Below are 72,089 nucleotides of genomic sequence, written 5' to 3' on the forward strand. Positions count from 1 at the left end.
ACGATACTTGGACTCACACGTCCCTTTATTACTTGTGACATGTGCACTTGCATATTTGTGTGGAAGATTTAATTGATTACAAATTGCACAACAGATATATACCTTTAAGAGAAGCTGATCACTGTATACCAAGAACAACGGCGCAACCAAGAAGTGAGGTGTGTGCACAATGATAACTAAGAGAGAGAGGATTCAAAAAGTGTGTACATGTAGGCTTAACCTATAGATAGTGAAATTGTAGACTTTTTATGAATATTGAGGGCTAAGTGCTTGATCCATTGAAGATATGATAAGATCAATATATTCGTGAGATTCTTTCCATATTTCTTACTTAGTTGTTTTCCATTATTGAGCTCTGTATAACATGGGCTCATAAGGTTGCCTTCCAGTTCGATAGTCTGGGTGTCTGAGTTGTTGGCTTATGCCCTTTCGGGCTTGGCCGAGTAAAAACCTTCTATCGGGCTACCAGGACGGGTTCGGATCTTGCGAGTCATGTTTCGATCTCTAATCTTGGTCTTTAGGTTTCTGCTTCGGGTTGCTGGTTGCTAGCCCGATGTTTTCTCTTCAGGTACCTTGGCTGAGATTCAGGTTCGATTTTTCAATTCTTTCTCCAGATTATTTTGTCTAAGTTTCAGATTCCTTGTTTCTTTCCTTGTGTCCGAATTCGTTCCCAGCCTCTTATGTTGATCTGTGCTCCTGAACCGGCTTCTTAGGTCCCTTCCCAATTCGTGAGCAGAACTTATGGGGGACGTTCCAAGCGCCAAAAACACTTGGCTTTCTCGTCTCCTTTTGGTGGTTATGGTTTATACATGTGTTTCATTTTAATTGGCGAGGCGTGTGTTGTAGGACGTGCACTGACTTCGTGATTTGTGTGAAATGATGGCTTCCTGCAAACGTCACTGTCACAACTATTTTGCCTCATGCGAAATATTCTTTATACCTCTTCCCTTTCAAATTCGCGCCCAATGAATTGCATTATACCTTAGGCATTTTCTGTTTTCACTTTTCATTCCGTCTTCCTTACTCGCATTTGGGTTTTTGATGCTCTCCTTTCATTTGCACTTTTGGGTTCACTTTTGGGTTTACCTTTCTTCGCATTTCGTCGTCTTCATCGCTTATGACGCTTCAAATCCATGTTTCTTCACATCCTTCAATCCTCTCGAGCAAGTACCTCCCCTTTAACCCTGTTCTTTTCTTCCTTTGGTATTAGCTTTCTGGCATTTCTTTGGTGTTTTAGTGTTTTGCTTTTCACTTTTGTTCTTCGAGGGAATTTGGAATTTTTTCGGGTACCTGTTTACTGGTTTATTTTACCTTACTGACAATTCTGGGTAGTTCATACAATCTCCTCCCCCCCTAATTTTTTTTTCCAAACACTTGTGTGTTACTAAGAATGAGTGGGAGAAGTTTGATTAGGAGATATGGAGTTTTGCGTACGTGAGGATGTGGTCATCCTATAATACACAAATGGGATGTGCTAATATCCACCAAGCATCAAGTTTTGAAGATTGTGAGTTCAAGAATGAGGTCGTCACCATAAAGGGAAATCAGAAGGAATCCAGTGAATGTTATTATGAAACTATGAAGATTATCGAGGGTGACTCATCCTCTCCACCCAAGATCCGACTTGGAGAAAAGTTCCCAGAGAAAAGGGAAGATGGTCCATCCATCGGAAAAGGCCATGGACATGGTCGAGCTAGAAGGGAGGATAGTTGGGTTATGAGGCCAGAGCTAGATGGCGAGTTGGAAGAGCTAGTCTTGGGAGAAGAACCCAAACAAAGTATAAGGATTGAAAGGGCTCTAAGACCCGAGATGAAAGATTGCATTGCCACATTCCTCTGAGAAAACCAAAATGTATTTGCTTGAAAGTCGTCAGAGATTCAAGGGATTGACCTCAGTTACTGCTGTCATAAGCTAGCTATTTACCTCGACACCACCCTAGTGGCACAAAAGAATAGGAAACTTGGAACCCAAAAGGCAGTAAGCCTTAGATGAACATGTGAAAGAGTTGCTGGAGACATGATTTATCTGAGATCCAATATACAACCTGACTCTCCAACATAGTGATGGTGAAGAAGTCAAATGGAAAGTGGAGGGTTTGCACTAATTACACGGACCTGAACAAGGCGTGCCCCAAAGACTCGTACATCATGCCCAACATAGATCAACTACTGGACAACTCGTCCATTTCCGCCTCTTATCCTTCATGGATGCCTATTCATGGTATAATCATATCCCTATGTAACCCTCTGAGAAGGCCAACTATTGCTATAACGTCATGCCCTTTGAATTAAAGAATGTCGGGGCGACATATCAGAGGATGATGAACCTGGTGTTTGAATCCCAAATCGGCAAGAATATTGAAGTTTATATAGACTATGCCAATGTTTGATCCTGTGGATCAGATGTCCAATATAGTGATTGGTATGTCAACAGGGGAGATACCTTCAAGGGAAGCAGATCATTGTGAATCAACAACAACGGTGTAGCCAAGATGTGGGTTATGTGCACAATGATAGCTAAGAGATAGAGGGTTCAAAAAGTGTGTGCGTGTAGGCTTAATCTCATATTTATAGAGAGTTTACCCGTGGTTAGTGAAATTCTGGATCTTTTGCGAATATTGGGGCCCCCAATGCTTGATCCAACGAAGATATGATAAGATTGATATCTTCCTGAGATTCTTTTCATATTTCTTTCTTAGTTGTTTTCCTTTATTGGGCTCTATAGAATATGGGCCCATAACCGTTTGGATATTAAATTAAAAAAATACTTCTTTATATATAAAATTAGTAAAAAAATACATGTAAAAGTAAATCATAGAAGAAAATTTTTAAATTGGGGTAATAATAATAATAATAATAGAGGTAAAGTTTGGTAGTTATGATGGCAACAACGAGGTGAGTTGGTCCCTTAGGTATCCCTACAAGCTTTAACTCTCTGAGTCAGTTATGAGACTAATCTCAAGTCGGGGCTTAGCCATAGTTGAAGTTCATAAATCATTCCCAAAGAAGTATTTGGTGGAAATCGAACGCCTCCTCACTCTACTCAGCTTGTGTTGCCAACCCAATTATAGGTTTTAGTTTTTTTTTTAAAAGAAAAAACAGTATTTCAATTTCTTTGCTTATTTAATTTTTTCAAGATGCTTAATTTAAGTGAGAAATATTTTTTTTAGAAAAATAACTCGCTCTGGGTAAAAAAGCCATCTAAAATGTAATGGACTCTTAATTGGATTCATTGAATTTAAGAAGGGAAGATCCAATATCAGTAAGTCTAGAAACATATCGAGCTGAATTAAATTAGATCTAATATAAGTTTGACTTATTAAAAAATTAAACTTTTTTTTTTGTTTCAAACTCGTTTACCTTTGATCGATGAGTTATTTATATTCAATAAATTAATATTAAGTTTTGCATTAATTAGTTATTTTCATACAATGAATTAGGCTGTTTGTAATTTCACAACGTCTATTTTTTGCATGTATAAATAGTTTAGTAAAATTAAAAAATAAATACTAATATGTATTGAAATAAATTATTATTTCTATGCTTAGAAAAATCTCTGTATATTTATATAATGAAAATATATAAAAATTTAAGTTTAAAATACTTATGTTAAACTGTAAAATTTACAACTCAATTCATGCCAAGAAACACTAGTTTGTTTATTCTTTGCACTTTGATGATTTGTTGTACCTGCAAAGTACAGTACTGCGCTATGTTGTCGATTTATTCTGTCAAGTTATCACACAAATATTTTTTAATAAATAATATATTTAAAACTTTTTATAATTTCTAATAAATAACATGTATGATTTTTTGGGGAAAAAAGTATTCAAACAAAAAATAGCTACTTAAGTGAACTTATTATAAATTTGGCAATAAAAAAATTTCCGCAGCATGCAAAATACGAGATAGTTAATTTTGAATATGATTTCTTTTTTAAGATTTACATAGCATATTCGCAGAAAACTGCACTAATATACTTTTATTTGCATCGATTTTTAATCAAAATATTGTATGAAATACATTTTCGTGCAAAATTCACACACACAAAAAGAATGATGCGGAAAAAAAATTAAATCAGAGCCTATACTTGAGGTTTTTCTCTTGTTTTTTTTTTTTTTTTTTATAAAAAAAGCCCCAAAGATCCGGTGATTAGAACTGTGACCCAATGGTAACTTTATGGACTTGTCAAGTTGGCCCAATTCAACTTCGCATTGCTAAGTGTTTTCTTAAAACCACCTCAAGAATTTTCGCCCATTTACGAGGGTAAAGCTTTACCAATGTTTTTTTTTTTTTTTTTTCATTTCACAAGACACAAAATTTGAGACTTTCTTAAAGAAAAAAGAATTCCTTGCCACTTCAAACAACATACTTTTATATTCTCATTTGAATTATTTTAAAATGTTATTTTAGTTCTTTTAATTCAAATTGCGAAATATGCAGGATCTGAGGCAGTACTAAGATTGCGGATGTGTCTCTTTTGGCCTATATTTCAGTGATGATCACTGTTTACATGTGCACAATTGATTCCCAAGACTAAAATGTAAATATGATTCAAGAATGTCAGATATCAAGCTCCTAAATACATGAGTTAAAGAAGGCGATGACAATATATTTAAAGGAATAGCATGTGAGCCTCGATTAGATCAAAGGTCCATATCTATCTATCTTGTTTATTGATTTTATTTTATTTTCAGATTTCCTCACTGGTTAATCGACTAATCCAGAGGAGGGCAGGTAGATCACAAAGGCGACAAAACTTTCTTTATCAAGTTTTTATGGACGAGCTTCCAAAAAAAGTGTTTTTATGCCTTGTTTATTTTAGAAGTATTTTCTTACAAAAGCTAAAGCTATTTAAATTTTTTAAAAAATATTTGACTTTTGAATTCTATTTGTTTTAGAAGTTAAAATTTTTAGCTTTAAAAAAAATAGAAAAGCATTCTGTGGCCAGTTCTTTATCGCTTTGTGCGCTGACCCGGGGCGAGGGATTAGTCTCATGACTATCGGCTGTGGAGATACCCGGATGTAATCCAAAAAAATAGATTTTTGACTTTTTTTTTATGACTTCGGTTTTTTTTTAAAGCAGTTATTCAAACAATTTTTTTTTGAGAAAAGCTTTTTTTTAAAAAAAAAAAACAACTTTTGGAGAGGAAAAAACTCATTCAAAGGGGCTCTTAATATAGTTATGTACCCAAAATTTGAGCTCAAAATTACTGATTAAGATGGAACAGTCCTTTACAAATTAATCTACGTGTTTGGTGATGTTTATTGATCTTAAATATCTTAGGAATTACCTTGCATTCGCATCATGTCATTACAAGTTACAACCCTGAGACTATAACGCGAGTTCGATGATTAAGATTTTGTACAATTAGGATAAAAATGTACAAGGAATTTTTGTGTTGGTGATTTCTTCTTCCTTGTTTGGGTTGGAACAAGAATTTTGTATAATATGGCTCTGTTCTGTTGGCTGCTATGCTTTAGTTCCCATTTAAGCTTGATAAACTTTTATTTACCAGTTATAGGTCTCTTCTATACTCTTTTTCTACCTTTATTTATTTGTGCGCGTGCGGGATTCATATGCTCATTTTTTTATTGAATATATGTTTAGACTTATTTGTATTTGTTAATGGGGTTGTGGGGTTCTTTAATCTTAATGACAGTCCTGAAGTTAAAAAACAGTTGGGTTGGTTTGAATAGACATATTACATTGATTTACACTCGATAACTCAAAAAAAAATTGGCAAATTCTTCATTTAATGATTCACCTACGCGTGATATATTAGTTATCAGGAAGGACAGGCAGAACACAAACACAAAAATGATATGATATGATATTGATATGTGGATGCGGTATATTTTAAAAATTACAAGGGAGAACATGATTAAAATATAATATATAAACAATAGAATATTAGTATAAAAGCATAAATCTTAAATTAAATTAAAAATAATAATGTTTCATAATTTAGCGTTAATTATTTAAAATATAATAAAATATTACTATTCACCTAATAATTTATACTGCAGCATCGGTAATTATATTTTTAGCTGGGCCATCCTATTCCTTATGGAAGGTGGGGTATACAGAATTAGAGATCAAAATTCAAAATTACCTGTATGGTGTGGTTCATGTGAACTTGAATTTTTTTTAAGATGACTCCAAACGAAAATTATTAACAAATGGACTATATTAGCTTTTGCACATTTTTGCAGTGCAAACTTCATCCACAACTTAAAATATTCAGATGCCATCATTTTCATTTGTACGGTGTTTCATTGAGGACGGGAAATTATAGTAGTAGTAGAGTGCCAAAAATAATTGATGGTAGTATTCGATTTAACAAACAAAAGTAAAATGATAACTGTTATGGAACTATATAATGCTCATATATTCAAAGGTCTAATAAAAGACAATCACATAAATTAAGAAAGAATTCTATTAATAATGATAATTCTATCATGACAGCTACAATCAGATATTAGGCTCATGAACAAATCATTAAAGACCCTACCAGAACTCGATTGTCTACAGACAAACTCTATAAATAAGAGATAAAATCTACATATACGAATCAATCTCTCTATTACTATTATGTTGTAAGTGTGTATACATATCACTTTTTTGCTAACGCTATAATATCTATGTAGAGTGATATGGAGAAAGTCCTTGATCTAATAATAACCTACTAGCCCTTTGGCTAGACACCTCTACAGAACAACAACACACCCAGTCTTATAATTGCAGTCTAAAGAAACTTATTAATTATGTTATTTTATCTCTTTGTTCAAAAAAATAAAAATAAAAAAACGAACCCTTATCGCTACTTCCCCCCTCCCTCTCTTTCATTCCATCACATTTATGCAAATCAGCACATCTATATTTTTCACTTCTGGAACTAATAAAAAGAACAGATCGATGGTTCTCAAAACTAAAGTTATATTAAAATTTTAAACTATTGTAATCTTATTCATATGCAGTTGAATAATTTCTTAAAAAATAATGTTATAAACAAAAACAATGAAATCTAATAATATTTGATGCTTTAAATAATCACACCCTAATATTTTTTCCATTAATGTTTATCTCAAGTGCACCTTATCGAGTGGGTCATCGGATAAAAATGGATCTTTTCATGTAACATGAGATTATGTAAAAAGATCTTAACTATCCAGATACAAATCAACGGAGATGAAAAATGCATTAAAATAAAAAGTGAGAAATAATAACCATTAATTTATACTTGAACGGATAATATCCTCTCACATAAGAGGATTCATTTCAATAATCAGATATATTTAAAACCATACAAAAGAGTTGATAATATTAAAAAAATATAAAAATTATTAATATAACTTCACCTAACAATTTAAGCTTTTGGATTAAATTGATTCTTTATTTGCAACTTGCGTATCTTGTTAGGTTCCTATGAATAATGTATTTATGAAAGTGAGCCTCCTTGTTGTCATGTGCAGATAAAACATTAATAATTTTTATTTTTTCAAGAATATTATATGAAATTGTAAGCCTTAGCAATCCTTGAAGGTAAGTATTGGATAACTTGATCTGACTCACACTTCTTGAATTAGTTAATAGAAAAGTATCTTGATCTGATATTTATATCAGATACTGTACATTGAAGAAGAGAAAGATATAGGCGGGAAATAAAGAAACTAAGTTAACTAACTCATAACAAATAACTACTAACAGACTGACTCATAACAGATAACTATCTATTAGATAATACCCCCCTCAAGGTGGGAGATGTATGTCTTTCATCCCCAACTTGGACAAGAGAGTATGAAATTGAGTTGGTGGCAGCGCTTAGTCATGATGTCAGCAATTTGAGCAGAGGAGCGAATGGGCATGAGATGCACAAGTCCTGAAGAGATACGTTCACGAATCACATGACAATCAATGTCAATGTGCTTACTCCTTTCATGAAACATAGGATTATGTGCAAGATGAATTGCAGACTGACTATTACAGAAAACAGAGATAGGTTTGAGCACAGGAAAATGGAGGTCCTTGAGTAAAAAAGAGATCCATTGAAGTTCACAAGAAAGACTAGCAAGTGCCCAATATTCTGCTTCTGATGATGAGCGACTCACTGTAGTTTGCTTTTTAGATCTCCAGGAAATAAGAGCAGAACCCAAAAAAATACATTGTCCAGAAACAAAGTGTCTAGTATCAATACAACATGCCCAATCTGCATCAGCAAAAGCAGTGGGTATGAACTGATTCTGAGATGGAAAAAAAATTCCTTTAGAAGGAGAACCTTTCAAATAACGAAGAATTCAGAGAGATGCTTGATAATGAATCTGCATAGGATTAGCCACAGATTGGCTAAGTTGTTGTACAACAAAATTTATATCTGGCCTAATTGTGGTAAGATAAAGAAGACGCCCAATGAATCTACGATACGCAGCTGGTTCATGATAAGGATCACCTTGAACCTTTTGTAACTTGAGATTTGAATCCATAGGAGTTTTGCAAGGTTTGGCTGCAAGGAGGCCAACATCAGATATCAATTCTAAAGCATATTTTCGTTGACTTATAAGAAGCCCAGATTTTGAACGAGCCACTTCTAATCCCAAGAAAAAATGTAATGGTCCCGAGTCCTTGATTTTGAATTGAGAATCAAGGTGTTGTTTAACTCGATTGATTTCTTCAAGACAATTTCCAGTAACTACTATATCATCAACATATATAAGCAGAGCAGTAAAGTTGGTACCAGCTCTTTTAATCATTAGTGAGTGATCAACAGAAGATTGAATAAATCCGAGTTGAAGAAGAGAAGTAACTAGTTTTGCATTCCATTGACGACTTGCCTATTTTAAACCATAGAGGGACTTTGTTAAAAGACAAACTTGATTTGATTTGGGACTGTTAAATCCAGGTGGAAGGGTCATATACACTTCTTCATGTAAATCTCCATGAAGAAATGCATTATTTACATCCAATTGCTCCATGAACCAACCTTGTGCAGTGGCAATTGCAAGAAGAACTCGAACTGTAGTTATTTTGACTACCGGAGAGAAAGTTTCAAGATAGTCAATCCCTTCAAGTTGTGTGTACCCTTTGGCTACAAACCTAGCCTTATATCCCTCTATAGTACCATCTGCCTCGTATTTAATTTTGTAGACCCATTTGCAACCAATTTGTTGTTTTCCATGAGGAAGAGTAACAAGTTTCCAGGTCTGATTTTGCTCTAGAGCAGATAATTCGTCATTCATAGCTTTCCTCCAACATTCAAGTTTAGAAGCCTGAGAGTAAGATTTGGGTTCTGTGTGGAAGCTAACATTTAAGCAGAATCTTTTATAAGAAAAAGAACACTTATTATAAGACAAGACAAAAGAAAGAGGATAAGGAGTTTTCATACCTGAAGTAGAAGATTGGATGTCAGTAGCAATTGTTAATAGAGAATAATGATAATCTGTCAAATACTTGGGTTGAGTTCTTACTCTTGTGGTTCTTCAAAGGGATTGATCTATAGAATTTTGTTGATCAAAATTTGTTGGCTGAGTTGAAGTATTTGGTACATCAAAAATGTTATCAGTATATGTTGGAATTGTGGAACAAGCTTGGATATCAGAACGTATGGAAATAGTTGACATATTCTGAGATAAAGGAAGGAAAGACTCAAAAGAGTCATCATTATAATGTGGTATAGGTTTTGGGATAATATTTGGATCTTTGGTGTAGGATTGAAGACGGTAATGATTTAAAAGGAAAACGGTCCTCATAAAAAATTATATTTCTTGAAACAAAAGTGGTATTAGTAGAGATATTTAATAGAAAAAATCCTTTGGTTCCTGTTTTATATCCAAGAAACACACTTTTGATAGCTCGTGGGGAGAATTTGGTGCAGTTATTGGTTAATGTTAAAGCAAAAGCAAGACACACAAAAACTTTAAGGAGTGTCAGGATTGGAGATTGGTTATGTAGTATTTCATATGGTGATTTATTTTTGAGTAATGGTGTGTTAAGTCTGTTCGTGATATGAACAACATGTGTCACTGCATAACACTAAAGTTTTGGTTGTAATTTGGCTTGGAGATAAAGGGCTCTAGCTATATTTAGAATGTGTTGGTGTTTCTTCTCAACTACCCCATTTTGTTGGGGACATTCTACATATGATTGCTGATGTATAATCCCTTTACTAAAGAAAAATTCAGCCATGGAAAATTCAACTCCATTATCACTTCTGATAATTTTAACAATAGATTGAAATTGTGTTTGAACAAAAGCAATGAAGTTTTTGATGTTTGTACGGGTTTAAAATTTATTTTGCATTAAGATAATCCATGTGAATATACTAAAATCATCCACTATGGTTAGGAAGTATCGATGGTTATGTATTGAAGAAATGGAATATGGTCCCCATATGTCAACATGAATGAGTTCAAAACATTTATTAGATTTGATAGAACTAAGAGTGTATGGTAATCTTTTCTATTTTGAAAGATGACATATATCACAAGGGTTTACATCTTTACAAGAAATGAAAGAAAAATGAGAATACATGGATTTAAGAACAGAATTTGAAGGATGTCCTAGTCGTAAATGCCAAAGGCTTCCTTGATCCACAACAGTATTATTGCAAGAGTTTGATTTGACATATCTTGAATCTCTATCTAGTTGAAAGATGTATAAACCATTCAACTGCTTAGCTGAACCAATCTTCTTCGAGGAAACCTGATTGATAGAACAAGTCAGACCTTGAAAAATAACAAAACAGCAAAGGTCTTGAAGAAGTTTGGTTATGGAAATTAAATTGACATGAAAATTGGGAACAAGAAGGACATTTTTCAGAATTATAGTATCAAATAAACGAACAGTGCCAGAATGATCAGCAACTGTTGTTAATCCATCAGGTAATGTGAATGATATAGGTTTAATTCTATGAAAAGAAGAAAATTGGGAGGTTGTGTAGGTGATATGGTCTGTGGCTCCAGTATCTAATATCCCAAATATAGATTTCTTACTTGATTTTTCATATTCTATATTGAATGCAGATGTTTGAACAATATTAGAGGCATGTACTTGATTTCCCTCTTTGGATTTTTGCAGCAAATTCATTAATTCTTGGTGCTGTTCTTTGGTGAAAATTGCTTCTGGGATGAATTCATAATGATCATTTGTTTCTTGTGAATCTTGAACAGTGAGGTTGGCCATATGTCCTTTTGTTCTGTAACCTGGAGGAAACCCATGTTTGAAATAACAACTCTCAATAGTATGGTTGGTTTTCTTGCAATGTGTACAAAATTTTGTGATAGTCCCACGTTCTCTTTCATAGCTACTTCGACCACGTCCTCTTCCTGCAAATTCACTTCTTGTTCTATTTTGCTCAACTGCATTAGCAAAACCTTGGGGCTCTACTTGATTATTAATTCCAACATCAAGATTCAATCTTCTTTCTTGCTGAATTACTAAAGAAAAGGCTTTATTTACACCAGGTAAAAGTTCAATAAGTATCATCTGGGATCTGACATGTGAGAATTGATCATTAAGTCCCTTCAAAAATTTGATTACACGGCTTCTTTCCCTCATGGATTTGACTTGGTTCACAAGACCACAAGCACAAGTTGGTTGGCATCTACACGATGGAATTGGTTCAAGACTGTCCATCTCATCCCACAAACTTTTTAATTGTGTAAAGTAATCTGCAACTAATGAATCTGCTTGTTGCAGCTTAAGAATATCATCTTCAAGATCAGAAATTCTGAAAACATCTGATTGAGAAAACCTTTCTTTCAAATCATTCCAAACATCAATTACTCTATCAGCCCATAATACTGACTCTGCAATTGATTCTGAAATAAATTTATGAATCCAAGAGAGAATCATGGTGTTGCATCTATCCCATGCAACGAACATTGGATCATCTGCATCAGGAATGTCAATTCTTCCATCTACAAATGCCAATTTATTTTTGGAACGCAAAGCCATCTTCATTGCTCTAAACCAAGTATGGTAATTTTGCCATTTAGATAGGGAGAAACAAGAACCAGAGATGGGTTCTCATTGGGATGAAGATAAAATGAATTGGTTGGGTTTGTCAAGAAATCAGGACGAGGAACTTGATTTGCCATTGTTGTGAACTTCAATGAACAAAAGAAATAAAGAAAGAAAAAGAAAGCTTCTGATCGATAATCAAAGCTCTGTATAGAGCTCTGATACCATATTGGATAACTTGATCTGAATCATACTTCTTGAATTAATTAATAGAAAAGTATCTTGATCTGATATTTATATCAGATACTGTACATTGAAGAAGAGAAAGATAAAGGCGGAAAATAAAGAAACTGAGTTAACTAACTCCTAACAAATAACTGCTAACAGAATGACTCATAAAAGATAACTATCTATTAGATAATAGTAAGCATCTACTTGTTAGATTTCTTGTTTTAAACAAAATGATGGTAGATCAATTGGTGTCAGAGAACTGAGTAGGTGGAGATGAGAATATGTGTTCATCCTTTCCAGTATCATCTTTGAAAGGAGTTAAAGCCTTAATCCTGAAACTCGTCCCGAATCAAATTCGCTAAACAATAAATCGATTAGAATATCTATAAAAAAATTCTTATTTTAAGGAATCACAAGTGTAAATAAAATTTGTTTAATCTTATTTTCTACATTGAAAGCTGATTATTATTCTTACCCAAAAGAAGAGAGAAATCTGAAAATTGAGGATCCCATTATACAGGGTAAGGTCTGGATGACCGAGGCCACCGATATCCTTGAAATGAAGGGATACTGACCAAAATGCCACTGTTCACCAACTTTTTTACCTAAATGCCACGTGAACAGTGTTATTTCCCACTCTGCCACGGGGGCAAGTTCGCTACCCGGTGTAGCGAACTCGGTTTGCTGACGTATCACATTTTTAATGGATAACAAGTATCAAATTAAAAAAAAATAAAAAAAAATGAAGTTCGCCTAGCATGTAGGCGAACTTGGTTAAAATTAAGTTGGTGTTCACTATAAACGTGACACGTCAGCAAACCGAGTTCGCTACACCGGGAAACGAACTTGCCCCCGTGACAGATTGGGAAATAATATTGTTCGCGTAGTATTTAGATGAAAAAGTTGATAAACAATAATATTTTAGTCACTGTTCCTGAAATGAATCTGTGTGTTCCCATCAAAAACCAAACCTAGCGTCGTTTTCCTATTTTTGGTAAGTTGACGTTGGTTGTACCTTATCTGGACAGCACTCTGCACCCAAAAAAAGAGAAGATATTTAGTTCTTTACATAGAATAAGTATGTATGTGTATAGTTTTGATCACTCAAAAGAAAAAGAAAAGTATCTATTTCTTTACCAAAAGAAGAGTATCTATTTTGTTTATTGAAAGAATAAGTTAATATAAATTAAATATGTAATATTAATTTTGTCCTCGAATAGCGATAGAGGTCCTAAAATTATTATTGGAAATTAAATTAATATCAACTTAACTTTTCAGAAATGAAAATAGTAATTTGCTATTACATAATTTACAAGAAAAATTTCAGTAGTTCTTTGTGGAAATATGGAAAAAAAATTCACTTTACTCTTTTCTTTTATTTATATTTTCATCTAAGTTCCAAATATTTGTGGTTCTGAACCATTAAGATTTTTCTCCATAATTTACATAGAAATACACGAGAACTAACAAAATGTGTAAATTTATCTAACATCATTATTCCACACTGAAATGGAATGTAATATTATAGATATGTAACATGTATTTGTTCAATTAATTTACAATATATATTTTCGAAATTAACTGTATGACTGTACAATTTTATTATATTAAGCTTGAAATTTAAATCGAGAAAGTTTATACTTTATTCTTCTTTCTTAAAAATTACGTGTCTTAAAATAAATAATATCAAGGAACATATTACTAAGTCTCAGGTTTAATTACTGGGTGAAATAATTTAAGATCAGTTATAAATTTTTTTTCGTGTTTTATCCCATGAAAGGGAATTTAATCTTATTTCAAATGGGTGATAACACTCTAAAAAAATAAATAATAATATTAGTTCTGTGGTCATACTTGAATTGAGAGCATATCAATTTTAATTTATAGAACTTGTCCAAACCCAATTAGGTTTGAAACAAATTATTATACTACTATTAAATAAATTAATGCGGAAGCACCTACTACTATTGTATTAAAGTGGAAAGAGGAAAGAGGAGAATAAAATAATAGTAATAAAATGAAAAGTTTGACAAAACGACAGGATAAGTTGTTGATGAAGGACTTTCCATGAAAGGAAGAGGAGCATCCACGTCTCCCAAGGCTTAAACCTCGTACATCTTGCCGACAACGTACCCATCGAAAAGCAAAACAAAAACACTTTACTCAATCATACTCCTTTTTTTTTTATTTACATTTTTTATTCCTAAATGACAGTAGAATAATATTCGTACACGCAACTTGTAACGCCTAGTTGCCATTAAACATGCATTTTTTTTTCCCCTCATGGAAACCCAGTATCTGTTCAAAAAATATTTGTACATAAAATTGAACTGAACTGAATTAAATAACCTAAACGAATCAAACCCAACGTAATCGAATCGAAATAATTATTTTTTTAAACTAATTTTAAGGACCAAACTCATATTATAAAGGGAAATAATAATTTTATGTTGCATAAAATTATTATCTTATACAATAAATTTTTTTTATTAGAGTCCACAACTTAAAAAAAAAGAGATTAGCATTATTATCAAAGTGTTTAAAGAAAGTGATACTTATCTCTTATGAAAGGAGAAAAATATTGTCCTGATATAAATCAATTTAAAAAATTGAACTGAACTAAAACAATCGGTTTGAAAAACTTGTTTAAAACTAATATATATATCATCCGAACTGAATTTAAAACATAAATCGATTCCAAATTAATTTTGAAAAGGTTCGAAAAAACTAAAAGTGGTTAAAATTAAATTAAATAGTTCGGTTCATTGAACCGGTTTTACTATTTTAATTTAATTTTAGGGGAAAAAAAACCGGTTCAAGTCACCATGCACTCCCTTATTTTCAACCCTTCGTACATAAATTTAAGGAGATGAGAAAAAAAAAGATTAAGCTAGTGAGTTAAAAAATAAATTGTTAATTAATTTATAAAAAAAATGAAACCAAGCAAATCAAGTTGTAATAACAAAAGTAAGAAATAATGAATAACGTCAAATTCAGAGTAAGATGCACGGAGATGTTTTGAAAATCATTAAATTAAATAGTTAATTATTAAAATTGCTTCCTAGAGTATACCAATGTTAAGTTTACTCTTAGGGAGAGATTTTTGGGATATCCAAGTGTGATAAGTCTCACGTTTATTGATAATGAGCTAAGTGAAATAAATATAAGTGAGAGGACCCATAAATTAAATGTCTTAAGGTTTTTGGTTGATATATGTTGTCGGACTCACTTAATATGATGGATTAGCCTTAGTCCGTTGATGGTGGGTCCCTTGCCACAAGCTCCTCTCTGGAGCTGCCTGACTCTGGTATCAAAGCCTTGATGTTACAAATTGGTATAGGTAGACTGAGTCATGTTGTGATGCATCATCCAACCTGCAACAGGAGATGTTTGAGTTTTTGGGCAAACACAATAAATGACGGGGTCTATATTTAAAAATAAAATAAAATTGAAGCACATATTTTGATATTTTACTAGTAGGAGACCATATTTCTCTTGTGAAAAGAAAAATATAAAACCCGTATATCTATGGGGAATGATTTGTTTATAAATATTTTTTACAAAATACACTAAATATGACCGGTCATACACTCTTGATTGAAGTATGACCGGTCATACTTAGTGTATTTTGTAAATAAAAAATTTGTAAATATAATTTTTCCCTACATCTATATTCAAAACTTGACAGGAAAAGTTTTGCTGTTTTTATGATCTTAGCCGACTATCTTAGCCGACTCAACTGAATTAGTCCATTAATCAATGAATTAGTGAATAAATCTAAAAAAAAAAATCATGTATATCACATGTCTTACCCAAAAACCCGTGTTACGTTAATATTTATATCGTTTGTCAAGAATTGCATACAAAATGGGACTTATATAACTTCCCAAGTACGAACATGAGTTTCTTATGTGAGTTATTCACATGACAATTACATAAAAAAAAGAGAGAAGCATAGATTTTTTAAGTAAGTTTATAAATTTTGATAAAATCCTGTTAGTTAAAGAGTTTGGTGTTTGTCATTTTAAATGATATAGAGTTGTGTCATTTTAATTGAGAAGAAGACAAAAGCAATGAAATCATGAGAGAGAAAATGAGTATTTTTTTAATTTAAATTTTAAATAAAAAATACTAATTTTTGTGTTTCTCTCACTAAAAATGACATAATTATATGTTTTTTCAAAATATAAATATTTTTTTCTTATTTAAAATCATTTATTTATTTATTTTATATTACCATAAATGTTACATAAAAAAATTCACTTGAAAATGATTTATATATCAGTTAATAAACAATCCTACGCTATTAACGTTAGTGTGGTCATCACTCATCACACTAGTAAAATACCCACACACAAAAAACATATTTATTGCAAATATACTAACTAATAATCAGGCACGCTTTCTCCAATAAAGTTCAACTCAACTAACGCCAATATGCAGAGATAGTTGACAGCTCTATAATATAATGAGTGAGTGGTAGGGCATATTGGTAATCACATCATTTTCACTAACTTTGCCAAGCTAAACTTTATTTTTTATTTTTTTATAAAAAAGTCGTATTACTATATACGATAAAATTTTACCGAATGAGGTTTTCTCATCTAAATCCAATGAATTTAATATTGAATCCCACTTAAATAACTGTATATGCAGATTATTCAATCAACGGTATCACAGTGTCACATTCTCACCCTAAATTTTTTATTTAAAAATATTTATTCACAACACTAACAGAACAATTGACGAAGATAAAATAACCAAGGAGTGGAGAAAAATGCAATATTACTCGCGTATTTGAAGAGATCATTTTCAATGGAAGCATAAAATTAATATAATTATGTTACTATATGTGGCTAAACAATTATTGTTTGATTCATGTCTCCTGGGGATCATTTGGTTTTCATGTTTCGTGTCGTTTGTTGCAGCCCTTGCCAAATTTTTGTTTACAGAAAACATGGATCTAACGGTTATCTGACAAATACGGTCTTTTTACCATAGTGTCCCTTATTTAATTAAAAATTATCACCATGCCCTCGTACCAAAACATAACAGTCATATGTCCCTATTTAATTGTTGACCAAGTTATGTACTCAAGTACAAAACATTGATAGTCGAGTCTTTTTCGCGAACAGTGTATACTCAAGTCTTTTTTTATAATTGACATGGATGTAAAAATACAAAAATATTAAATAAAATCACAATAGATGCTAAACTATTCTCTTCTTATCACACTCTAACAAGTAGGAACACGCTCTTTTTTTAAATTTGTGCGTGTCAAATACCGACACGCGTTCGACATGTGGTCAATATTTTAGAACACGCAGTCAATGTTTCGACACGCTTTTGTGACACGCGGTCAATATTTTGACACGTTTTTTTAGGTCTAATTTTTATTTTATATTTTTTTTGGTATCCTATTTTATTTTATTAACTAAACATAAAAAAGTAATTTATAAATCAATTTTTTCTGTTATAAAATTTGACATGAAAAATTAACAAGGTAAGAAAAATTATTTTTGTTTATATTTATGTTATGAAATTTGAATATTGGATTGTTTACATGATTTAGTATGAGTTGTTATATGTATTAAATATAAATTATATTATATATAATAAAAATATAATTTAATATCAAAATGTGTTCTAACGTGTCAAAATATGACATTTTTTAGAATTAACGTGTCGGCATGTCGTGTCGTATCGTGTCCCGTGTCAATGTCGGTACATCATAGATCACACTTGCTATTAAACGCACTTCTTATGATAACAGTTCTAATTGTTTCTTCGTTTTAAACATATCTGACTTTATATAATTTATTGTTTAAATTTATATCTGATATTTAAAAAATTGAGAATATATTAATTTTTAATTTTATTATTATTATTTGGTAATTTTCTAAATATAATAAAATATAATTTTTATAATAATGTTAATAATGTTTTCAATATTTTTAATAAAAAATTAATTAATTATAATTACATTTTCTTAAAATAAAGGTTTTTTTTATCAACTTTTTAAATTTTTATAAATTATTTTAAATGATAAATGTTTTAAAACAATGAAAACATATATTAATCAAGAATACTACAAATCCAAATATAATAAGAAAATAATATTAGTGAACAAAATTAATGTACTTAATGTTAATTAATGCAGTGTAAATTTTTTTATTTTGTGTTGTATTCAAGAATTTTTTTATAATAATATCATTTTTATATCATTCTTAACATGAACGTTTTATTTTTAATTTTTTATATCCAAATAAAAATTAAATCCGAATATTTGGTGCATCTTTAACTCTTCCAAAAACATAAAGGTTATACAACCGGCTATAACCCGTTGGATGTCAAGTCAAAGTGGTGGGGTTGAGTGTAATCCTAAGGTTACCATAATTGGAAAACGAAGTTTACCAAAAGTTTTTAAGGTAGGAGGATTACCTTAAGAGGAAGTAGTAATTGTGCGAATAAGAAAAGCATTATTATTGCCTAATATTTATTCCCAATTGTCAAGTAGCTTTTGCCTTTTTGTGTGTTTCCGCTGCCACGTGTAGGTGTCACTTTTGGTGTCCTTGGCCATATTAATTATTACCATACTTGTTGGAGGAAACTTCATGAAACAACAGGTGGGGACCAACACGTACCTTTCAGCCATTATTATTTTTTCCCATGATTGGACAAGACACCTCATTACTTTATTTTATCATATGAAAGGTCATTCTTGACCCTAGCACTACAGAAGTACCGATACTCACACTTCATCGTCAATGCTATTTATTAATGATTATATTCGTTAGAGTGTTACTCACTGTACTTGGTAATATCTAATCATATATGTATATACATGTGTTCATTCTCTAATATGCTTTAAAGAGTGGAGATATTTATTCGATTTAAAGATTTTTTTCTTCGCTGTTTAATTATCATGTTTGAAGATATTTTTACTTATAGCTAACTATGTTACACTGACACCGATATAGGACACGGAATACGACATGACACGACACTCCGACATGTTAATTATAAAAAATGTTAAATTTTGACAGGACACGTTTTGATATTATATAATATTTTTAATTTATGTAGTGTATATTATATTTAATATTCAATAATTTAACAAAAAAAATAAAACTAAACTTATAATACCCATCAATTTTGCAAAGAAACATAATATATCTCAAATGTTTATATTAAATTCAATAAAATTGTAATCGTAATCTAACAAATCTAATAGTTGAAACTCAAAATGCAACGCCACGTAACCTTTGAATCTTTTTTGAGTCTTTGCAATGAGTATTGGAGTGTCTGAAAGTATCAGAGTGTCGATGAGTGTCGGACACGACACGTCAAGATTTTTGAAGTGTCGGTGCTTCATAGATAGCTGATTGATGTAAGCTTTTTATGTGGGTTTCAAAAAACGAGATATTAGCATATACATTTTATATTTTTATATTTTTAGTTTTTATTCTTTTTCTGTTGTAACCGTTTCTAGAAGTTGGGTTGTATCTTTTGTGCTGGTGATGCTGATATGGCATTTTTTCTGTTATGCCATTATTCTTTGGCATTTCTTTTATATAGCTATTGTATTCTCTGCTTTTGCATGTTAATGGAGTATACAGTTTTACATTCGTCATGCTTTTCTTTCTGTGTTGCTTTTCTAATATGGTATCAGTAGATTTCTTTTTCTGAACCCGAGTCTTCTTCCATGGCTCGTGGTAATAATACCAATCGCCCACCACCAGCGGATTTATCTAAATCTCCTTTCGATCTTGTTCATTGTGATATCTGGGGTCCTTTTCATACAATTTCTGTAGAGGGCTCTCGCTATTTCCTCACAATTGTAGATGATGCTACACGACTCACATGGACTTATTTTTTAAATAAAAAATCTGATTTCTCTTCTGTTTTTCCTTCCTTTTACAGTCTTGTTCACACTCAATATTCCTTACCTATTAATTCTCTCTGTGATAATGCACCCGAGTTCCACTTGCCTTCCTTTTTCTCCTCTTAAAGGCATTCAGGTATTTTATTCCTGTGTTGATCGCCCTCAGCAGAATCTATTGTAGAACGCAAGCACCAAATATTCTTAATGTGGCACGTGCCCCTTCAATTCCAATCCCATATTCCATTGCAATATTGACAGGATTGTATACTCACTGTTGTTTATCTCATTAACCGTACCCCTTCCCCCCTTCTTTCTTCCAAAACCCCCATTTGAACTCATTTGCCATAAACCTCTAAGCTATGCTCATCTTCGCAACTTTGGCTGCCTTTGCTACAACTCAACCCTCTCCAGAAATCGTCATAAGTTTTCCCCTCGGGCTTTACCTGCTGTGTTTATAGGGTACCCACCTGGCTTCAAAGGTTACAAGCTTCTTGATTTGGAATCTAACTGTACCTTCATCTCTCGAGATGTTGTATTTTTTGAACACATTTTTCCCTTTTCCATACAGTCTTCCACCTCTTCCCTGCATACAGAATTTTCCACTTTACTTACTCCATCTTCACTGACTATTCCTCATATTTCCCAGCCTGATACTTCTGATCCATCCATCTCCTCTCGCCCTTCACGACCTCATCATCCACCTTCCTATCTTGATGATTATATTTGTTCTTCTTCCACCCTTCATCCTCTATCTAATTACTTTTCATATCATCGTCTTTCCCCATCTTATGCAGCATTTATCAGTTCTGTTGCATCCCATTATGAACCCACCTCATTTTCTGCTGCATCACAATTACCAAAATGGCAAGCTGCTATGCAAGATGAACTTTCAGCACTTGAGCTCAATAAAACATGGTTAGTTGTTTCTCTTCCCCCTGGCAAGCAAGTTGTGGGTTGTAGATGGGTCTACAAGGTAAAATATAAATCAGACAGTTCTCTTGAGAGGTACAAGGCCCGCCTAGTGGCAAGGGCTATACTCAATGGGATGGGATTGATTTTTTAGAGACTTTCTCCCCTGTCGCGAAGCTTACTACTGTACGGCTTCTCCTTGCCCTTGCTGCCATCAACAATTGGTCACTTATCCAACTTGACGTTAATAATACTTTTCTTCACGGGGACCTTTTGGAAGAGGTCTATATGCAATTGCCTCCCGGCTACTCTTCTACTAAATTTTCTCTTCCTCCTAATGCTGTTTGCCGCCTCCATAAGTCCCTGTATGGTCTTCGACAGGCATCACGACAATGGTTTGCAAAGTTTTCTAACACATTGGCCTCACTTGGTTTTGTTCAGTCACAATCTGACCATTCTTTATTTGTGCGTTCTTCTGGATCCTGTTTCATTGTTGTTTTAGTATATGTTGACGATAAAATTGTTGCCTCTAACAATTCTCTTGAAGTACAACTTCTTATTGATGACCTTCATAGCAAATTCAAGCTAAAGAACCTTGGTCCCTTAAAATATTTCCTTGAACTTGAGGTAGGCATTCTGCCAAAGATATCTCTGTTTGCCAACATCATTATGCCTTGGATATTCTTAAGGATTCTGGACTTTCTGGTTGCAAACCTCGCAGTACTCATTTTGAAGTTGGACTTAAGCTCTCTGCTTCTGAGGGAGATCTCCTCCCTGATCCTTTTATGTATCGTCGCTTAATTGGACATTTAATATACTTGCCAATTACTAGACCAGATATCTGCTACAGTGTTAATTTTCTCAGCCAATTCATGGCTGCTCCAAGGGTTCCTCATCTTCAAGCAGCCCATAAATTGCTTGGTTATATCAAACACACTGTTGGTCAAGGAATTTTCTATTCTTCCTCTTCTACTGTTTAGCTTAATGCTTTTTGTGACTCTGATTGGGCTTATTGTGTTGATAGCCGTCGGTCTATTTCGGGTTTATGTGTCTTCATTGGTGATTCTATTATATCTTGGAAGTCCAAGAAACAGAACACAGTTTCCAGGTCATCCACTGAAGCTGAGTATAAGTTTATGGCTCTTGTGACATGCGAATTGCTCTGGCTGTTTTCTCTTTTAAATGATCTCAAGGTTTTGCATTATGGTCCTGCTCATCTTTTTTGTGACAATCAGTCTGCTCTTCATCTGGCTGTTGATCCTGTTTTTCACGAGTGCACAAAACATATAGAGATAGATTGCCATCTTGTTCACGAGCATATTCTCAAAGGCCATTTGAAGACTTTTCCTGTTTCTTCATCAAAGCAACTAGCGGATATTCTTACTAAGCCTCTGGTTCCTTCCAAGTTTTCAGCTCTGATATCCAAGATGGGAATTCTGAATTTATACTCTCCATCTTGAGGGGGCCTATTAGCATATACATTTTATATTTTTAGTTTTTATTCTTTTTCTGCTGTAACCGTTTCTAGAAGTTGGGTTGTATCTTTTGTGCGGGTGATGCTGATCTGGCACTTTTTCTGTTATGCCATTATTCTTTGGTATAATAGCCCTAACCTAACTAATTAGAAAATTACATATAATTAAATAATTAAGCATGTTTTAGTGAGTAAAATTAAGTATAAGGCTTAATGAAACGAATCTGAGTCACTTTGGAGTTAAAAAGTGTACTCGGTGAAAATTAAGGGGTATAAATGGGTACTGGCGAAAGTGCCCAAAGTATAAAAATAAAATTAAAAATATTCCTAGAATAATATTCCAGACTTTTGGGTAAAGTTTGGTAATTAATGGAGTCGAATAGATAGACGAACTAATACCCACATGTTACCACTTAACTTATGTTAAGTGATAAAATGCCAAAAAGAACCCAAACCCCCCAGAAACCCGTTGACAGAAAGGAGAGGAAAGAAGAAGAAGGAAAAGAAAGGGAGAGAGAAGAAGAGAGAGAGAGGAGGGAGCAAATCCCAACCGTTTTGGGTGATTCAAAAGCCTAAACCACTCTAAATCTTTCCCTCTTTCATAATCCTAGCTTTGTTTTGAGTGGGGAGCATTGTGGAGAGGGATATTGGCTCTCGAAAATTCGCCCATTGGTGAAATTTGGGGTTTTGAGTGCTTCAACCTCCATTAAAGCTTGAGGAGTCATCAATCCTTGGTTGTGTGACCATTGGTGGTAAGATTCTAACCCTTGAACCTCATGATTCCTTGAAATTGCATGAGTTAGGGTTTATGAATAGTGTTGTAGGGTTTTGATGAAATGTTGTTAAATTAGCTATGTTCTAGGAAGAATGGAACTTAGAGCATGTTGTGAAAAGTGCTAGGAACGGCGTTTCATCGGTGAAAATGAGCTTAGATAGCTAAATGAGTATATTTGTAAAATGGCAAGAATATGATGCTTGATATTGGATTTCTTGCATTGTTAATAAATGGTTTGGTTTGGTTGGTTGTTGATTATGCCTTGGTGTTGTCTAGGATTGAGGCATTTGGACCAACCGTAAGTGATCAACCATTGGAGCAAGCTATGGAGCTTGATTAGCTCCATTGGATAGGTGAGTTCATGCTTATGTTTGGTATGAATTGTATAGCTTGGCTGATAGCTATGAGATGTTATTGGATGCAATATGTGTTGATTACATTAAACCTTGTGTAGGTTTTGTTTGAGAAGTGAAGTATTGTAATTGACCGACTGTGGAACCTGTTGGTGGTGAACAAAGGTTGACTGAAGCATTGAGGTAAGCCTTCGGACCTTGGGTGTAATTCCCTTGACTTTTCTACCAAGCCCTGAAAGGGTGGAGGTTGTGATTGTGTATATAAATGCAATAAAATAGTGTAATGCTTTGTTATACGTATGTGTATGCATTTGGTGTGGCATAGGATGATGTTTCCCTATGTTGGTATGTTGCATGACGATGCGTAATCATACTTGGTAGTTAGCTAGCCAGTAGGACTATTTGCATCTGAGTTTCCTTAGGACAGCTTGAGAGCTCGAGGGATTTCTCCTGGAGATGTTATTACACTTTGCATAGATATGTATTTACTGCATTATTATTGTTATTGCTATTACACTGATATGGAACTGTGGGGTGGAGAGATGCTCCAAGGACCCCTGGTTTACTGGATATATTCGTATATCTCACCCCGTGTTGTGGGGACCCCCTTTCAGGTAAGGATGCTGCAGGAGCCTCGGGTGGCAAGTGGCCATATCTGGATTAGCATATGCATGAAGTGTTGCATTTTTTTGAGATTATACATGTTATTTTGGTAGCTCACATGTATAGAATTGTAATTAATAGACAATGATATATTTATGATTTGTATATTGGAATGGACTTAGCCTATGCTCATGCCTTTGGTTATCTCTTTGTTGATGGGAGCCAAGGGAGTGATCATAGCGTTTTGTAAGCTAAGTTCCATGATTTGTAATGAATATGTACTGTAAATGATGCCTACTTGAAATTCAATATATGCATGCTTTCTATGTATTGAATTATTGAATTGGTTGGGCTGAGAATCAATTAGGTACTTTGGTTTAAATTGGGAAATGTTGAGAAAACAAATACATCCTGTTCGGTTGACCAATTTTCATACCCAATGTGATGGAATTGGACTTCGATGTCACTATGGAAGTTGAAGACATTTCTCTTAGCTTTCCATAGAGCCCAAATTGGTGTAATTTGAGTGAGTATAGCTCAAAATATGAGTGGAAAACCATAGGTAGGTTAAATGACCTTGTTTTGGGTCACTCAGCCCTGTGGATGGCGCTTGGGGCGCCAGATTCAAGCTTGGAGCGCCAGATTACAGAATCTGGCAGTGGCATCCACGCTGAGGGCGCCAGATTCACGCTTGGAGCGCCAGATTACAGAATCTGGCAGTGGCATCCACGCTGAGGGCGCCAGATTCACGCTTGGGGCGCCAGATCATGGAACCTGGCAGTGGCATCCACGCTGTGGGCGCCACTTCCACGCTGTGGGCGCCAACCTTCTGCCTCCTGGGACGATCTCACGCTACGAGCGTGGGAGTCATGCAGAGTTCTGTATCCTTTCTTCAAAAATGCATAACTTTGGCTACGGTGCTCCGATTTGAGCGCGGTTTGAACCCACGCGTAGCTAATGAAAAATCCTATAACATAGTATAAGTTGGGAAATAAATAAAGAGCAAATTAATGGTTTAAAAATAGAATAAAAACATGATGTTAAACTTGGTTTATCTGTTTCCGCAAAGTAATACGTTTATGATCACGTACTTGGTTATCTTAAGTTCGGCATGTTCTAAAAAGAAAAATTTAACCGGATTTTAATTGAACCAATGTGATTGTAACTGCGCTTAATATCATAATACGGTGATAACAAACCGGTTCTAGAACGGGGTGTTACATTTGGCATTTCTTTTATATAGCTATTGTATTCTCTACTTTTGCAAGTTAATGGCATATACAGTTTTACATTCGTCATGCTTTTCTTTCTGTGTTGCTTTTCTAATACGAGAAATGCAAATAACATAGGGAGGGTTATATTTACAAACTTTTTGTTTACAAATTCTTACAAACTATACTATGTTCTCCCGGAAGTACATAGTGTAATTTGTAAAAATTTGTAAACGGATCCTTCCCCAATAACATATGTACTTCTTTCGCTAAGTGAATTTTAAGATTTGATTAACCTGGGCTAGATTATAATTAGATTTTATAAATTATGCTTAAATATTTTTGGTTTTTAGTATTTTATAAAATTATAATTTTTTAAAGTAAAAAATAAATCATATAAGTTATTGATTTAAAAAATATATTTCATACATAATTTAAAAAATGAATTAAGATTGAATTTAAAAAATTAACTTTTTTTAGTTTGCTTAATAAATACTTGAATAAATTTTAAAAAAATTAAAAAGAAACTTTTGGAACAAAATGTTCATAGAAATAACTATATGTTCATAATAAGTATACAATATTGCCATCATTTTATAATTTTGTTATTTACACGTTAATATTTGATACACCACTTATAAGTCTTGATATGTGTTCATTTTAACACTCCTAACTATAGATGTAAATGACCAAGTCAGACTTTAACCTAAAAAGATTAAGTCTATATAAGACATTTTAACTTCAACTTGATTTATTAGTCTGATTCAAGCTAAATTATAGACTTTGACCTGCCTTGTTTTTAAAAAATACAATACTTCGTCTGGCCTACTAAAACTTAAAAAAATGACATTATACAATGTAAATTAGAGGTTATGATTGCTCTATTTCTTTTATATGTTTAAATTGATAAAGTTACGATCCAAAATATTGATAATTTAATTACGTCGTAGGAAATCAAAAACAAAGTTATGACAATGATGCAAAAGGCTTAATTAAATTTCAAAATAAAGAAACATATTAACTCACTCGTGTATTACATAATCTCACTCAACAAAATGGAAAATATTTCAACCACATAATTCTTTATTCATATATAATAATACAGCCGCATAAATAAAATATCAGAAAGGAAAAAAAAAAGAGCGCGCAAAGAAATCCATTGTGTTCTTAACATAAGTCCCTAATATAACACTGCCCCTTAAAACCAAATTAATAACCAAATTTATAGGAAAATTATTGGAAAAGATAGAAATTAATAAAATATTATTTTATTAAAAAATACAAGCCAGACTTGAAGGTTTAGAGACCAAACATTGTAAAATAGGCCCGTGGCCAAACTTTTTAAAAAACAATTTAATGAATCCAAGTCTATACTATTTTTAAAATAGGTCAGACCAAGCCATGTCAAACTGTAAGCCTCTAATAGGCCGCTTGACTCATTTACATCCATATTCCTAATTGTTAGGGTGCTAATATAAGGCCCAAGAAAGGTTAGACATTGGCAACAAAGTTGAAACTAAACTCGAAAGGTTACAAATCAACCACAAATAGGGATGTAAACAAGTCATGTGCCTTATCACAGGTCTATGGCTCGAACTACGTTAAATCAGGTTTGAATTAATATATTTAATAAATTACAAAAGGCTCAGAATTTAAAAAAAAAAAATTCTAAAAAGAAATGATAGGCCTATTTTTACAATGCCTAACCTATAAACTTACGAACGACTTATATTTATATTATTTGTTTAGAATGAAATAAAATAAATTTATTACTTAAATAATTGTAAATAATAATAAAATAATATTTTAGTTACTTTTTTTAATACTCAGTAAGCCTTGTGTACATCTAATATTTAGAGCCTGTTTGGATACTCTCTTTTTTAAGTTAAAAGTTACTTTTAAGCTTAAGCTTAAAAAAGTTAAAAGTTGTTTGGTGATTACTGTGATTTTATAAAAAAATTAACTTAACATTTGTTCATTTAAAAAAAACACACATTTCAAAAAAAGCTGATAAGAACTTAAAAAAAAGCTCCTCCTATGAACTTTTTATTTTTGACTTTTTTCTTCATTATAAAAAAAATTCTTCTTATTATAAGAGATTTTGTAAAAACTTATTTGACATAACTTCTACTTATAAAGAGAAAAGAAGCTAAAAAATAGAGAATCCAACCAATCACTTAAATCATGCCTTAATTTTCGAAATAAGCTAGGTCTGAAGTTTAACATACATCAAGTTAATAGATTAAGCCAAATTCAAAATATTTTAAACACAACATATATAGGCTAAAGTATAGCATAACTCAACCTAATTATATTCCCAAACACCAACTCCCACAAGTAGCATTGGGTACATATCAGTTCAAGTCTCACATTCGATTGGTTACACACCCAATAAAGCGTCCACCATCTACAAAATTGTAGTTTAAGCCAAAGCTAATTTATCTAAAGCTAGCACGACAAATGATGGCAAGAAGAATCCAAATCCCACTTAGCATGTTTATTGCTCGAGTCTGTTTAAGCACTTTTTCACTTGTAACGAACTTAAATTTATGCTTCAAGCAAGAGTGCAGTGAACTAATTAAGCGAGTTTAATAATTAAGTGGGTTTATTACGGCTGGCCTCCCAAGAAAGCTGCATCATTGGTCAGTTTGCACCAATTTCAAGTGTGAATAGAAAGCAAAATCTTGAAGCATTCGCACAGGTCTGTACAAAGATGCAATCGACCTAGCAAAGTAAAATCACAATTGATTGCTCTAATTATTTTCATCCCTGATAAGAAATCCACCAGCAAATTAAAGATCCAATCAGATCTTTCCATCTCTTCTTCAGAGGGAAAATTTTATATGCACGTTTTTTAAATGATTGAAACAGATGTCAACATTCTATGAATTAGCATGAAACGTGTTGGGAATAATACTGGGAATGATTCATAGCATGAAACGTTAAAGCATGAATCAGCATTCTATATTTTCTTCATTTCGTAATTGATAAAATATTGAATGCTACAATTCTTCTAAATAATCTAAAATTAATCTTAATTACTAAATAAAGAAAACAATGAATGTTTTATATGCTCACAACATAATATATTTATTTTTATTTAAGAATTTTTTCATTCAGTATTAAGAAGATTTATGAAGATAAAAAATCTCTCATTTATAGATATAACTAATGTGCTTCTGGCAGATGTAGTTTTCCAGGCTGAAAATGATGAGAATTAAGTCATAGAAGAGCATTTTTTATACATAATTGTTTATTATATTGACTTTTCCATCTCAATGACATTTCTCACCTATTTGTTATGTTTAAATAGGGAGAAGAGGTGGAAACTACGAAAAGCTTGGTGATGCGACTCTACACGGGTGGAAATTCCATGCTACATCGAATTCTTGGGCCAAAACTCCAGAGAAGTGGCGCAACTTAGCGCCGCGTGCACAGGCAAAATATCAGAGAAATGGCGCGGTTTTGCGCCGCATTACATGCTCTTGAAATGCATCAAATTTTGCTAGGCCATTTTTCCAGAGATCTGGCGCGGTCTTGCGCCACAATGACGCAGACCCGCGCCAATTTGCGGGAATTGCAGTACTGCGTAATTTTTATCCTCTTTATTAGAACTGATCAATCTGATAGTTGATGATAGTTTGAGAGTTCGAACCCTAGATAGAAATATTGGAGTTTTTAATCTTGAAAGGGAGTAGGATAACAATTGGTATGCGTGCTAGGAATAGACGTATATTTGACTGCAGATGCTTAATTTATCGTATTCATTGCTTAAATCCATGAGGAACATTGCAAGGAATTGGGGTTCCAATTGGGGTTAAAGGGTTAATCTTGCAAGGAATTGAGGGTTAACTACTAATATTTTTAGATGATAATTTATCTGAGTATTTATGTAAATGAGTATTGTAAATCAATCCAGAGTAAGAAGCGGGGATCATATGGTGAGTGCACTCTAGCTACAATGCTTTCTCCAATTTTATAAAATCAATCTATGTTTATTTTTCATAACAAAAATTCCAAAAACACATTTTAATTTAGTTCTTATTATTACTCAATTCACAATATCTTGTCACATCTGTTTAATCTCGTCCTGTCCTAAAAAGAATGATTAATTGATATTTGATCACAATCCCTGTGGAGACGATACTTTTTTATCACTGTATTACTTGTGCGATCGGTACACTTGCCGGTGAGCATCAAGTTTTTGGCGCCGTTGTCGGGGATTGACGTTTCTTATATCATATAATCTTGATTTTTAAGATTGGATTTTGTGAATACTTTTATTTTATTTTATTTATTTTTATTTGAAAAGTGTTGCTAATCTCTTTTCTGAGTTGTATGCGAGGCAAAACTGCAGAATTTTCATTTGATTCGGAGATTACAAAGACTGAAAAGAGAAACAGAAAACTCGCTCGGAAGAAGCTTGCATTCAACGAGTTAGAAACTCTTCCTGAAGAACCACTAATCATGGCAGAAAATAATGATGCAGACAATCCATTCATGGATACAATCCTTACTCTATTATTTAACAAGCCCAACTCGAGCATTGTTCAGCCTACTATTGCTAACAACACTTGGGAGCTCAAGTCTTCTAATATTCAATTGGTGGAGAGAGTTCAGTTTGGAGGAGAGGAGAATGAAGATCCTCACAGATTTATTGACAGATTCTTGATGATCTGTGACTCAACCAAACACCCTTAGGTGTCTAATGATGCAATTCGGTTGAGATTATTCCCTTTTGCTGTTAAGCGAAAGGCTCTTAATTGGTTGGAAAGACAGCCTGCAAGAAGCATTCCTACATGGGATGATTTGTCACAAAAGTTCTTTGCTGAGTTCTTCTCGATGGAGAGATACAATCAGATGGTGAATGATATCACCAATTTCACTCAATCAGAGGGTGAATCTATGTGTGCAACATGGAACAGATTCAAGGATTTAATGATGAGGTGTCCTCATTATAACTTGTCTGCTGGTAATCAGGTGAGAATCTTCTTTAATGATTGTAAACCTGAGGTTCAGATGGTGTTGAATGGTGCAGCAGGTGGCACTATTAAATAGTTGAGGGCAAATGAGTCTCTTGAGCTGATTGAGAGAATGACTGCAAATGAAAATGAAGGTTTGTCATCCAAGCCTAAGAGAGGTATCCTTCAGCTGGAAGGTAATGATGTGGTGCTAGCTGAAAAAAATTATTATCTCAGCAAATAGCAAACTTGACTTCAAGTCTTGACAAGATGCAACTTTCTAGTATTCAGGCTCAAGCTGCTGTTGTTGTATGTGAACATTGCAAGGACAATCATGAGTCTAATGAATGTCTTTCTTTGATGGCTTCTGATTCTCCGCAACAAATGCAAGTGAATGACATCTGGCATGATCAGAGACCTCAGCAGAAAAATGTTCAACGAGGTCAGAATTTTTCTGCTGGAGGTAGTAATTATCAACGGAGGATTCAAGGCGCTGGTCTTGATTTCACATCAAACAACTATCTGCTGCCTCCACCAATCCAAACCAAGGAACCTTCTGATTTGGAGAGGTTAGTTGGACAAATGGCTTAACATTCCAACGCCTTCATAGAAGAGACTAGGGCCAATACCAAAAATACAAATGCATCTATAAAAAAATTGGAGAATCAGATTGGCCAACTGACTAAGCAAATTGCTGATAGAACTCCAGGTACCTTTCCTAGTAATACAATTACTAATTCAAAAGAAGATTGTATGGCTATCACAACTCGAAGAGGTAAAGTGGTGGCAGCTCCAGAAAGGCCAAACATAAATGTAGGAGCTAATGAGAAGTTTAAGGAGGTTAAGGAGCCAGAAAAAGAATTGGTAATTCCTTCTACTGTTGAGAAGCCTCTTCAGAAAGGTGAAGAAGAAGAGCAACCGTTTGTTGCTAAAAAGAAGAAATTTGAGTTGAGTCCTGAATATGTAAGAGCCATGGCACCTTATCCTGAAAGATTCAAGAAAGATGCTCAGAAGCAGAAATATGCCAGAGTTCTTGATATCTTCAAAAAGTTGCATGTTAATATACCCTTTGCTGAAGCCTTGGCTAATATGCCTAATTATGCCAAGTTTATGAAGGACCTTTTGTCAAGAAAACACAAGTTGCAGGAATGCCAAACAGTGACACTCACTGAGGAGTGTAGTGCGATCATACAGAAGAAGTTTCCTCCTAAGTGTCATGATCCAAGGAGTTTTAATATTCCTATTGCCATTGGTAACACAAATATTGGAAAAGCTTTGTGTGATCTTGGAGCAAGTATAAATTTGACGCCCTTGTCCATGTATAAATCTTTGGGGATATCTGAGCTCAAACCTACTATGGTTTCCTTGCAACTTGCTGACAAATCTTTAAGGAAACCCAATGGTATAATTGAAGATGTCCTTGTGAAAGTGGAAAAGTTCATCTTTCCAGCAGATTTTGTAGTGTTGGACATGGAAGGTGGAACTAGAATTCCTCTTTTGCTGGGTAGACCTTTCTTGGCCACTGCTCGGGCCACGATTGATGTTAAAAATGGAAAGCTTGAGTTAAGGATGAATGATGAGACCATAACCATCAACGTCTTTGACTCTATGAAACAATCTTCTGACAAAGGCGATTGTTTTAGACTTGATGTTCTAGAGCAAGCAGTGAAAGAAGAAATATCTTATAGTCAAGAGCTTGATGAAGAACTTGAAGCGCGAGATATTATTCCTTTGAAGGAAGAAAATAATGTGGCGTTGGAGGTTCTTGAAAAAAAATGATGACAAAGAAGATGGTGCCTCTAAAGTGGAGTTGAAGGAGCTTCCTGAAACTCTTAAATACACATTCTTGGGTGATGAGGAGACTTACCCTGTTATCATTAATAAGGGATTGTCTTCTGAGCATGAAAGAAGGTTGATTGAAGTGCTGAAAGAACATAAGACTGCCATAGAGTGGTCTATCTCTGATTTGAAAGGTACAGATCCTTCTTTCGATACCCACAAAATTGAAATGGAGGATGATGTCAAACATGTGAGGAAACCTCAAAGGAGGCGTAATCCTACAATGAAAAAGGTAATGAGAAAGGAAGTGGTGAAACTCTTTGATACTGGTTGGAGGATGTGTGCGGATTACCGGAGGTTGAAGGCCGCCAAAAGGAGAATCTGTGAAAAGAGACACCGAGACTCTATCTCTCAGGGAAAATAATACTTCAAAGAGTTCTTCACATGGCTTCATGGTTGGAATCAAATCTGGGAATTGTGGTCTCATGCACCGATGCATCCAGTACCACCAGATCCTCCATTTGCTGAGTCATCCCATGTTGCTGAGGGGGATGATATGGAGGATTGATTATATCTCCTTGCTGTCGGAGATTTCTTGTATATTATTTTAGTTTATGTTTTTGATACTTTCGCTGTTTTATTATGACCATAGGTTGATGTTAGGGTCATTTAGCTGATTTGAGTTGGTATATTTCCCAAACACTCTGATGTTTTATTGTGCGCATTATAGTTTATCCTATATGCTGCTGTTTGTTCCATGGTGCAGGTTTTTCATCCATCTTTTGGTTTGATTATTGCTGGGGACATCAATTCTTTAAATCTGGGAATGGTAGGCTTTCAGAAAGCGCCTTGGAACTGCACTTCTTCTATCAGGGGAGATATTCTAAACTCTTTTAATTTTTTTTCTATTTTTAGTTAGTTATTTTGTGTGTTTTTTTTTAAAAAAATATATTGATCTGTTTCTCAAGCAATTCTCAGGTTTAAATGTGCTTATCTAGTTAATGTGCTTAACTGAATTTTTGGAAGTATGTTGTATGAAATTTTGGCATGACATTGCATAGGTATAATTGGATTACATGATTGCTCGTTTGTCTGAATTAATGTTGTGAAATTCTGATAATGTCTGAAGTCAATTTTCTTGAGTCTATATTGATACCATAGCTGTGAGGTTTGAGCTTAAACACTGAATTTTCTTGTTGAGAGACCTCACTGTTGTAACACTCTAAAATTTGATTTGTTTCTCTGTAATGCATGCATTGGTTGAGAGGATAAAGACATTTAGTTCTTGTTAGCCTATGGCCAAAATAGCCCACCTGTATGAAAATTTTCCATTGTTAGCCCCTTGAGTCTGAACTTAATTTGTTGATAAATGACCTGTGGCCTGATTGATGGTTTAACCTATATCCATGTGACTTACCTTGATTGAGATTGAATTACTGATGTGCTGAAAATAAAACAAAGAAATAGAGGTAAGCTCCAAAGGTCAAGTAAGTAGGGGATGTAGATGTCATCTGTACCCTTATAAAAAAAATGAAAAAAGAAAGAAAAAGAAAAAGGGTGAATGTGCATAAAAGGTGGCTGACAGGAATTAATTCCCGAAATTCTGTGGGAATGTTAGTGGAGCAAAACAATTGAATTGAATGTGCTAAATTGAAAGAGTATTAGTTTTTCAATCTTATTGTTGTTTGAGCTATTATCCATATATTCCTACCCTTTTAACCCGGCCAAGCTATAACCTGTGAAGTCTTTTTGATCAACTAGTGCATGTGTTTGATTCTTTATTTTTAAGAATTTTTTAGAATATGATCAAGCCTATGGTAGTGTTATAGCTGTGATTGATTGAGTGCTCATGATACCCTTAAACACTGAGTGTTGAGTGGACATTATTTATCTGTGTGAGGGGTAATCAATGTAGACTTGTATCTTTAGAGAGCTGATAATATTGTTGGAAATTTATGATATTGGGTCAGTCATTAATGCGTAGCATATTGTGTCTGAGAGTGTCTATGTTTTGTTATGTTGGATTACTTGATTGTTTCTGGATTGAGTCTTGTACATTGTTGAGGACAACAACATTTAAATCTGGGAATGGTTTGATGTGCCTCTGGCAGATGTAGTTTTCTAGGCTAAAAATGATGAGAATTAAGTCATAGAAGAGTAGTTTTTATACATAATTGTTTATTATATTGACTTTTCCATCTCAATGACATTTCTCACCTATTTGTTATGTTCAAATAGGGAGAAGAGGTGGAAACTACGAAAAGTTTTATGATGCGACTCTACACGGGTGGAAATTCCATGCTACATCGAATTGCTGGGCCAAAACTCCAGAGAAGTGGCGCAACTTAGCGCCACACTGGCGCAAGTTAGCGCCGCGTGCACAGGCCAAATATCAGAGAAATGACGCGGTTTTGCGCTGCATTACATGCGCTTGAAATGCATCAAATTTTGCTAGGCCATTTTTCCAGAGATCTGGCGCGGTCTTGCGCCACAATGGCGCGGACCCGCGCCAGTTTGTGGGAATTGCAGTACCGTGTTTTTAAAAGGGCAGTTTCGGGAGAATAAAAGGATGGATTTAAAGGCTGTTTTTGGGGAGAACTAGGGATCCGAATTTCTTCAGAGACGACGGTCGTGCTCAGGGGGAGAGTCTTGCGAAGATCTTGTTCATCTTCTTCTTCCCTTTTCCAATTTCCAGTTCATGTCGAACATTGACATTTCAGCCATGATCATGGTTGGCTAGCTACTTTTTATTGTAGTTAGGGTCACAAACCCTATGTGAACCCTTGTTACAACGAATTGGTTTACATTTACTCGTTTATATATTTATCTTTATTTCTACTCTGTGCGTAATTTCTATCCTCTTTATTAGAACTGATCAATCTGATAGTTGATGATAGTTTGAGGGTTAGAACCCTAGATAGGAATATAGGGGTTTTTAATCTTGAAAGGGAGTAGGATAACAATTGGTATGCGTGCTAGGAATAGACGTATATTTGATTGCAGATGCTTAATTTATCGTATTCATTGTTTAAATCCATGAGGAACATTGCAAGGAATTGGGGTTCCAATTGGGGTTAAAGGGTTAATCTTGCAAGGAATTGAGGGTTAACTACTAATATTTTTAGATGATAATTTATCTGAGTATTTATGTAAATAAGTATTGTAAATCAATCCAGAGTAAGAAGCGGGGATCATATGGTGAGTGCACTCTAGCTACAATGCTTTCTCCAATTTTATAAAATCAATCTCTGTTTATTTTTCATAACAAAAATTCCAAAAATACATTTTAATTTAGTTCTTATTATTACTCAATTCACAATATCTTGTCACATCTGTTTAATCTCGTCCTGTCCTAAAAAGAACGATTAATTGATATTTGATCACAATCCCTGTGGAGACGATACTTTCTTATTATCGTATTACTTGTGCGATCGGTACATTTGTCGATGAGCATCAATAATCATCTAGGAGTTATGATTATGAGGAGTTGACTTTGAGCAGTTGGTAGTTAGCATATTATTTACCTTGCTCTCATCACTGCTTTAGTAATTAGTGCTATTATGATTCAAATCTTGACAGAGACACACCTCAAAAGTTAGTCTATGAAATAAGAAAGTCAAAAGTCCATATAAATTAACTTCACATTAATGATCCATATAACCAATGTGGGACCTAAGTTCCATATCTTGTAATTAGATTGTAACATTCCACCATGCTCCGCATCCCGACGCCCACGCGAGCTGACTTTGTGCTAGTCTTTTATTAGATCTGGACAAACACTGTAATACCAGCGTCACCAGTCGCGCAACTCAATTGCAGCTGTGAGACATAGTGAAAAGCTCTTATATCAATTAATACAAACATTAGGAGAGCCTCACCCTAAAAACTAGCCTATGAGATAGGAGAATCCAAAGTTCATATAAACTTCATATTAATCACCCATATACCTAATGTGGGATAATGGGACTCAAGTCCTAAAGTCCTATATCTTCTTCCTAATAGAGACAAGAGAAATTGAAGGTCACGAAACATATTTTGTCAATATGGAGCGAGTCTTGAAGCTAAAAGGGGTTAAAAAGCTACAATAGCATGTGAATGATAACGAGGGCAAATTAAATAAACCAACGTGCAAGACAAAACTTGTTGTTTTCTAGATTTGGAATTTCCTATTAAAAGGGGACCATATTTTTTATACCCATATGGATATGGAAGAACCAAAACGATGACCAAATTAGTCAAAGTTTGCGACTATTAACTGTTATTTTCTTTTCCTTGATGAGCCAAGTGGTACTCTTGTTTTGAGGAAACAAATACCTTGCCTGGCACTGATGCGTCCATTTTACTCATGCTTAACGGGGGAGCCAACAACCTAATAGAGATATCATTACCCAATTCAATTTTATATCTATGTTGCAAATATCGACACCGTTCCCTAGAACACGATGAATAGAAGGACATATTAGACCTGCAATTTCTGTCTCTGAACTGTTATAAGAGGGCTCCACAATGGCAATATAAATTTGATTTTATTTAAGGCATGATAGATTCGAATGAAAATGGTTTCATATTAATATTTAAAAATATATCGAAAGAAGATACAAAATATTTAATTGGGAGAAAGAGAATTATAACTGTGAAAGTGTGTTATACTAGGGAAAGAATATTTGACAGCGATTAAAATATATCATTGGATGAGGGCCTTTAAATTTACAAAATTATCCTCCTTGGTAATTGAAAGGAAATCTTCGTGATTTTGTAAGACATTAAAACATGATAATTGAAATTGTCTGTTTGAATATATTTTTGTTTTTCTTAAAAAAAAATTGTTTTGAATATAAATTTTGAAAATTTATTTTGAGAGTAAAAGAACAATAAAATTTGTTTGAGTATAGCTAAATTTAAAGTAATAAAGAAGTTGTAGTTATCTACAAAACTGTCATTAATGAAATTTCATAATTATAAGATCACCACTGTAAAATAATTTAAAATAAAAAAAAAATTATATTTATTTACAAAAAGATCATTAATAAATTTTTATATAAACAAAATTGTCACCACAAAAAAAAACAAAAAAATATTTTTTAGAACTTCCCTATGTTGTTCTGCTTTTTTATTTAAAAAAAATTATTATTTAATTTTCAGAATCATTTTTCAAAATAACCCTTTCCAAACAATATTTTTTACCTTTTTGTTTTAAAAATTCAAAAATTGTTTTTAAGACTATAAATCAATCAGACCCACCATTAAATTATTTTTTACTTGTTGGTTGTTATGTTTTTAATTTTATATTTATATCATATTAGTATATATATTTAATTCAACCGATTCAACCAATGATTCATTGGACAAATTGGTGACCCATTAACCCAGTACTCTAACTGAATCAAAGATCGGTTCGACTTTAAAAATACTAATTTTAACATTTTGAGAATTCTAGCTTTTTACGAATGGTATAGATATAAATATGTTCAGATTTTTACTCTACAAATTAGGGTTGATGAAATCAAGGCTGATTGCTAACAAACAAGAGAAGCATACTGGAGTCTAAAGGATTTACATTAAGTCGAAATAAGACTAAATATATGATGTGTGAGTTTGCTACGATAATTGGCGGAGATTAAGACCCCGAGAATATATGCTAAGACAAAAGGTATCTAAGAAATATGCTTATGTTCCTCGATACAAAAATGGATAGAAAACTCATTTGATAAAATCGGTTTATTTTTTGTTCTTGGGATGAACCAGTTTAATTTTTGTACTGAAAAACAGAAAAAAGAATAAATTTTTTTTTGCTTTTTTGTTCATGGGTACAAAATGAGAAATACTTATATATCTTAATCACTCTTTACCACTACCATTATCACCACCACCACCATCATATCGACACGACCCCCACTACCATAGTCGCTGCCATCGTCGTCACCTGACTATCATCACGATGTCACCGCCACCATCACCACCACCACGACTATCACTATGCCCTCACCATCGCCACCGCCACCATCACTATTGCTGCAGTCACTGTCGTCACGACCACCACCATGTCATGATCACCACCACCACCATGCCCTTAGAGGTGTTCAAAAAAATCAAATGATCCAAACCAATCCATAAACTGAACCAAACCAGTTCCAAAAATCGATTTTATAAAATGGTTTAAAAAACCGATCCGGTTTTTTAATTTTGGTTTAGGTTCGGTTATCCATTTTCACAATAGTTTGGATATCCAAAATAACCAAACCATATCCATTTTTTTCATCGTTTTTTATTTTTCCTTTTTAACCCTATCTTCAATATTTTGATATATTTAACATAAAACACAGTCATTCAAGTTCACTTTAAAGTTACAACGCTAGCTAGTCATAAAATTTACTTATTGACTTCAAAGTTATAACTTTGCCTGCTGACTTAAGGAAGAAAATAGGACACAATTTAACATAGTTTAGACTAATAACAGTTAACATGCCAGTCCAATGGCTTTATCATGTCTACTAGGACTAGAAGTTTTTCATAGACGCTCTTGCAATAGTGGTTGTATATCTTCTTCCTTTACAGGTCATTCTACTTTTAGAAAATAGCCAAATTCTTTTTGTGATTAATAGGAGAAAAAAACATTTTCCCAATACCCCAAATTTTATACAAACAGGTTGAAAAAAAGACATTACCAAAGAGGAAAACAAAAGCCAAAATGATAGATTTCTAAGACTGAGTCTATCTAGATGCACATGTTCCAAGTCACAATCCAAAATCTTCTCTCCTTGAAAATTCTTGAGGTCTTCAGTAAGATCCCAAAAAGCATCTCCTAAACAAGTTGTATGATTTATTGACCTTTTCTCTCAAATATAGTGGGCCTTCTCATCTTTAATCAAAATAGCCTAGATAATTTTAGCAATAAATAAATAATCAAGGTATTTTTTATTTTATTTCAAAAAAAATAGTGCAACTCATTAAAAATCGATTTTGAAGTTGTTATAAAATTGGTTTTGAACTTGATAACAGGTTTTGATTTAAAACAGGTTCAAAATCGATTTTGATTGATTTTAAATCAAAATCGGTTTTGAACCATAAACCGGTTTCAAACCAATTTGGCTAAATAAAAATCGGTTTTAAAAAAGAAAACTGATTCGGTTTGAAAACCAAACCGTTTAAAATCGATTCAGTTCAGTTTTTGTCAAAACCGGTTATGAACTGTTCCATGCACACCTCCACATGCCATCATCACCACTACCACCACTGTCACCACCATCGCCATCACTACCACTACCATCACCACGCCACCACTACCACCTCCATTGCCACCTCAACGCCATCGTCGCTGCCACCACTACACCATATGGAAAGAAAAATGATGATTCAATTTTTTTTATGTTTAATAGGAATTATTTTTTATTATATTATTTGTTGTGTTATCAAACGTAATTTTCATTCTCGGAATAAAAATAGAACATGTTATCAAACATATTTTTTTTCTCAGAAACTATTCCAAGGCATAGAAATAGAAAAAAAAACATTTTTTTTTCTGAAACAGTATCGGGAATGCAATGGTTGTCATGCACACTCTTAGAAACCAGAGAACAATATTGCAAAAATGGAAAGTGATTAATGAGGATGTGAACCACATAATTAGAGTAGGTAGGCTAAAATGGCGCAGTGAATTGGTTATATTTGATCGCAAAATTCCTTTAAGGCTAAAAGGGAAATTTTATAGAATAACAATAAGACTTGCAATGATAAACAGAAATAAATGTTAGCCAACACTTAGGCAACATGAATATAAAATAAGAGTAGCATAAATAAGGATATTAAGGTGGATGTGTGGCCATATAAGAATGAATAAGATAAGAAATACAGATATTTAACTAAAAGTCGATGTTGTATCAGTTGCTGAAAAGATGAGAAAATATATATTGATATGATTTAGGCATATTGTTTGAAGAACCCTAGATGCTTATGTAAGAATACAAGTTTGTTACCATGACAATGACACAAAGAAAGTAAGAGGTTAATCTAAACTAACTTGGGAGAATATATTAAAACAAGACTTCATCAAGTGTGAACTAGAATGGCGGATGGTGTGTTTTAGGATGAAGCAGGGGAAAGTTATTGGTAACGTGGAGGGCTAGACCCATTTTTTTTATGTTTCCTATATTCGTTTATTTAATTAATTATTTATCTTTCTTTTTAATTTAATTTTTCATCTTATTTATTTAATTTTCCTCTTATCTATTTTCTCTCGTATTTTTGTTTTTATTTATTATTTTACTATTATTATGAATAATTGATCGCCTATCACAACTAATTTAGGATAGATATATGACTAATATTAATGTTGATATTATTATTATTATTATAGAAATAATAATTAACAATAAGATGTGGGATTGACAAGCCTAAGATATGTGATTAAATGTACTGTCACATATCTAAATTATAAGTTTGTCATTTTCTTAAAACAAACAGTTAAAAAATTATTTGTAACTTAACCTTGAATCCTTGATGACAAGTGTCTATTTGTGCAGCTGGACTGAAAATGTAAATAAAAAAAATCTAATTATTTATGCATTGAGCTATATAAAAGCATCCCTAGCAATAAAATGGGATAGGCTGAGTTTTTTAAATTTGCTACTCGTTAGTTCACCTGGGCTGATTTTTTTTTTAAAAAAAATTAGTATATAATATTACAGACTTGGCGGGCAGTCCACCCCTTCCTACCAAACGAAACAGTGTGGACTGAATTTTTTAGCCCATCTTCAAAGGCGAAACAGAGTGGGCTAGTCCATTTTTTGTCAGACTTATGATGAGTCGAGAGAGCCCATTTTGCCATCTCTAAAAGTTATTATCCACTTTTATATAAATTTCTTAACCTCCCCGTTTAAACCCATTGGAGCTTAAATTTTAACTTTCTAGGTATGAATACAATTGCCGGATAAATGGAACTGTTAGAATGGGAAGTACAAACACGATAGATAGGTTCACAAAAAAAAAAAGGTACTAACAGCTAAAAGCACCATGTATGCCCTACAAAAGGCTAAAAAGTAAAAAGTACTCACATATTATACATTTTGTATAATTATCGCTGCTTTCATCCGTTTTGTATCAAATTTGATACACATAAGGGTCCAAAACTTTATTTGGATAATACATATGTACTTTTTCTACCTTTCTTCTACAGTAATGTTAGAAATAAAGAATAGCCGTCATTGTTCCAATGGAGATTTCTTTTTAAAATATAAATTGTTTTTTACATGATTTAAACAATTATTAAATACTTCTAATTTTAAGATAAATTAAAGTTCTCTTTCATACTATTAAAAAATGGAATACTCCTCTCCCAAGGAAAATTGATTCTGGTCATATGAAAGATTGTAATCATCTGAATACAAATAAATGGTAATACTTGCATTCTCCCAATTTTGTTTGTATTTAAACGATAGAGATTTTCTCACATCACTTCATATGAATTCATTCCCTCTCCCAAAATAAGATATTTCAACATTGTATGCTTATTAAATTTAAATTAGCTCCTTTTACTTAAACCAATACACGGTAGTTAGTATTTTTTTTCTTATTTCACTTTATAAAAATATATTAATAAATATAGATAAAGCTAATAAATATATAATTTTTTTATTTTATTTTTAAAAATTTACAAATAAATTTAAAACATTTAAAAAAATATATCAATGTTTTTTTTTTTCTCAAAGTCGACTAATATTCTGAATCTGAAAAAATAATAATCAGAGACACCGAAACAGTGGCAAGGAAAGCAGTGTCATCCATGTTTGGATAAATCTGGACGGCATGTTTGGCTAAATGAGGAGGGCAAAAGATACTTTCCTATCGTAAATTTTGACATCGGCAACTAGGTATTTGCAAATTAGAATAATTAAAAAAAAAATGAAAATATAACGTTTAAAATAAAAAAAGTTAATATTAGAAATTGGAAAATATTTAATAATTATTTTTAAATAATTAAAATTATTTAATTATAGATACTAAATACTTTTTTAACCACTACCAAGACATTTGTTAGAAACACCTAAATCAATTAAAATGCATTATAATGTGCAAGAATATTGTTGTTTGACATTATAAATTGGGGAAAATTTGGATAAGAATCAAAAATCACATTGAGAAAATCCATTAACTGTGTCCTTTGTTGGGGAAATTTGAATTGTACTGTATTTATATTTAGAGTGAATTATCAAATACTGGTTAATTAATATTTTTATAATGACTATTAATAAATTTATTAAATGATTATGATTATAATGACTATCTAAGGCTTGATGAGATTTAATTGGGGACCACCACGTGTGAGGTGGTACAGGATAAGAAGATTGGTGATTGGTGAAAGTGAAAGCGAGATGAGGCCGCTTTATAGTCAATGCAAATGGGTAAAACGTGATTTGACTGAGATATTGGCAGAGAAGATACGCCTGTCCGTAGCAGATTACCAAACTTTCATGCTCCATTACTCCTTGGTCACGGACATGGACATGTGGATTGGTGGTTCAATTGGTACTGTAAAGAAAACAAATAAAGCTGTTAAAAAAAACAAACAAACAAACAAATAAAATATCTGAATAAAAAAAAAGAAAGGGAAGAAATTGAGGTACGATTAGATTTATTAATTTGTCAGGGCCCAAAAACAGTTAGCTGCCATCCATATTTTCGTGCGTGTAGTCCTTCAATTTTCTACTCAAATGTCCTTAAAATGACAATAAATGAAAAGACAAGGCTTTGGACATATTAAATTATGAAAACAATCACGTCTTGTCAATTGCCTTTCGTTAGGACGTGTACCATTCACACGCCAAGAAATTGTTTCCATCTACGCAAGATAAATATTTTGTCTCAAATTAATGGATTGATTCCATGTGCTTGATAATTTACATTTGAAGGTTATATTTCCAAAATTTTTTTCTTATAATCTTTTATAATTAAATTTTAATCATTGATTTTTATTAAAATAATAATTATAATTTTTAAAAATTAATAATTAATTAATAAGTATGACCCAATAAATTATAATTATTAAATTCATAAAAATCAACGATTAAAATTTAATTATAATACTTTATAAGCGAAAAAATTATAAATATAACCTCAGTCTTTAAATTTATATTAATTTAGATAATTACTTTATTTTACTTCAAGAATCAATTATTATAATTCAATTTTCAATTTTATAATTTTATTTTTAGATATCAATCGATTAATGTAATTTTTTGGATTTGTGTTTTTTTACCCTTCCCAAGAATTGCAACTCAGTAATCAAACTCATTATCAATTGGACAAGTCAAATCCCAATATTTAACTGAGTTGTTACTAGATTAACAAATCCACAACTGGTTTTAAAGGGTTTTATTAATCTCATGTTAAAGGAGATAGTTATCTCATGTTATAGAAACAAACTAGTGAGCTCCACCACCTGAAAAAATAAAAGAAAAGAAAATAAAAAGGTGGCACAGTTATCGAAGTGTGTGTAGAAGATAAAATTTATGTCATATGACATAAGATTAGTTTTTCCCGATTTTAAATGAGGTTAAAAGCTTTAACCCAAATACTTGACTACCTTTATAATGATATTTAAAAGTTGTGTATTTTAAACGTTAGTATTATAGTATAGGATCTTCTTTCATTGTGCCTCTTCCTCAATTAACCCCTAAACAATTACCAAATGTCTTTAATTTTGCTTATTATCAAACTTTTTATCGTACTTTTGTGATAAATTAACAAGGATGAAGAATTATAACTAGATAAAGAGCTAAATGTAAGCCCGTGAGATTGGTCTAATGGTAAGAGATTCACGTAAATTATATTAAGTTATGTGTTAAAAAAAAACTAAATATTTGAATTGATTTGATTTGATTTGATTATTGTCTCATCATAGAAGAGTAAAAAACCAAAATTTAACCTTAGTATGAAATCCAAAATTTTGGATTGACTATAAGACAATGACTGAGGATAAAAAATAAATTAAGTTGACCTGATAACTGAACAAAACCAAACTCATTTTAGTCGGATTGAATCAATTCAGTTTGACTGAAAATTAAAAAATAAAAATAAATCACATCCAATTGAATTTGATCAGTTTAGAATTTTATATTTTAACCCAAAACATGAACATCCCAAAACACATTAGGTTAGATTTACAATTGATTAAAAAAATTTGTTATAGGTCTTCTATTGCATATCAATTTATTGTTTGTATGCAGATCTTAATATGGAAAATTATAAAATAATAGTTGAGTTTAATATTTCATAAGATGATAATTTATATGAGAATAGTGCTAAACACATATATCACTTAATATTTGTACAGTTTGTAAATTAATATAATTATAAAAAAATTCATTAAAATACAATATAAATTCAGACAGATATGTAATATTCAAAAAATAATTAAAAAATTGCCGCCTTAGACTCAAGAAGTTCACTATAAGCGCAAAAGAAAAATTGGCAATGCCATAATGGCCATATACGAAAAAAAGGAAGAAAAAAAAATAGTCACCGCCAATATGGCGCTAAGAGCATCATTGTTAAAATAGAAAGGCGCTGTGTAATCAATATATATATATATATATATATATATATATATATATATATATATATGTGGTTAATATTTCTACAGCCACTTTAGTTAAGGTTATCTACAGCTACCCAAAAACTACGTCGTTTTGATTAATGAAAGGTGTTTCTGTAATTTTTGGTGAATTAATGAAGGGTATTTTGTAATTTTGTTCATTTTTTTATCATATGCATTTTACTGAAACACCCTTCATTAATTCAACTAAAATTACAGAAACACATTCGTTAATCAAAACGACGTAGTTTTTGAGATAGTTGTAGATAACCTTATCTAAAGAGGCTGTGAAAATATTTTATTCATATATATATATATATATATATATGAATATTATAAAAATAAAAGAAACAATTAAATATTAAAATAACATAATAATAATAATAAATATACATATAGATAAAATATAAAAAAAAATCATATTTATATTAAGACAAATAATTGAAGAAAAGTTAAGTTAATTAGATTCTTATTCATATGAAATGATTAGTTAAATTTTTATTTACAATTACTTAGTCAAGAAGTTAGCTTATTCCCTATATATATACATGCAAAGAAAGGAAAGAGGAAAACAGAGAGAGAAAGCAAGAAAAAGAAACTAAGAGAGGAAAGAAAAGAATGGAGAAAGAAATACAAAGAGAAAAGGGAAGCACGTAATAGTGAAACACAGAGAAGAACTCGAGAGGAAACAAAGAAGAAAGGAAAGAAAAAGATAAGAGAGAAGAGAAAGAAAAACTAAAATATGAAGGTAATATTGGGAGTAAAATCTCATTCACATATTTTAATTTTTTTTCATCTATTTTATACTTAAAGTTGTTATTTTGAAATTATTTCTTTTAAAAGTTGTGAATGTGTCGTTATTCTGTCCAAAGTTATTTTATTATGAATTTATTCTACTCTTTTGATTTATCTTTTATATTTGCTTTTGTGGATTTGATTTTTATATCTGTTATGAGATTGATTTAAAATCAAGACTATAGAACTACTAAATTTCTTCGATACCAAATAAATATCAATAGAATATGTAAATTTTAACTATTAGATTCTAATGTGACTGACCCACAAGGGGATCAGAATGGTTATAGGGTAAAGGATGCCTTATTATGGCTTGAGCTTCGTCATACAAAACCTTTCACATTCAGAGACCCACAAAAATTGGGCAGCTTCAGCTAGATATTACATAATTTATTACATGTGATTACTTATGTAATTATTTTATCCTTATAAATTGACTTGAGATAATGATATTTTTCGTTATAGCAGCTGAAATGTTTAAAAATAAAAAACTTCAATATTACTAAAATTTTCTCATGTGTATTTTTATGTTTATGTTAACCTTTCCAAAAAGTAAGAAGGCTAGTATGTGTAGTTTTAGAGTAGGGTAAAATACTATGGTTAAAGACTAAAGACTGTGCAGAGATCAGTGGAGTGACTGATAGAATAAAAATATTTATTTTCAATTTAGATTATGATGTAATCCAGGCTATTTCATATGTAATATGGAATTTGACTTATGTATAATAAAATTTTAAGAATGTTTTATCATATGCCTTATTTTATATCTGATGCGTTAGAATATCATATTCTTTAATTTAAAATAAGATTTTAGAAATTATGTGATATTTACTAAGCTAGTCAGTTATAGGGAGTGTTACATTTTATTGTATCAGAGCAGAATGATTCAGGTAAACAAAAGACTTAAACTATGTTGCTTGGTATTTCGTCGTGGATCATGCATATTTTAAATTATTAGTATTGAGCCTGACCAACTCACTACCACGAAACAATATATATAGATCTATGACAGATACAAGGCAATTACAAAATGATTAACTGAATTCTGTAAACATAAATCTTTCACTTTTCGGGGAGATTATAACCCTGAGGCAGCTGTGGAATGAGTGAAAGAACTTGAGAAAATATTCCTGGTAATGGATTGTCCTATTATTCATTGGGTAAATTTTACCACATATATGTTGATTGGAGAAGCATAACATTGGTGGACAAATACCAAAACATATTTCCAAAGTCAAAAAACATAGATGTCTTGGACAACATTTAAAGATACCTTTTTGGTTTACCAAAAAAAAAAAGATACCTTTTTGGACAAATATTTTTCACAAAGTGTAAGAAACAGGAAATAAATAGAATTCCTTGAATTTAAATAATGAAATATAATTGTTGGTGAATATATGACAAAATTTGAAAAATTATCCAGATATTCCAATTATGTATAAAATCAACCTAATGAGGAATGGTTGACAACTAAGTTTGAATCTGAATTAAAACCTAAGTTTAAAAGTATGATAACAAGACATCAAATAATAAACTTTTCATCACTAATAAACAGGTGCAGAGACATTGAAACAAGCAGGAAGGAAGCTAAGGAGGCAAGGGAGAAAGCCAAAGGTACAAACCGAAGAAGGAATAATGTTGATAACGACGAAGAAAGGTTTCCACAAGCACATGATTTGGAAACCAACTTTGCTACCAACGAAGGAATAGGAAATGGAAAACGGATAAATTCTAAGATTCAGGTATGTCCTAAGAGCAAGAAAAATCATATTGGAGAATGCTTAGCATGAAAAGTCATATGTTTTAAGTGTGTAAAGTCAGGATACCTGATGAGGGACTACCTTCAAAATCAAGCTTAGAATTCATCCAATCAATCTGTAGCCAAAGGAACAGTTTTTACTCTCACTCGTTAGAAAATAGTTTAAACTTGGTGTAAGTTACCAATTTTCATTTTACCTTCTCATCATGAAGTTTTCATTCCCACTAAGAAAAATATAAGCCATTTAAAGTTTGTAGGAAACTTATCTTCAAATCAAAGGGAAGTTATTTGAGATAGATTTAGTTTTTTTTGCAGAAAATTAATATAAATGTAATTTTTAGTATAAAATTAGTTATTTGCCCACTGTGTAAATTATCGACAATTTTTTATGCCTACTGTGTAAATTAGTTATTTGCTTATGATTGATATAAATTATAAATGTAATTTATATGCACTGAAAGCGTGGTGGATTACAGATAATTGAATAAAGTTATTTAGAATTATTTTTTCTAGAAGGTATGTCAAAATTTTGAGGACAAAATTTTGATTAGGAGAGAAATTATGTAATATTAAAAAAAAAATTGGCGCCTTAGACACAAGAAGGGCGCTATAAGCGCCAAAGAAAAATTGGTAGCGCCGTAATGGCGCTATAGTAAAGAAAGGAAAAAAATAAAATAATAAAAAAAAAGGTCAGCGCCATTGTTAAAATAGAAAGGCGCTGTGTAATAATAATATATATACATATGAATATTATAATAATAAAATAAACAATTAAATGTTATAATAATGTAATAATAATAATAAAAATAATATTTATATTTAGATAATAATAAAATAAAAATAAAAGATTAGATTTTTTTAAGTCTTAGATATTTCAAAGAAAAGTCAAGCGAGTTAGATTCTTATCTATATGAAACAATTAGTTAAATTTTTATTTACGATTACTTAGTCAAGAAATTAGCGTATTGCCAATATATATACATGCATCCAGATGTATGAAAGAAAGGATAGGGGAAAATAGAAAGAGAAAGCACGGAAAGAAACTGAGAGAGGAAAGAAAAGAATGGAGAAAGAAATACATAGTGAAAAAAGAAGCGTGTAATAGTGAAGCAGAGGAAACAAAGAAGAAAGGAAAGAAATAAAGAAGAAAGAAAAGAAGCGAAAAATAAAAAAGGAAGGTAATATTAAGAGTAAAACCTCATTCTTTTATTTTAATTCATTTTCATCTATTTTATATTTAAAGTTGATATTTTGAAGTTATTTTTTAAAAAAATTGTGAATGTGTCGTTACTCTGTCCAAAATTATTTTATTATGAATTTATTCTACTCTTTTGATTTATCTTTTATATTTGTTTTTATGGATTTGATTTTTATATCAGTTATGAGATTGATTTAAAATCAAGACTATAGAACTAATAAATTCTTGTGATACCAAATGAATATCAAGAGAATGTGTAAATTCTAAATGTATAATTCTGATGTGATTAACCCACAAGGGGATCAGAATGGTTATAGGATAAGAGACGCCTTATCATGAATTGAGCTCCGTCATACAGAACCTTTCACATTCAGAGACCCACATAATTTAGGCAGCTTCAGTTAGATATTACATAATTTATTACATGTGATTATTTATGTAATTATTTTAAATTGACTTGAAAGAATGATATTTTTTGTTTTTGCGGCTGAAATGATTATAGTTAGAAAACATCAATATTACTGAAATTTTTCTCACGTATATTTTTATGTTTATGCTAACATTTCCAAAAGGTAAGAAAGCCAGTATGTGTAGCTTTGAAGTATGGTAAAGCACTGTGGTTAAAGACATTGAAGACTGTACGAAGATCAGTAAGTGATTGATATAATAAAATATTTCTTTTCAGTTTAGATTATGATATAATCTTGGCTATTTCAGATGTAATAGTGAACTTGACTTATGTATAATTAATTTTTAAAAATATTTTATCATATGCCTTATTTTATATCTGTTTCATTATAACATCATATTCTTTTATTTAAAATAAGATTTAAGAATTTATATAATATCCTCTATGCTAGTCAGTTTTACAGGATGTTACAAGATACCAGAGGCGGACCCAGGGGAGAGGATAGGGTTGGCCACCGCCCCTGCTTGATTTTTAGAATTTTTTTTTACTATATATATATATATATATATATAATTTTGGGCTGAAAAAAAAATTAATTTTGAACTAAAAAAAATTAAGTAGTTGGGCTGAAAATTTCATAAAAAACTTAAACAAACACAACTTTAGAAATTGAAATTGTAGTTTTTTCTAAAGGAAGGAGCAAACTTTTAGGGCTCAAGAAAAAAGTTCAAAATCAGGCACACTTGATTATCAAGAGGGTGGCAAAAATCATTGTCAAAGAAGACAACAACAAAACACACAAACAGACAAACAGGGGTTCCAATCTTTTAAGCTAAATATTGGGGAAGGAAAAGAGCCCGCATCCATTGTCGAATGGAAGATAATCGAGACCAGACTTTAAAATTGAATGAAAAACCAATTTCTTGATAATTCTTTGATTACATATGTTGAAAAAGAAATTGTTTTGAATTTTACCACAGATTCAATTATAGAAGAGTTTAATAATATGAAAAAACATAGAGCAAGAGTTAAGTGAATTGACCTTAAATTTTTTAATATAACTCTTTCAAACTTTTTATATTAAGTTCATATATGATTGTATGTACTTTTCTTAATAAAATAAAATAAAAAATTCGCCCACCTCTATAAAAAATTATGGGTCCGCCACTGCAAGATACATCAAAATACAAATAAATTAATTGCCAAATCTACTATGTTTATAATATACAAGTGCATGATTTCAATTTATAATATATGAAAATTTGTTAGGTAAGATACTTTATAAAATATACATATGCATGATTACCAATATATATATATATATATATATATATATATATATATATATATATGGGCTTATCATTTCTCAAACTGCTTGAGATAATTTTATCTCCGGCTTCTAAATCATAACCGTACAAAGATGGATCAATGATGATAAAGGAAGAGAGAGAAAAAGGAAATCATAATCATTCAAAGCTGAATCAATTAATATAAGGAAATAAATAAACAAAACGACGTAGTTTTGGGGTGGCCGAAGATAAACTTATCTAAAGTTGCCGAAAAAATGTTTTTTCCTATATATATATATGAATAAAATTTCAATTTAGTTTAAATTGACTTGATTTTTAAATTTAGATATAAAAAGTGATATAAAGTAGGGGTTTAATGTTTCTCATATTGTAAGAGATAAATTTTTTCTCCTATACATATAAAAGTATGTGGGGCCCATGTGGGCTGAGGAGAAGAGAGAAAGAAAAAATATAAGTCGCATATTTTTATGTACGTGTAGGAGATAATTTTATCTCTTATAACATAAGAAATAATAAACCCATAAAGTAATTAAATTTTCAACTTATTTCATTTTAAATTTTTTTAGCTTTATGTTTTCAATTTTATTAAATTATTTCAATTTTGAACATTCTTATTGAAGGAGTTGTTTGGTAATTACCTATTATTTTTTGTGTGAATAGATATATATTTTTACTATTTCAATTACTTAAAATTATGCGATACAAATTATCCGTGTAAATTTTTGATTTCGGTACAAATCATATGTTTTTTACTAGAAAATAAAAAGAATACGTGCAGACATAGCATACTCAAATGAATAAAAACAAAAATTATGGCTATATATTGAAGATATTTATTTTAACTGTCACATGTTCATTATATTATCTTGAGAATTATGGGGAATTTTTTTTTCCATATCATAGTCATTATAATACAAAACTTGTTTAATCAAAATACTTTACTTTGAAATGCGCTATGATATCACTTCTCTCAACATATTATGTATAATTAAGAAGAGTAATATATTTTTCATGTTGTATGAGACAAATTATCTTATGCAATATATAAAGAAGTAGGTAGGATTCACTAAATAGAAAAGAGAGGAAAAACAAAAATAGACCCCACCCATTTTTTTATGTGTTGAATGGTATAAAATTAAGGATAAAAAAAGGTTTTATTTAAACATGCCATTCTTTCCATTTAAAAATAAAATAAAATTCCCCAACAAGTAAACAGCCTAAAAGTCTTAAATTTTCAATTAAGAAAAACAGTAAAGCAACATATTATTTATTTAATAGATTATTTTCCTTTTTTCCCTTCCTTTTGGCACTTCATTTTATACTTAAAGTGTGTTTGACATATCATATTAAATATAACAGATTAAAATAATTTAAAATATTATGACTTTATAATATATACGTTTATTTATGAAACCCTTGTTATATGTTAAAAAAGACATGATGCATTTACATCGATATAAGAATAATAAGTCTTACACTTAATCTTAGTCGTTGATTTTCATGACGTCTGTAATTGGTTAGATTATTCTAATTAATTAATTATTAATTCTCAATAAATTGCAACTATTAGATATAAAAAATCAACGGTTAAGATTGAATATAAGATTTATTATTCTTATACCGATGTAAAAAGATTTTGCCCTGTTAAAAATAAGATAATACTAACATTATATTTTTTAACCTCTGTTTTTAACACTCTCTATTGTTTTGTGAAATTATATGCTAGTTCAATTAATAGAGAGTGAACTCAAATTATTTAGTGAAGGCAATATAGGATATCGCCCTATTATAAAAAAGAAAGTTGAAAATAAAATATTGTTGGCATTTCTCTTGAAACAATGATAAATTAATTGGGTGTTGGGGTAAAATTATAATTTGATAAATAAGTTTATGTAAAATATTTTATATTACAACGCTAAATATCTCCTTTTGCTTAAACTTTTTTTTTGACTTTTATTTCAATATTTTTATTCACCTCCTTTATGTATGGAAATGCATATCTCATATCTCATTTTAATATAATTACATCATATAAAAAACTAAGCTATTTATTGATGGACCAACTACCACCAATTAAAATGACCATTTTCTATTTTCCATTTTGTGAACTTTATTATTACAATGGGATATGATCTTTTGAGATTGGTGTCAAACTAAAAAGTTTGATACCAAATCATAGTTGTTAGTTTCTACCAATTTAATAGTTATAATTTATTGAAAATTAATAATTAATCAATAAATATGACTCAAGAAATTATAACTATTAAATTCACGAGATCAAAAGATAAAATATAATGTCAAACTTTTTGATTGGATATCAATATCAAAATATCATGCTCCAAAATTAAAAATATTACCATTAATTTATATTTAATGAAATGAAGTATGAGAGAATTCATTTCCTCCGTTAACACTTTTGTCTTAGCGTCAACGTCACAGAAGAAGTTGCTGTTGGTCTCCTAAGGACTCCGGCCTTCTCCATGAGGTCCTCTAGCACTACTAGCTATGTTGGTTCCCAAGTTTTGTTCCACATGCCTTCACCATTTTGGGAATCATAGTTCGATTAATAGAGTCTCGTAACTGAAACAATGTCAGCCACACTGTAATTGGGTTTCACGATGAATATTATATAGGGTGGAATAAGTGTAATTTAGTTAGCAAACACAGATTGAGGAGAGTAAAATGTGATTATACCTTAACTTGAGATTAGTTTCATAGTCAGCTTAAATAATTAAATTTTATAGGAATATACGGGGGTAGACTGGTCTCAAAGAAATAAAAACAAAGCCTATTTTGGATCCCAACACAAAACACGTTCCTTAGTTTCGTTTCTTACAAAAAAAAAAATATCCATATCAATCATTTTTTAAAGATCAAATTGGATCTTCATTGAATTTTTGAGTGTTTATATTTTCAAAGAATTGTAATTGAAGAAGAATCAAAAATTTACTTCTTTTTTGTGTGTAAAGAACGAAAGTGACAACCATGTTTTTTTATTAGGGATCCAAATGAGGCTTTACTCAAGAAATAATTAGAGTCGATATACTAACAAAAAAAAAATACGTACACATCGTACAAATGAATATTGATTTAAGTAGTAAGGAGAAAAAAATTATAATTGAATTTTAATGAATATCCTTAATACATAGTTTATAAAAATGGGAAAAAGAAATATCCTTTTGAATGACATAAGCTTGTGCCATTTTAGGTGTTTTACATAAAATACGACTGGTTGTACTTTGTGTAAAACTGAAAAGTTTTTTTTTTTCTCCCTAGTCACATCATTAACGTATAAAGTGAAAAAAAATAACTTTTCATAATTACACAGAGTACGACCGGTCATACTCTGTGTAAATCACTAAAAGGACACAACTTGTGTCCTTTTGAATGACACACATTAAACCCTATAAAAAATATATAGTATTTTGACAAATCACAATGTGTATTTTTTTTTATTAGTTTATCGATTACTAACTAATTCATTTTAAGTTCTTTTGACCCATATAAAGATGATTCTTTCAATATCATTTTTTTTTATGAGGGCATGAACTTGATACTTCTAATTAGGGACTTAAATTAACTTTTTATTCTTTTTCTCAAGTCAAATATTTTTTAAAATTTTTTCTAATTTTTTTTGAATATTTTTTTAAAATAATAGTATTACATAACAAATTTTGATGAATACAAGATAAATTCGAGTAAAAAGGTATTTTTACAAAAAGTGTTAATTTTTTTTTTCCAGTGTTATATATATAGTAAAGTCAAGTATATGATATTATTAAGTTATATGATATAATATTTTATACCATGTCGTGCCAAACAATGCATAGCATTAAAAGTTTATTACGCTTTTCACTATCAAATTTTATAATATCATATCTTATGCAATCAAATCAAGCCCCTATAATGCATGTATTCTTACTCTTACTTATTTGTCTTTATAATTTTAGTCAATTAAAATGTATAAGTGGATTAATTTATTTTATTTAAGAAAAATTTAAAATTAAAATTTTACCGAGGGAGTTTGTAACAATAAAGTAGATTATTTTTTAAATATAATCAATCATAATGAAACACACCTTAAAAATGATTGGATTAATTAATGTATCTAAAGTTAACATCGGGATAGATTGATTCGATTCTTTATGAAGAAACTCATAAATAACCTGACATGTTTAAACAAACTCACAATTCCTTAGAATTTGTTTATTGAGAATTTTGCATCCATAATAAGCAAAATCAACAAGGTTCATGTACTTATTTAGCATAATAATTAATTAATTACGCGTTTAGGACACAATCCTCAATTCCAAATGAAGAAAAACCCAACTAGGCCAATGGTGTTTCCGTCAGTGAGTCCACGACCGTGAGAGAGAAAAAGAGAGTAAAAAAAAAAAATATCTGTTCCCATTTGCAATATCGCTGACCGGTAACCGAACCAACCGGTCTGCGAGAGAAAAGAAAAATGTTTATATATTCCTTCCCTCTTAAAATGGGTCTCAAAGTGTGGCTTCACCCTTTTCATCTCTCTCTCTCTCTGTGCTGTGGAATAATAGTTGGCGATGTTTTCACTCTCTCCGGCGACGATGAACTCATCGCCGAGGAAATGAGCTTGCCGTGCTTCCTTCTAACACCTCCTTCTGTGAGTTTCTTCCTCCTCGTTCTCTTCCCTTTCCGGTCGCCGGTAAATTTTCCCGGCGTTCTCACACGGACTGAACTACCTCGTGATTCTGTTATCTTATTTTTGCTTTCTTCTTTTTTCTCTCTCTTACGACTTCTTTAGCTGTTTGCTTGTGTTACCTGTTTCATTTGATTTTTTGATCGGATCGAATTTCGCCGTCGGAATCATAGTTGCCGGCGACGATGAAGCGACGTTAGTTGTGTATGTTTTAGGTGACTTTGATAAACTTCAGAAATCATAAATAGAGAAGAAGAATTTTTTAAGAGTTCAGTTTAGTTGAAGATTTAACACCATGTTAGATCTTAATCTCAATGCGGACTCGACCGATTCGACTCAGAACGGCGACTCGCCGGTGCTGCTGGGGAATTTTCCAGAAGGTTCATGGAATCAAATGGCGGAGTCGGGGACCTCGAATTCCTCCGTCGTCAATGCGGACGGGTCCAGCAACTGTGGAGGCGACGAGGACTCGTGCTCGACGCGCGTCGACGACGTGTTTACATTCAATTTCGATATCCTTAAAGTGGAAGGAGGGAACGGCGTCGTAACGAAGGAGCTGTTCCCCGTGATTGGAGGAGGTAAAGGAGAGGACGAGGGCGGGTCAGGGAATTGGCAAGGGCAGGCTACGTCGTCGTTTCCACCGAGGAATGGGTTGGTTGATCTCTTGTACGATCGCCAGGGCGGGAACGGCGAGGTGAAGAAGGTTCAAGTTCAGGTTCAGCAACGAGCGAAGAAAAGTAGGAGGGGACCAAGGTCTCGGAGCTCGCAATACAGAGGGGTCACCTTCTACAGGAGGACCGGAAGATGGGAATCGCATATCTGGTTCGTAATTTTATAGTAATATGAATTTAGCTTTGGTTTTATTTTGTTTGCGTTTTCCCCTTTTTTTTCTCCCCTCTTTCAGGTCTTTCAGTTGCTTTGCTTGATTATTACTGGGAAGGAAGGAAAATATATCTTTGTGTGAAGTTTGATTTTGGTAATACCTGGTTGAATTGTATCTGACTCTTTTTTGTGCTTATATTTTTGTAATTATTTGGTGTAGGGATTGCGGGAAACAAGTCTATTTGGGTATGGATATTTAATTTATGCATTTTAGTACCTTTTTTTTTTTGGTACATAATTCCGTAGCATTTAAAATCATATTCTATGATTTACTATTTTGAGCGTCTTTTGACGAAATTGATATTTGAGCATGCAGGTGGATTTGACACAGCTCATGCTGCTGCTAGGTAAAACTTTACACTTTGCACGTATTTTAATTTTCTTTGTTGTAATTTTAGCTTTAGGAAACAGTCCTTTCTTTTGATTTTTGAGAGTTTGATTGTTGTGCTCCTCCATTGACTTGGAATTTTCACAACTAGAGCCTATGATCGAGCTGCTATTAAGTTCAGGGGAGTTGATGCTGACATCAATTTCAATCTGAGTGATTATGAGGATGATCTTAAACAGGTGAGAAAACTCACTAGCACTTGATGAATATGAAACTTGATGGTACATATAATTTGATTTTTCACCATTTTCTTACTGATGGGCAGATGAAGAATTTATCCAAGGAGGAATTTGTACACATACTCCGTCGCCATAGTACTGGTTTCTCAAGGGGGAGTTCAAAATACCGAGGAGTTACACTCCACAAATGTGGCCGTTGGGAAGCTCGAATGGGGCAATTCCTTGGCAAAAAGTGAGGACCTACTTTTAAATCAACTGAAGTAGTGGTCTACTATGATTGATTATATGACATATTACGTATTCAAGTCTATTGGCCTGTGAAGCGAATTGGTTTCAGCTTAGTTCTCAATGCGTCTTTACGATTTTTTCGTAGTAAGATGCATGTTTCAAAGAAACGATTGGCAAAAGTGTTTTGGTTATAGAGATTGCAATGCTTTCGTGCAGGTATATATATCTTGGGTTATTCGACAGCGAAGTAGAAGCTGCAAGGTCCTAATCATACATGAATTACATTCTACCTGCACTGAATTTATTATCCTGAATTATCAAGCTCATTAGGGTTCCATCCAACACGTATCTCCCTTTTGATTTTCTGGAAATCAGGGCTTATGACAAGGCAGCTATCAAATGCAGTGGAAGGGAAGCAGTGACTAACTTTGAGCCAAGTTCATACCAAGGAGAGATGAAACCTGCAGCCATTAATGAAGGTGATACTTAGCAAAGATCTTCCTATGTTTTTAATATCCAAGTGATTTTCAGAATAAAAAAATGTTCTGTCTGTGAAATCTGGTTTGTATTTACTCTTATAGCAGGTGGCAGTCACAATCTTGACCTCAATTTGGGCATAGCGACTCCAGGACCTGGTCCCAAAGAAAATTGGGGGCAACTTCAGTTCCCCTCCGTACCTTACAACATGCACGCAGGAACAAATTCAATGGTATAGTTGAGCTTTAATCTTCATTTATTTTTGGTTTCTTCTAAATTATGCAGAACAAAGGTCGATAGAACTCTTTATGCTCACAAGTAAGTTTAAATAACACTCTTCATATCATGACAACTGTTGAGGATATATTTATCTGGAAGCAGAGCTCTTATGGCCTTTGTGGGTTACATGTAGCTAATGACATTCTGTTTTCCTTTGACATCCTTGATCTTTGCAGAACATTTAGTCTTTGGTATTGTTTTATTAAATCTTGATGTCCTGTGGTCATAATAGGCTATATTCTCTTTATTTGCAGATGGAAACAAATGTTAATTCTAGAACTGGAAATCCATCTTTGAAAAGGCTGGTTGTAACTGAAGAGCGACCTTTTGTATGGAATGGCATGTCTACTAGTTTCTTTCCCAGTGAGGTGATTTCACTATCTATTCTTTAGTTTTACAACTGGAGTTGATTGCTTGTTTCTTTATTGATTACTTCATTTAGAATTATTTCCTTACTAGTGTCTTCGTTCGAATAATGAAGAATGCTTGACTTTTGAATGTGATACTTCACATGTGAAAGTTGATTTTTATGTTCAGGAATTTACTGATGAATTTCTACGAGCTTTTGGTGCAATCTTTGTTGTTGGACAATCAAGGAAATTGTCAGTAGTATGTTATGTAAATTGAATATTTGTTCCATGTCATTCATTCTTTTAACAAAATGAGTTGGTCCAATATGTGTCTAAAAAACGTTACTTGGAGTGGTCAGTCCATGAATACGTTTTGATAATGCATATACACATTAAATATAATGGTCATTAAATTAAAAAAATAATATGACTATGAAGTATGGCTATATAGTTTGAAAACGATGCCTATAACGGCATTGTCATAATATTTTCACTGGAGGTTCTGCTACATTCATTTTATTTTTGTAGCCTATCAAGAGGTCCTGGGCGACGCATCATTGCCCTTTGAACTTTTGAGAGTAAATAATTCTATGATGGAATGTTTTCTTGTGTGGGAAAATCTTTGTAAGACTGTAAAAGATTGTTGAAATATTTAGCAGGAAAAAGCAGATAGAATCAGCATAGATCCATCAAAAGGACTCCCCGATTGGGCGTGGCAAACGCATGGCCAGGTCACTGCTACCCCAGTACCACAGTTCTCTGCTGCAGCATCATCAGGATTCTCAATTTCAGCTACCTTTCCATCGACTTCCATCTTTCCGACAAGATCTATGAACTCAATTCCCCAGAGTCTCTGTTTTACTTCATCCAGCGCACCTAGCAGCAACACATCTCAATATTATTACCAGGTTAAGCCCCCGCAGGCACCACCCTAGCCTATATTGTAATTCAGATGAAAGGCAAACCATAAGTAGTGTTTGCGTTCAAAATTCTTTGTAAAAATTCAGTAACTGGTTGACGTATTCCGAGACTTGGCACCTGATTGTTACCTCTTGTTTAAACCATTATGGACCTAGTTTGGATGAATTATATTTGAAGGAAATGCTATTTTTCAAGTGCACTGGTACTACTGTAATGGCTATTTTCCTGAAATTAGTTGTTGGCAGTCAAAATTCATGGTATTTGCCCACCAATTTTGAGATAATAGGCTCTGCTCGTGCATCTCAGAGAGGGGAGAAACGAAAGAGTATTTTATATTTTCCAGCATAGAACTTACAACCTTATTTCACTGCATACACACTGTCTTATTTCTTTCGTTTAAGTTTTGGTAGTTTAAAGCAATCCTCAATATTTCCCATGGGGTTTGGGATCTAAGCCTCTTCATGCAGTATCTGAACAAATTAGGCAACGAAGATTGATGGGTTTACATTACTCGCTGCCGTTTCCAGAATGACAGTAAAATCAGTTTCATTTGGCAAGACTCAGAGCACTAAATGTTGCTGTTTTTTTTTATCCGCGAGATCGAATTTGACCAAAAGGACAAGAGATGGACTGGTTAAAAAGCTAGAACGCCTATATTTTAAGCAAGAAACTACATTTTATTTTTCTTTTTGGCAATTGATTTCGCTACTGGGTGACCATGATACCTACCGAGTCATCCAATGGCAATGCCACCCTGATGACTAATGAGCCACCCTGCAATTTTGTAGGAATGAGGATAGGCTTCGTCCAATGGCTATGCAAATGGGTGACTGTCATTGCCCTTATAATGTTACTAAATTGGTAGCAAAGAGCCTTCAATTAGTTGAATACCTTTTTCTTTTTTTTTAGAAATATTTTAATCTATTAATTGCTTCGTGACTAGTCCGATTCGGAGCTTAGAGAATAATATAAATCATTAAAAAGACCCTCACCTAAGACATTAAGGTTTTGAGTTGAAGTAGTTCTTTACATAGTATACGAGTTCGATCCTCACTGCCTCCACTTGTGAAATTAAATAAAAAGCACAAAAAAAGGTAAACAAAAAATTGGACCTGTACAATATATACACTTCAAGTCTAAAGGACTCTTGTGTGAAGAAAGGGAGTATGTTAGAGAATATATAAATCATTAAAAAGACCCTCACCTAACATCTTAAGATTTTGGGTTAAAATGATTATTTATAAATCCCAAATGAAGACTTTAAACCCCTCCTAAAACAATACTATGAAAAATCGAACACATGTTCTCATATATGTTGAGAATATAGCATACCAAACCTATGGAAATGGATGCCAGTGTTCATGTGCCTCTCTGTTTTATTGTACTGTCAGAACAACTATCACTCTATCAGTCTATCATCAACGAGAAAGAGTCTCTTTTCTTTCTTGGGGTCCACGGGAACAGGTGTTAAGGTGTTTGAGGAGAGTGGAATGTTAGGTGCCGAACCCGCAAACCTGAGCTAAGCCAAAGGAGGCTGGTCCATTGGGCGACTTGTCAGAATAGGGGTTATCATGTGTTTATGAGGTGGGGGACCAACCCTTAATGTCTTCCTCCTCTCAGTAACTCCAAACATGTACTACAGAGGTGCTTTTGAACAATTTCCCACAAATATACATGCTAAAATTTCAGCTTCATGTTACAGTACAAGATAGGGAGGGACTAGAAGAGAGTATTAAAACTAAAGGACAAAAAAGGAAAATAAAAAACTCTCCTAAAAGCATCATTATTCATTGGTGTCCCATCCCGGTCGATGATTCTGCATGTGACAATTTTTGTCAACTTGAGAGGACAGTGACTTTCTAGTCGCATGCTAAACCTGATCATCATCAGATCATCTAGGATTTTATTAATCTCATATTAAAATAAATAAATTATCTCATATTATAGATATAAATTTGTGGGTTCCATCATCTAAAAAAAAAAAGTAACACAATTGTCGAAGAGTATATAGAAGAGAAAGTTATCACACGTAACATTAAGAATAGTTTTTCTCATCTACATAACCAATCCAGTCAGTCTAAACTTTTATGGTGGAACTTTTTTTTTTATTATTGTAATGAAATATCAATAATTGTTATAATTTTCTATATCTCTTTTTCTTAATAATATGATTGTATTAAATTTAGGCACTATATATTTTTTTTTTTTGTAAATAATTTTGGCTTTATTTGTTAAATAATTCTTAACACCATAGTGGTTGTGCCTACAATAATTTAATACAAACAGGCTTGTTAATATAAACAATGCAAAATGGATTCCCTAATTTTTTTTATGAGATACGAAATTTCCTTTTTAGGGAATATAAAAAAGTTAAAAAATAAAATATGATTCATAGTCATTCATCTATGAATGGATTATGGATATGTCCAAGTCGTGGGTGGCCATATTCTAGTATTCTCCCACTTTTTCAACCTCCATGCTGACTGCTGCTAAGCTAAGCTAACAAATTATGTCATTTTCATGAATGACAAATTCAATTTGCACCACATGTTTATATTGTTTTTATTCATTTGAAATTCTTTATATAGTAGTTGTGAGTAAATTGTAAAATTTAGATCAGACTCTGTCATATTGGTTGGGGATCTCTATTTGGGTGAGTCGTGTATAGAGTCAATCTTAATGAATTCCTAACGTTATTTGCAGATCATACAATTAAGTAATTTTTAACCCCAAACCAACTTTGAATGGTTCATTTGGCATACAAAAGGTTTAAATGAATGTCTATGAATTTCTGCAAAAGGAGCTAGTTAAAAAAAACCAAAAAAAAAAAAAAACGATTGTAATGAGTCTTCATGTAAGAATAACAACACTGAAAAAAATTTAATAGAAATGTACATGTAATCAAATAGATAATGCCGTGCACAAATACAAATATTTTTTTGCATCATTAGACTTAATTTAAATTTGTACAAGTTAATATAAACATTTTCTATAGAATTTTCTGATCAAGCCTCTTACTCGTATTTTAACATGATATTTACAAAATTTGTTTATTAAATAGGTCATAGGCACAATTTTTTTTTTCTCTCTTTATAAAAAACTTAGATAAGTAGTTAATCCCTGGCCCAATCTATAAGTTGGGACTGGTATAAGGTTTGAAGTATCGTCATGTATACTTAACCCAATTCAATTATGTAACATATAAACATAATTATAAATTTATAATTATCAGTATCTGTTGTCACGCGTTCGGCTATTTATAGCTATACTTTTTTGATAGTTTGAAAAACATTTTTTTAGGAAAAAGATTAGAAAAAAGAATATTGTTCCATTCTAAAGTTAAATGATTTATTTATTATAATGTTTACAGATATTTGAATGATAAAAAATTATAAGAAAAATAAGAACTTGTGACATTTGGATTTATGAAGTTTGATTGTACTCATTGAACCCATTTTTGCTAGAAAACATATTAAACTTATGGGTCCCAACTTTTGCTGTTGTTACATCACTTTATTTGGTAAAGCAAACACAAAAAAAAGTGATTTTCATAGATTTTTTAAAAAAAGAAAATCAAAATTCATGGACATATTGTGACTTTTTATATAGGGAAAACAATATCTTATGTTACTGCCAAACAGTAACTATCTCCTGCCCTCACAAAAATGCTAGTAGGTCCCATTTTTTAACTTTCTCTCACCTCTCTTTTTCTCTCTCCTTCCTATGTTTGTTTGTGCAAGAAAGAGTTACTCCGATAACATAAGAAATTGCTTTCCCTTTTATATATTGCTTCAAAAAATTTCCTTTGCAAATAACAGAAGTATAAAAGCTAAGTTTATTGTCTAATGTTATGGCAGAAGATAGGAGTAAAGTACTTACAAGACACTTCCATATGCTAAAATCAAATATGAGTGAGATTATATGAAAAGAATAAAAATAAATACTTTTTCGGATCTAAACAAAAATTACGGAGCTTATTTTAATTCTTTAAAAAAAATCAACTTGTAGTCCTTTTGAAATTTCTATTTTTTGAAATTGTGGTCCCTCAAAAATTTAAAGAAGACCCATATTAAGTTCTCAAAAAGAACTAATCTATGAATTTTTTTTTAAAAGATTAAAATGAGTTATGTGTTTTTTGGTTAAGGACTCAAAAGAATATTTAATCAAAGAATAATTTATGTATTTGCGAGCCATATAGTTATTATATAATGTTATATCGTACACGCTCAGGAGTTAGCTTACAAATTAATGAATTAAAAAACAAAATTCTTTAAAACAATTAATTGAACCTTGACTTTTATATGTACAGTTCATTACTTCGCAATATATATATATATATATATATATATATATATATATATATATATATATATATATATATATATATATTGACTTCAGAGTAAGATTTTTAAGTTTTACTTCTTATCTTCATCGTTGATGGACAGAAATCAACGGTTGTCATTTGTAATATAATTAATAATTAATTAATTAATATAACTTCTTAAACTATAACCGTTGGATGGACGAAAATCAAGGGCTGAGATAAAGAGTAAGACTTATAAATCTTACTCTGGAGTCAAATGATCTCTCTCCATATATATATATATATATATATATATATATATATAAGCTTATCATTTCTCAAGTCACTTAAAATAATTTTATTTCCGGCCACTAATTTATAATCGTAAAAAAATGGATCAATGGTGATAAAGGAAGAGAGAGAAAAAGAGAATCATAACCATTCAAAGGTGAATCAATTAATATAAGAAAATAAATAAACAAAATAACATGATTTTGGGGTGACCGGAGATAAATATATCTCAAGTAACTTGAGAAATGTTCTCTCTCTCTCTCTATATATATATATATATATATATATATATATATATATATATATATATATATATATATGTATATATATATAGGCAAAATTATTTCTCCAGCTACTGGACGTCCAGCAATACCGTTGATTGGTTATGATTCCCCGCATTTAATGCTTTCACCAACCTTTGTATGTAGATGGATCATCAAATGTTAAGGGCAGCAGAGCCGGGGACATAGTTGAAAAACCACAAGGAGTGTCCATTGAACATTCTCTACACCTTAAATAATCAGGTTGAGTACGAAGCCTTCCTTGCAGGGCTACTGCAGGCAAAGGAATACGGGGCTAAAAGAATCAAGATTCTTAGTGATTCCCAACTGGTAACTTCACAAGTAGAAGGGAAATACCAAGCTAAAGGTCCCCTCACGATGAAATACCTCAACAAGGTTAAAGAAATACTGGCCGAGTTCGATGAAGCCATAGTCCAGTATATCCAAGAAGTGAGAATACCAGAGCAGACATATTGTCAAAGCTCGCCAGTACCAAAAGCTTCGAAAACACAGAACTGTGATCAATCAAAGTATCCCAGAATCGAGTTGCATTATGTTAATCACCAGTGGAGAAGATTGGAGGAAGCCCATAGTGGCATACCTGGAAAAAGGAACACTCTTTAACGAGGTCCCAGAGGCCAAGAAGCTGATCAGGAGGTCAGCAAATTATACTATAGTTGAAGGGAAATTATACAAGAAAGATTTTTACTCGCCAATGCTCAAATGTTTGGATCCCAACGAGGCAAAATATGTCCTAGCCGAGATCCACGAAGGAATCAACCGGCTCACTTGGAAGGCAAATCGCTAGCTCGAAAAGCACTTCGGGCGGAATACTATTGGCCAATGATGGAGGCTTATGCCAAGGAGCATGTAAAGAAGTGTGATCAGTGTCAAAGGCATGCACAAGTCTGTCACGCTCCCCCAAAAGAGCCACAGACTATTACGGCACCCTAGCTGTTCTATAAATAGGGTATGGATCTGTTAGGACCCTTTACCGCGGCTGAAGGTCAACTCCAATGGCTGATCATTGTAGTGGATTACTTTACAAAGTGGATTGAGGCTGAACCCCTCACTACCATAACCTCGGCCGGAGTTCAGAAGTTCTTTGAAAGAAACCTTGTCAGCCGATTTGGCATCCCTGCTGAAATCATCAATGACAACGGGACACAGTTCACCGATAGAAAGTTCCAGGAATTGATGTTGGAGTATAAAATAAAATACCATTTTGCATCAGTTGAGCATCCTCAGTCTAATGGGCAAGTAGAGGCTGCAAATAAGGTGATTGTAGATGATCTTAAGAAGAGATTGTTTGATACGAAGGGAAACTGGGTGCGTCAACTCCACCTCGTCTTATAGGGATACAGAACCAATTCGCAGACCTCGACAGGAGAATCGTCATTTAAGCTGACATATGGTTGTGAAGCCTTTGAAGGATTGGGTGAAAGGAATGAAGATACTGCGATCAGTAGCACTTCGAATAGTGACCCAACCCTTTCTTTCCTTAGCCTCGACTCCCGACCGAGGTGTATATATGATGAATAAATAAAAGAAGAGACAAACAGTGCATGAGAGGTTGAGATAAGAGCACACCTGCTCAAAACCTCGAACGAAGTCCCACGAATTCGGATAAAGTTGTGTAGGAGCAACACGAGGCCTTCGTAACACCGCCATTTGGAAGTTGGAAAGAGGAAATCTAACTCTTACTTTAGTGATCAAGTCCTGATAAAAAATGAAAAAATGAGGCTCATCTTCATTTCAGCCTGCGCAAATCGAGCTATCACCGGCTGAGATATGATCTACCTTGACAGTATTACCAATGGGAAGTTGGGCAATATCTCCAGTCGACATGCGAGATTGCTTGTGCAAAATTTCTGATAGCACCTAATCTGGATTGCCAACTTCATTCATGTTTAAAGACCCTGCCATTGATGACCTGGAACAGGAAGGATGAGGGACAGCACAAATATAAGCTATATCTGAACTTCTTTTGACAAGGTCAGACTTAAAAAGGTAAGGTCTAAAGAAAGCAAAGCAGACGAGTTATCATCAAGATCAATGTATAGAATTGGGCCCGAACTCGAACATGGAGTCAATGTAGAAGAAGAAGTGGGAAAATTTGCAAGGTTTAGTTCAGAAGAAGATGAGGTGGATAACTATCACTAAGTTCGAAATGTGGAATTCGGGACAAAATTGACTTGAATCTTGTGGAAGGAGTTGGGGGGAATCGGTTTGCCTTACGGGATTAAAACTATGGGAGAAGTTCGTCTTAGAGCATATAGTTGGGGCAGAGGCTGAAGAATGCCCACCTCGGCCCGAAATGTTATTGGGACAGGATGATTAAAATTGTCTTCCAGTGGTTAACGTGGTCTGACCACGTCCCCTCTTTGCCAACATGGTTCGACCCAGTCTCTGTCAGAGGAAATTAATCTGCGTTTGTTGTGTCCACCTCGATGACCACGAAGAAGTTGTTGCAACTTCTCTTCCTCAGTGTATACTTTGCCATAAAGCCAGTACTAAATTGACCGAGGTAGCTTTTCAATGAAAGCCTCTTCGTTTTAAATGTCCTTACCATCACCACCTCGGCCAGAACCAGAAGAACTCATTTTCAACCAGAGAGAAAGGAGAGGATCCTTAAGAGGTTCGTGTTTAAAGGGGAATGAAAAGAGATTCCCAGAAAAGGAAGGGAACTCTAGAATCACCTTCACAAACAATCAAGAAGAATGAACGCAGAATGAAATGTTAAAATATAAATTTAAAGCTATGAAACTCCCAGTATCAAACACTCAGAAGTATAAAATAAAGAAACAGAAGAGAAGAGTATTTGAGAGGTACATGTAGGTGTGAAAGCAGAAGGGATGCACAAGAATTCGATGCTTAGGAAAGAAGAAAATGCAAGAGCAACTTCAGAGTATTTGAGGAACTTGATGTTGAGAAGGGAGTAAATTAGCAAACGAAATCCGAGATGAGAATATATAATGAAAACTAGGTGGGAAAGCCAAAGGCCAATGTAGAACTGAAAGGTCAAGGGCAAGCCTGTAAATTCATCATGCACGTATTAAATGAGTGCAATCATGAACTGTGTAAAATAAGGACGGTACACACGCCACAATGCATGAACCACTAATGGTTACGTGACACGTGGATCTGTGCAACCGTCAAGCCTGTCGCGGATATAAGAAGTCATTCTGACGCGATGGTAGTCAAAGCTGACCTTATCCCTGACATAGGTATCGACAATGAAATCGAAATGACCAAGAATAAAAAATTTGGTTAAATCTCACACTTTCTTATATGTCGGAGGCATACTTCGCTTAACGCGGCAGACACATGATCATTCCCGTGTTGAGATGAACCACCTCGGTCAATACGAGGTCGAGTTAATTTGTCCACACCCCAGCAATCCGAGCTCTCATACTATTGGGCTGGGGACAACTGTTATAGACTGGATCCATACCCTAACAACCTAATCAATAGCAAGATTGGATAAAGACATCCCAACCATATAATTAGGAGAGGATCAAGGGATAAGATCTCTATTCTCATCAAATCAAGGCAAATTTCATATCAACTAGGAGATCTCATCAGCCCAAGCCCAAAAGGTAAATTCTATAAATAAGAGGCTAAGGACCCCAGGTATAGATCTTTAACCTAGTTGTGATTGCTGCCACCATAGAGCACACACAACACCCCTCTTTAGCTATATGTTATTTACTAGTGCACAGTGATTATTACATTGGCAGTAATCCAATCAGATATCCTCAGTCGATATCCCTGGGCGCACATCATATTAGGTTCTCTAGGACCTAACAGTTATAATTCCTCAAATTTATTTGTTGAACGTCAAGCGGCTGGAGAAAAGTAAAGCCCATATATATATATGAGACAATATCAACTTATATCGATGTAAGAATAATAAATTTTATACTCAATCTTAATCGTAGAATTTTGTCAATCAAAAGGTTAAGATTGATTGAGTTATTTTTATTAATTATTTATTAATTTCCAATAAATTTCAATCATCAAATTTACAAAAATCAACGGTTAAGATTAAGTGTAAAATGTATTTTCTTACATTGGTGTAAGAAAATCTTGCCTTATACATATATATATATATATATATATATATATATATATATATATATATATTTATATTTATATATATATATATAAATATATATATATGTCATGATCATTTTACACCGGTGTAAGTTATACTCTCAATCTTGATCTTTGATCCTATTTATATCTACTGATTTTAATTTATTAAATATTTGAGCCGTTAGATGCAAGCAAAATAATGATCAAAATTCTGTGTAAAAATTTTTATTCATACACCAGTGTAAGAATTCTTATTCTTACACCAGTGAAAGAATATCTTGCGATATATATATAAATATATATATATATATATATATATATATATATATATATATATAGGGTTCGATTTTTCTGCAGCCGCTTTACATGCAACAGTGACAAACTTTCCATATATATAGGTTAAAACATTTAATGAGGAAAATCATAACCATACAAAATGTGAAAGCATTAAAAGTGGGAAATCATAACCATACATCTATCATTGTTTCACGTACAACAACTTTAGACATGATTTTACCATATAGGGTTCATTTTTTTGCAGCCATTTTACATGTCGCAGTGACAAATTTTTCATATATATAGGTTAAAACATTTATTATGGGGAATCATAACCATACAAAAGGTGAAAACATTAAATGTGGGGAGAGATCTTTTGACTCTAGCGTAAAACTTAGAAATTTTACTCCATATCTTAACCGTTGATTTCCTTCCATCTATCGGTTATATTTTATTGAGTTATATCAATTAATTATTAATTTCAATAAACTATAAATTTAGATAGATAGAAATCAATGACTGAGATGAAAAGTAAAAACTTTTGTGTGTGTGTGTGTGTGTGTGTGTGTGTGTGTGTGTGTGGACATCAAAATCTTACATTTAATTTTAATTGTTGATTTTCGTAAATCTAAAGGTTATAATTTGAGAATAACTCAATAAATTACAGTCGTTTGATTGATTAAAATTAATGGCTAAGATTAAGCGTAAAACTTATTATTCTTACACTTGTGTAAGTTGATCTTGTCATATATATATATATATATATATATATATATATATATATATATAAGAAAAATATTTCTTAAGTCGGTTGAGTTATATTTTTCTCCAGTCACCCCATAACTACGTCGTTTTGTTTATTTATAGTTATTATTCCCTTTTTCTCTCTCTCTTTCTTTATCATCATTGATCCATCTTTGTACGATTATGATTTAATGGCTGGAGATAAAATTATCTTGACTTAAGAAACGATACGCCTTATATATATAGAAAAAAATATTTTATTTTAAATGACACAAAGTTATGTCATTTTTAATCAAACTACGTCATTTTGGTAAGTTTTTACATTTTTCTCCTCATTTTCTTTTTATTTCTAATTTTATAAATTGGACAAAATAACAAAACACACCAAAACGACGTAGTTTCATTAAAAACGACACAAAGTTATGTCATTTAAAATGACAAACACTAAACCAATATATGTATATAGGGTAAAGCATTTCTCCAGTCAATGGAGATAAGTTATCTCCAACCACCTGAAATGAGCTTATCTCAAGCTATCTCTTTTAACTATGTACTACGAATAGTATATAATTATAATGTTATGGTTATTTTTTTTTCTCTTTCCACGTCGACAGATAAGTTTGTAAAAGTGAGAAAAAAAATAACTTTAATGTTATAACTAGGTATTACATGTAGTACATGATTTAAAATGTTAAACCCTACACACACACACACACATATATATATATATATGGGGTAGGATCCGTTGACACCTCATCTGGAGCTGTTAGATCAAAAAAGATTAATGATGTCACATGTTTACAAATCAGAGTCGTTGATCTTTTTTGATGTAATGACTCTCAGATGAGGCGTCAAACTTAAAATTTGACACTGGTGTCAAAATATCTTATCCCTATATATATATATATATATATATATATATATATATATATATATATATATATTACTAAATTTGTAAATAAAATTAGAAAAATAATAATATAAATATGTATTTAACTTATCAAAATCCAGCCACGAGTGAATTAAAAAAATTAATTTTTTTAAGATATCAATTAGTGTTTAAAATCTAAACAAATTATTAATTCGATTTTGAATTTGAGTATTTTAAAATTCAATAAGAATTGCAACTATCAAATCCGTTACCTTTTAGGTAAATCAAATTTTAGTATTTAGCTGGAATACTATTAGACCAATAATGCTTAGTGAAATTTACTTTTTTTAAATAATGAATTACTTGTAATAAATTTAATATATATATATATATATAAGGGAATGACATATTTAAAAAAAATTTTGATTATAAACTACACTATGTTTGACGGATAATACACTCTTAAGGAGTGTATTATCGATCAGACATAATGTTATTTGTAAGTTTGTAAAAAAAAAATTAATCAATATAATCTTACTCGTATGAATATATATGGGGTAGGATCCTTTGACACCGGTGTCAAATTCGAATTTTGACACGTCATCTGAGAGCCATTGGATCAAAAAATATCAATGGTGTCACATACTTATAAATCAAAGTCTTTGATTTTTTTTTATCTAACGGCTTTCATATGAGGTGTCAAATTTCAAATTTGACACCGGTGTCAAAGGATCCTACCCCCTATATATATATATATATATATATATATATATATATATATATATATATATATAATGAAGTGGTAGACATCTATTTAAGGGTTCGCTTTTTCTGCAGTTACTGCAGATAAGTTATCTGCACTAAGCCTAATACGACATCGTTTTGGACGGAAATCATGGTGTTTTTGTAATTTTAATTTATTTCAGGGTTATAATAGTCTTTATATTTATAATTTTTTAAGATTTTAATACCAAAACGATGTCATTTTGGAAATAAATGCATATAACTTATCTACATTAACTGCAGAAATATTTTTCCCTGTATTTAATTGGCTTTGGATGATAGAAAGGGTGATGTGATGGGAAAATTTGTGGTGAAATCTATGCACGTAGCTAAATAAAAGAAATTGGTTTATTAAAATAATTTAATATTTTTTATGTTAGAGGAGAGAATATTAATTTTTATATATATTTAAAATTATATGGGATTCATGATTTTTTTCTTTACATGAACTCATATATGACTCACATATTTTTTTCTCTCACATTAATTCATATAGACTTTCTCTTTAAATGAATTCATATAAGTCTCGCATATTTTTATATGGATATATTTATTTCATTTTACATGAGGTAAATAATTTTTCTATACACACAAAAAAAGTTAGGTTACACCATTTTTTTTTCTCTCTCCTCTTACCTATGTATCATACTTATAATTTTATTTCTACAACAAGAAATAATTATTTTCCTACAACATAAAAAAAAGTATTTCTCTTTTTATATATATTAACATTTAAAACGTGTGACTCCAAAGAAGACACCCCGATTGGGGTGCAATTATGAACCACAGGGTGCGTGGCAGGCCTTTTGTTTCCCATTTCGATTTGTTTGTAACTCAGTCCTTTAATACTAGTAGTTCCTATTGACACGGGAAGCCACTAGCGAGACCAAGAGGGAGGACCCCCAAAAATAACAATTCATTGCTATGGAGAGTGGGAACAGACAGGTACATACCTAAGTACGCATATTTATGCACATGTTATTTAATATTAATATTTTTATGATTTAATTATATTATTTATATTATAGCTGATTTTACATTATTTTTATATATTTATATTCTAATTTTATTGCGTTCACTTAACTTTAAATATGAGGTGATGTAATTATTTGAGATCGGGTCAATGAAAAATTCTATAGGAAACAGTAGAGTTTCTTCTAGCGGATCCCCACTTGTATCACAGTAATGTTAATTTTTTTTAATACTTTCTCTATACCTTACCACTTAACAATCACCAATCATCATAACTTGGCACTTTCATTCAGCACATTGTCAATTTGCCATAAAGTCGATTCAACTGACTCTTAGCGTTGTTCTGACACGCCACTGATTGCTGGTAGATGAAGAATTAAATGCCTGATCTAGCAAAAGACAAAAAAAAAAAAGAATTTAATTATTTTTCATATAAAAAATAATCATTATAATTGTTAATTAAAATGTTTAAAAAATACATTTTAATAACTTCATATATAATAAGATGGGATATCATCTTCTCATTCAATAGCAGAAGAGAACTCTCCACTTGTTGAGAGAAAATTCTAGTGAGCCCCACTTACAAAACAAAACAAAAAAACAAAGGATTTGGCACAGCTTTCGAAGAGTCAGCAAGAAGCTTTTTTGTTCTCCAATTGCCGAATAACTATAAAATCCTAATAAGATAGGGTTTTATAAAAATAATGTTGTAGGAAAAATTTGTTATGTTATGCTGAAACAAAAAAATTCGTGTGACCCACTTTAATTTAAAAAAAGAAAAAAAAAATGCTGGTGGCATTTCCCATGTATGGGCAGGACATGGAATTGCTTTCCAACAACATGATGAAACAATTCCACAATAAGATATGTATAAATGTATTTTAATATA

The 72,089-nt window shown here is 32.1% G+C and overlaps 2 protein-coding genes and 1 non-coding gene across 9 annotated transcripts; 1 reads left to right on the forward strand and 2 right to left on the reverse strand.

Annotated features, from left to right (window-relative positions):
- Positions 1 to 7,775: 7,775 nt before the first annotated feature.
- LOC133306807 (uncharacterized) lies at positions 7,776 to 11,958 on the reverse strand. The gene is made up of 5 exons (XM_061507184.1): positions 10,840 to 11,958; positions 10,526 to 10,698; positions 8,958 to 9,297; positions 8,361 to 8,831; positions 7,776 to 8,243 (listed from the first exon to the last, which is right to left on the reverse strand). The coding sequence occupies exons 1-5, from the start codon at positions 11,956 to 11,958 to the stop codon at positions 7,776 to 7,778; spliced, it is 2,571 nt and encodes an 856-aa protein (XP_061363168.1).
- Positions 11,959 to 30,257: 18,299 nt separating this feature from the next.
- LOC133306822 (small nucleolar RNA R71) lies at positions 30,258 to 30,363 on the reverse strand. Its single transcript, XR_009750958.1, has one exon. It is a non-coding gene; the product is annotated as a small nucleolar RNA R71 (small nucleolar RNA).
- Positions 30,364 to 54,715: 24,352 nt separating this feature from the next.
- Positions 54,716 to 58,773, forward strand: LOC133306811 (ethylene-responsive transcription factor RAP2-7-like). 7 transcript variants are annotated; one of them, XM_061507188.1, is made up of 10 exons: positions 54,716 to 55,699; positions 55,920 to 55,945; positions 56,076 to 56,106; positions 56,239 to 56,326; positions 56,413 to 56,558; positions 56,771 to 56,815; positions 56,930 to 57,033; positions 57,136 to 57,263; positions 57,565 to 57,678; positions 58,317 to 58,773. In XM_061507188.1, the coding sequence occupies exons 1-10, from the start codon at positions 55,173 to 55,175 to the stop codon at positions 58,593 to 58,595; spliced, it is 1,488 nt and encodes a 495-aa protein (XP_061363172.1). In that variant the 5' UTR covers positions 54,716 to 55,172; the 3' UTR covers positions 58,596 to 58,773. The 7 variants fall into 7 exon arrangements, with proteins under 7 accessions (XP_061363172.1, XP_061363174.1, XP_061363173.1 ...); XM_061507190.1 differs by having other exon boundaries at positions 58,320 to 58,773; XM_061507189.1 differs by having other exon boundaries at positions 57,139 to 57,263.
- Positions 58,774 to 72,089: the final 13,316 nt, after the last annotated feature.

The sequence above is a fragment of the Gastrolobium bilobum genome, unplaced genomic scaffold (genome assembly GCF_033153095.1).
Source record: "Gastrolobium bilobum isolate Gb01-03AN ecotype WA unplaced genomic scaffold, APGP_CSIRO_Gbil_v1 utg15399, whole genome shotgun sequence".
In the NCBI taxonomy this organism is placed as follows: Eukaryota; Viridiplantae; Streptophyta; class Magnoliopsida; order Fabales; family Fabaceae; genus Gastrolobium; species Gastrolobium bilobum.

Excerpts from the sequence above, each read along its gene's own strand:
- LOC133306807 (XM_061507184.1), bottom strand. The coding sequence starts at position 11,958 with ATGAAGATGGCTTTGCGTTCCAAAAATAAATTGGCATTTGTAGATGGA. Across the intron at positions 10,699-10,839 it reads TTGCTGATCATTCTGGCACT|GTTTCCTCGAAGAAGATTGG; the intron begins GTTCGTTTATTT and ends TCTATCAATCAG. Across the intron at positions 8,244-8,360 it reads GGCCAGATATAAATTTTGTT|AATCAGTTCATACCCACTGC; the intron begins GTACAACAACTT and ends TTTCCATCTCAG.
- LOC133306811 (XM_061507188.1), top strand. The coding sequence starts at position 55,173 with ATGTTAGATCTTAATCTCAATGCGGACTCGACCGATTCGACTCAGAAC. Across the intron at positions 56,559-56,770 it reads GGGCAATTCCTTGGCAAAAA|GTATATATATCTTGGGTTAT; the intron begins GTGAGGACCTAC and ends GCTTTCGTGCAG. Across the intron at positions 57,264-57,564 it reads ACGCAGGAACAAATTCAATG|ATGGAAACAAATGTTAATTC; the intron begins GTATAGTTGAGC and ends CTTTATTTGCAG.